Source organism: Pezoporus wallicus, unplaced genomic scaffold (assembly GCF_028554395.1).
Source record: "Pezoporus wallicus isolate ANWC-B61680 ecotype Strahan unplaced genomic scaffold, APGP_CSIRO_Pwel_v1 contig_5785, whole genome shotgun sequence".
Lineage (NCBI taxonomy): Eukaryota > Metazoa > Chordata > Aves > Psittaciformes > Psittacidae > Pezoporus > Pezoporus wallicus.
Genome location: NW_026641150.1, coordinates 1974058 through 2025044, shown reverse-complemented (window position 1 = coordinate 2025044; position 50987 = coordinate 1974058). Strand labels below are relative to the sequence as shown.

Genomic DNA, 50987 nt, shown 5'->3' with positions numbered 1-50987 from the left:
AGCATGTTTCAGGTTGGCTTCCTCGGAATGCCTGTGCATGTCTGACTAGTAACTAACCAAAAGTAGATAGTCTTATGTGTTAAAATCCAGATCTAAGACACTGATTAAGTGCATGTCACAAGCTCTAGAACACCTCACGGGGAAACTGCTGCTGAGTGTTGAGCACTTTGAAGGTAACAGCTGTCTAGCTGTTGCTGGTGGCTTATATTTCTTGTAGCAGCAGGGGAAGGAAGTGATAGCGATTCATTGGTTTCAGACTTCCCATGCAGATAAATTACCAATTCCTGCTCTTTATGTCAAAACCTAATGAATGGCAGTATTTGCATAGGCTTGCAAGCGACACTTTGCTATTTCTGGGAAAAGTTATGTGAGGAAAAAAAAAAGAATCTCTGCATAGCATTAACTTTTGCGCAGAAAGACTTGGAATTATACAGAGGTTCAGCTTTAGTTTACAGTTTATAAACTATATTATTATAGATTTCATGTGCCTTCATTTTGGATTGGTTGCCACAAATACGATGGGTAAAATCACACTTGCAAAGCACTTTGTCTTTACATCTGTAGGACAGGACCAGAAATGTTCCCTCAGCCCTTCCCAATGAACCTGTAAACTTATACAATATGGGGTGTCTGAAAGGGGATTAATAATCATACGGATTACACCATAGAGCTAATTCTTTTGTAACAAACAAGAGAATTAAATGCCTAAGTCTTAAACTTCCTTCACTCTGGAAGATAAATAAAACTGCTATTTATTAGACTTGTGTAGAAAGGAGGTTTCCTGACTGGACACTTGGCAACATGAGCTCTCTTCAGCATGGGCACTTCTGAATTGAGCACGTATTCCATACAACTGCCGTTGTCCAAATCTCATTAAGCTAACCTTCTGCTTTGAGAGTTTATAGTTCTTTCATATGAGCTGTTGAGCAAAGTGTTAATCTCATCACATGCAAATAGCAAAGAATTGCACAAAAATATTGAGTCTTAGGTAGCTGTTGGGGTCTGGGGAAATAATTTGAGGGTTTCAGTGCTTTGGGATTTGGAATATAGAACACTTTGGATTTTAAAAGGCTAACTGGAACATAGTTTTATCTTGCATAACACAGTGGCACTTCAGTAGTTACTAGGGGAACTTGGAAAATAGTAAGAAGATGCCTCATTTATAACTCAATATTTGAAGTATCGAAGTGAAACTGTTGGTCTACTAATACTGTTGAGTTGTCAGTTCACGAAATTTCACCATAATGGTCCAGAGGTCTTTGCGGCGGTGGGGGGGTGATGTGAACAGAGCAAACACCTCTTTTGGTGTTTGTGATATGTTGACAAATGGCTAGAAAACCACTAGAGTCTGTCTGTGCTACAGGACTGAAGCACTTTGGTTTCACATTATGACTTGTTACATTCCACATGGTTACTTTTTATAACATGAGCTAAAACTTAAGGTTTTTTGGACATAGGAAAGGCTTGATGCCCTGTGTTTCAGAATATTTACAGTCCAAAGGTACGTTTGAGTCAAATATTTTGGATACATTGCCTAGAAAGATGTGAATTTGAAATAAAGTTGTATGGTATAGAAAACTGGAGCACTTAGTGTTGTCTTTTTAATGGTATGCCTGAAGTTACTGAATGTGTTAATTCACTTTTTATGATGGTGTGTAAGGCAGCAAGACTGTAATGTAAACATCTAATATCTTTTATTGTATCTTATGTTTAAAATATTTTAGAGGCCTGAAAGCCTGCCAGTTTTTATTAATACAACTTTTTATGGGTTTCTTCCTGAATGGATATGTGTTAACAAGCTGTAAGCTTTAGTTTTACTGAAATAAAAAGAGCCCATTAATTGTTTATGCTTGAATTGACTTCTGTATGCTACATGCTTAGGTGCTACTTGCATATTGGCTGTTAGAATTATGTACCATTTTGTGGTTAGGGTTTTTTTTTGTCATGAAGATGTCTGATATCATCTAACACTCAAAGAGTAAGACGCGGAAAAAATACAGTTAAGTTGTTTGCAAGACAGTAACATTTTTCTTTGACAGTTACTCTCTAATAGCTCATGTCAAAGTAAATGAAGACAACAACTTTTTTCTTCTAGAGAAGTATGTCTAAATAAGGGCCTGGGAGAGTGGCATTGCTTAACTTAAAATAGTGTCCTGACCTTATGCCTATGCAGCTAAATATCTCTGACTCTGGGAAGACTAATACTAGTTTTGATCACTGTGTAAAGGTCAATACCTAATTAAAAAAGGTTTAGGATTAAGGCTTTTTGTAATGTGTCTTAACTACAGCTGGCAGCTTCTCTAAAGGGAAGTTTCATTTCATTACCAAGCTAGACTATGGGATTTTGGTGTATCTAAAAATTCTCTGAAGCTGTTGACTTACCAAAATATGTGTTAAAACTAGTAAACCTCTTGGTGCCAGTAAGTCCTCTGAGAGACATCCAGATTTGTGCTTAGACTGAAAAAAAGGCTCAGCTGTTACCATGCTGGTGGATCAGGATGCACACAGTTCCAAACTAAACAACCCCAAATCAGAAGTTTGGGGACATGACTGAAAAGGAGAAGGGAAGAGGAAGCATTCTTGGAAGATTAGGGGAGAGTGGGAGCCTGTGGCAAGCAGCTGAGGTTATGGGTGAGGTGGAGGACTCAGTAGGAGAGCAGTCTATGTAATCACTTGACTAATTGTTTAGAAAATTGTATCTGAAATATATCCCTCCTCCTACAGACTAACAGTTGAGTGAGATGTCTTGCAGAGAGCTCTAATATAAATTAATGTCTGACGCTAGGTACTGTAGCTGTTCTCTTAACAACATTTCTTAGTGTAGCTAGTACTGTTTCCAAAGCACAAACAGCCCTACAGCTGTTGTAGCAGTGTCCTGATACATCAGGATGGCCCCACTTAACTTTAGGCTTCTCACTTGGAGAGGAGCTCTTCTTCATTGCATTACTAAATTATTTTTTCCATTGACTAGAAAGGAGGGGCAAGGGCATACAGCCCTGACTTCATGTGCTTTGAGTTATATGGAACACATATGAACCTGAAGGCAATAGATTAAACTTCAGAGAGTTCATTGAGAAAGAAGTAGTTTAATCATGCGTTCTGGTTCCCTGTTGGCATTGAATTTAAAAACAAAACAAAATAACAGAGGTACGTATTGTCATTTTTTTCCCATGTGCGGAGAGAAGGAATAAGTCTGAATTTGCTGTTAGGATTTGGGAGAGCTCTTCAGTTTGTGTTAAGCTGTGAACAGTTTGATAGAAAAAAAGTGAAACACAGGATTTCAAATTACCAGGGGTTTTTATAATGAAACATCATTTTTTTGCAGCTGTTCCAGAATTTATCTTGTATCATATTTCAGTTTAATTAATACTGATGTGTCCTGATATACACGTATTACTGGAAAAGCTGAGCCAAGCTACCACGTTTTGTTCATTTGTTTTTAACAGAACTGTTACAGGGGAGGTATTTTGTCTTCTGTCATAAAACCTGAAGAACAGTTACTCTGAGATTTTTACAAGGAGTCAAGCTGCTAGTGGCATGTGGAAGAATTACTTTAAAGGCAGGTAGTATTCGGGTCAAGTGCAAAAGCATTGTGTTATTTCACCTAGATTAGTCATGCCAAATGAACCACTGTGGTTTATGTGCACTTACCCTTCTGTATAGACAACCATAAACTGTCTCCTCCCCTAGATTTCTGGGAAGCATGAGAAGAATTTAGCAAGTCATACTAACCTGTTTGACTGTGTCCTTATTTGATTAAAAGGCATTTTGAAAACCTGTGGTAGGACTGTCAAGAGGTGCCAGTGGAGGTCAAAAGATATCTGTGTCCATGCGTGCCTTTGCACTGATTTCAGGTAAATCACTGAAGCTTACTGCTGTAAATCTAAAGCAGACAGCCTACAGAATGTATCCTTGCATCTGCCCTTGTACACACAGAGAGTCTTCGGAAACTTAATCTTAAATGCTTCTAACCACCAGCATAAATCAGTTGCTTGGGCTGTACCCGGAACTAGCCCTAGCTTTAGTTGAAACACTGAGAAATTCATCAGTATTTTAACCCTGAAGGAAGATGCCTTTCACTTCTTCTAGCTGGCTGTTGAGCTCTACCAGTTATTTCACTTTGCAGTTCCTTAGAGTGCCTGAGAAACTGGTAGTAGAGTGAGTATAAATAAGAGATACCTCTTTGAACCTGTTTGGGATGATTGTTCTTTGGGTGGGGTGGTTGGTTTTTCTGGTGGTGTGGTTTGCTTTGTTTTGTTGTTGTTTTTTTTTGTTATGGGACGTTAAGATTAAGATAAAGGATGTCTGCAGTATTTGTTGGGGCACAGAAATCCCTTGTAACTGTTCATGCTAAGTAGGTGCTGTGCCTTTTACTGCTTTTAATACAGAAAGACAGAATTAACTGTGCAGGGTATAGAGATGTCCTCTGTCACCGGACATAACGTTGCAGGACATAAAGCCTCAAAGTACCTGAAAAAGTGTTTGTAACTCTTGAACATATAAGGACATTTATTTGCTATTTCTTTTTGGTGTTCCTTGTCACATAGCATCTCGCTATATGTATATCTCCGGGAAGTAACTCTGTGACAATTTGGAAGAGTCTAATTAAAGGGTGCAGCTGGGTCCTTCTGGTTCAACTGCCTCCTGCAGCAGGGCCCTTAGCTACGGACAATGCACTTGTCCTCTGCCTCTTGAAACTTCCCTTTTTGTGACAGATGGGTTGGGTGGAATGGACTGCGGGTGTGGTACCTCCCATCCCATGTAGCCTGCAGCTGCACACTATGGGCTGTAGCACTGGTAAATCTGAAGCCTTTTGAAGCTGATGGCACTTTCAAATTTCCCTTGATAGGGATAGAAGGAGAGATGCTACATCATTTCATCCACTTGTAACATTCATACAGGTATTACACTTTCATGTGTGAATAAATGGCATGAAATGAAATACGGATGAAACTGGAGTGTTGATCAGACTTTCACACTTAAGTAGTGCCAAGCAGGTCATAAACAAGATATGGCAAATTAGAGTATGTTGATAATCTTTAGCCACTGGGAGACATCAGTTGGATCAACACTGAACAGCTGCTACAGGGAACTACTGCAGAGGGGTTGCAGCAAAATTATCATATCTGTTCTTAGGATATATAATTTCTTAAGGATGATTTTTCATTGTGTAGGAGTTGCAAAATGAGTTAACTGCATTGTGGGTAATCACTTGCAGTACAGTATCCCAAAATGTTTATTTTGAAGGGCTGTATATAGCAGGTCACTGACAGCTGTCAGGGTAATAGGAATTATTAGGCTTTTGTGTTTTAACCTGAAATTATTTCATCTTCTAAAGTTTGCTTCTAGCTCCTGCAGCAGTCTCAGCTTTCCTTTAGCAAAATTTTGGTTTCTGGGACAACTAAAGCCATCCTCAGAAGAAAGTCCAGCTGAAAACACTAATGCTCTTGTCCACAAAGATCCAGTCTTCCATATTTTAAAACAAAACCATTCCTGAAATTCATTATAAAAAATGAAAACCAGCAAAACCTAGGTAAGTTGTGTTTGATCTGGAAGATGTGCCCCTTCAGTAACAGCATCACTCTGCAGTGCCCCCATCCATAAAGTGCTGGGCAGTTCTTGAACTTGTGCATGAAAGAGAAATGTGGTAGTAGCCTTTCGCCAGTGCTTACATTTGTGGGACTTAAACATGATGAGAACCCAAACCTTTTTCCTGATTTGGAGTAAATTCTTCTGAAGTAGTGTTTGCAAACAGGCAGGTACAGATAAACAAGGACTTCTGTTGGATGCATGGAGGGACTGTGCTCTTTCTCTCTCTGAAACACCGGTTGTACAGCATAGCACTCATTATTTTTTACACTGTAGCAAATTTCAAGATTTAACTTTTCAGAACAGGTGAAAGCTCAGAGAATTTTAAATTGAAATGGATTTTCTTCTAGACTGGAGCACCCTGGCTGAAAGCAAAGCAACCAGTTTTCCACTATGTAACAAAGACATGCTGTGCAAATGTTTGGATCCTTGTGCTTGGCAAAGTGCAGGAGTGTGGTATTGTGCATCCTTTATTCATCCCTTCTGCACCTACCCTCTTGTTTCCTGGCTACTTCCCTGCCCCCTTTTTTCTTCTTTTTTTAGTAGATTGAATTGCACAAACATTGGTTAATAGATCTGTAAAACTCAGAAAAGGGAGATGCTTCAAATAAAGAAATCTCTTTGTTAAGAATTAAATGGAAAAATTAAACATAAGCTTTCCTTTTCTGCTTTAAACTTCAAGAGTGGGAAGAACAAAAGTTGTTGATGATAAAGGTCTCCAAATACAGCATTCTAATTATAACATAGACAAGAAACCTTAAAGTTGGTGGGAAAATGTAGAAAAAGACAATAGTTTCTACTTCATAATTTCAGTATTGTGTACCTTAAAGACAGCCCTGTGAATAACAGACCACTTTGTATAAGAAACATGAAGCATAGTTCACAGGGTTTCCATTGATTATTCCATTAGCCATGTCAAAACTAGTACCTTTCACAGTAGATCCTAAATGGAGTTCTGGCTAACCTGAATGCTACCTCATCGTCCTTCGCCAATGAGTCCCTTTTGATGCCCATGCAGATGAATCCAAATTCTGGAAACCTTTGCCTCTCATCCTATTAAAAGTAGAAGATTGTTACTTACAGATGACTAATAATTTTTAAAAGTCACTTCCCTACACACCCTTCAAATTGAATGTGTTATGTAAAGAGAAGGGAAAAAAATAGTAACCCGTCTCAAACATGCCAGCACACACAGTGACTAAGCAGTACAGGGCAACAGCTCTTTTTTTAATCACGGAATGATTTTTGTGTTCTCCATTCCACACTAGTGCTCTTAGGGGGGTCCCTTTCTGGTGCCTGTTTTAAATCTCTCTGACCTGTTAACTTTAGTGGGTCAGTAATGAAGAATTACCTGCTCTGAGAATACTTTTTTTTCCTAATGGTCTTTCTAGGATGGAATTGTTACTGTAAACTATGGAGCTGTTGTTGCCAGTGTGACCTTTTATGGTCCTTTACCACCTTGTGAAGATTTTGCCTGTTCTTGTGACTTGAGATGGAATAAAACAACAGGGAGGTGAAACTGAGGAAGTAGAATTTGATCATTGGGAGTGAAGGAAATATATTAGGCTTCAAAACTTCTGGTGATGACATTGCTACTGGTTGTAGGTTGGTGGTGTGAAATCACAGTCTGTATCCCATAATATCAAGTGGTGTTCAGATACAGGAAAAGATGTAGCTCCTCACTCACTGTCCCTAGAATCTCTGTAGCCTGCTCAAACAGTGGCATCCAGGCAGGGGTTATATATGCAAAACAGATCAAATTTATACATACATATACAAAACAGAAAAGGCATACCACTTTTGGCTAGGTGTTTTCTTACTTTTCTCTTGCTCCTTGCTATGACTCGTCTGGGAGGCATTTAAAACTCTTCTAGAAAAATAGCATTAAAGGGATATTATTAGCCTAAATATAAATAAAATATTTATTAATGAGTAAATAATAACAAATCTTCAAACTTACACTCTTAAAACCTAGTTTAAACACACAATTGATTTCAGGTTAAACTGATTCAATATTCCTAGGAGGGGACTTAAGCCCAGCCATGAATATTGACTGCAAGACTGGCTACAAGGCTTCAGCTGACAACTTAGATTTAGATCTTGGGCTTGATAGCTGACTACCATGATGATGAGTGCTACAGACAATCTTCTTTGTGCATTTGTGCGCTTTTTACAGATGAATTGCAGAAAATGTTTAAAAATTGACATTTTTAATTTAGTCTGATTTTGCAGTGTCATTTTAACTATGCACCAGTTGAGAGTCTCAGTAACCCTGTTGCTCCCTATAATCTGCTTTCTGATTTGGGGAAAGTGAGAAAAAAAATGAAAGTGGTGATTGTTGTTGTAGTTTCCTAATGTTTCATCGCAACAGCAGTGTTACCCTACCTACATAGAGCATCTCTAGATTCTCTACAGACACTACTAAATTGCTTCCAATCCACACAAAACAATGGGAAATGCTGCTTTGAAATATATCCCCAAAATTATAAGCCTGAGGAAATATGAGACATAAAAATGCCGTGCGAGTTGTCCAAGCTAACACGGGAAGGCTGCGAATAAGTAGGAAATATAATGTACTATACCTGAAAAAAAAAAAAATGTTCAACCTAATTCTCATTAAATATTTAATCCTACAATTTTAAAAATGGAATTTATGTGGGATTCAAATATTTGCTAATTTTAGAGGTTTTGAATAACATCTTTAAATAGTTGTGGTTTCTTCACTCCCATGAATGATAGATAACTTTGCATTTGCTAGTTGTTTCCCTTTTATTTCTCCACCCTGTGTCTTAAAACAACAATGTGGCAATTCATAAATGAGTGGGTGACATTAAATGTCACTGTTAATCCTAGCTGGTATTGATGTAAAAGGTCTTTGTGTTTGGTGGCTAAATCCTGCATCTAATAGAAAGCATGTATTAGTTCTCTTGTTGGACTAATTTTTTCTTTCATGGCACAGTGATGATATATCTGATTGTGCACAGAAGCAGAAAAGACAGCTGATGGAATTGCAGTGTAAATTACAAATTGCAGTCACAGTTGTGCAGGGAGATAATAATAAAATTTTAGGGTTGTTTTCTTTTTGGCTGAAAATTGCTCTGTATTACACTAATTGATGTACATTTCTTCTACTTCACTCCAGGGCTATGATTAACTTGAAATTACTTACGATTACCCTTAGCCACACTTTCTTCATGTCAATTGCAGGGATAGATTTGGTGCCGGTGTGTGTCTGCCAACTTGTATTTTATCAGCAGCAGTATTAGCATCTTGACTGAGCAGAATGTATAGGGCTAATATGGTCATCAGAAAGTTAAATGCCTGTATAAGTTACTCTTTTTAATCTTTTTATAGTCAAAGGAGTGTTCTGAGAATAAGTACTTTTAAGTCAACATAAATTTTTATGGCAATTACTCAATAGAGAGCCAGAGTTCTCCATCATTTGCACACCACAAACCATCTCAGAGCAAATTCTGGTATTGCAGGCCAGTTGTTCATCCACAGAATATGGAATAACTTCAAGAAAGTACTCCATCCAACTTTTATTTCTTTCATTATGTTCTGATAATTACAAATTGAGCCAGATAAAACTTCAAAAGAGACATACTAATGTACAAGCCCTGTACCATTGTATGAATAACCAGCTGCCTCTCCGTGGACTACTGCAGAATACTCCGTGCCTCAAAGCTTAAGAGCTGCTACTCCAGGATAAAAACTAACTAAGTTAGTTAGTTGGGAACACTAAGAAACACTAAGAAACTCAAGAAAAAAGTTTGATATTTTGGGATCCTGACCAGCAGCAAAGCTCTGAAGCAGCAAGCCAGCACCTGAAGGTGACTTTATGCACAATCCTTGAACTTATCCTGAGGTTTGATATTATACCTATGCAGGCCTACCTGGGCTTCTGCAGGAAAGACATGGATTATCCCTGTTCCATCCCCATCCTACTCCCAAATATATGCCCCCACAGCCTCTTATACAAGACTGGCCAATTGTGCAGGGTCAGGCCCTTGAGCCTGCTAACCCAACTGAAAGCTAAAGCTGCCAATGCCTTTGAAATGAGTTCAAGACTGGCTGAGGGCTTTGGTGCTTGGGGAGTTTAGTTCCACCTCCAGGTCAAGAGCAGCCGAATGGGGATTTTCTGAAAGCACCTTTGGGTGGGAAATATTTAGAAACCAAAAGCCACAAAGGGAAATAGTTCATTCTTGTTTTCTCCAAACGCACTGAGAAGATCACATGTGAGGATACGGAATCTCTTCTTTGAGGGGTGGTGACAGTGGTCGGTCTTGTATGGCTTGCTCAACTAAAGTAATTTTCTGTTTCTACTCTGCAGTCATTCTCATCAGATCTCTTCAAATCTATTTCTTTTGCCCTTTTCTCCTAGGAATTCTATGGATTTGTTTCCTCACCTCATGTTATGGTGTAACCTGTTAGGCACTCTATACAAATAGGTATTGACGTTCACAGTGGAGAGCTTCCAGGGGCAGAGGAATATAACACTTTGCAGCAAAGAAGACTGGTCATCTGCAGCATCCTTTGCAAACTATTCAACAGCCATTAATGGGAAAGAAAAAAAGAAAAAAGAGCATTGATTGAAAAGCAGAAACCTATCACCTCCCTAGTTTTTAATCCGAATATTATATCCAGCTCCAGTTCTCCCAAGCGTGGATTGTCAAAGAATGGGAGCTGAAGCTCAGAACACACCAAGCTAACCTCTGCTCACACAAGATTTAAAAGAAACAAGGGTCCGAAAGCAAGCAGTGAAAACTGAAATAAACAAGTCCCCCTTAACAATTTTTTTTCTGGTTCTGACCGAAAGAACAATGAAACCAAAAGTAGTTAGAAGTTTAAGAGAACAATAAAAGAACTTTTAAATTACTGGGATAAACTCTAGCGCGACTGGCTCCCGCTTTACCAGAAAATGAATAACAGTAGCCTTCAGTCAGAGCTCCTTATCCTGCCCAGGTTTGTACGTTGTTGTAGCCCCTAAATACTGGTTTGAATTTAAGAACTTAAATCTTTTTTCTTTTCTTTAAATCACCATGGAAAACATTCCATTCTTCAGCACTTCTGTGTGTGTAACACTGCTTCCATATTTGTTTTCTTTTGTTCTTTTCTAACGAATTTGGTATTAAAAAGGTTCAGAGCTGGAGCTAGTACTGCTCAAGAAGACTGTCATTTGCATTTAGATAGTTTATATCAAACTTTTCCCACCTGGACATGGGGATTTCCTCAGGCTATTTAATGAAAAATATGTGGATAATATTCTAAAAGACCCAAATTAATCTTTTCTACAGAATCTAGACCTCCCATATACATTTGCAGTTTTAAGCTATTCTCTTTACAAGCTTTGCTTAGACTCCAGAAAGTCCCTTTCCATGCAAATACTTCAGCATTTCAGTTATACTGCAGTTTAGCAGCAGCGACTCTCAAGTTCAAACAGCAGCATAGGAGGCAGTAACTGCAGCTGGCATTGTAGTGTTTTGAGGAACGGGCTGTGTACTGATACTGACTCAAAAAAGAGCAATGTTTAACACAGGAAAAAAATGCATTATGCCAGCAGTAGCCCACACTGCCATGACTGCATCTGAATGAGACTTTCAACTGTCTTCATTGTATTTCTCTGTCATTTTGAGGTTTTGTGGAAGGCACAAGGCCTGGGTATTTGAGGCTGGTTTGTTGACATGATGAGAAACATTAATACTGAAAATTCAACAGGAACTGGGGAGAAAAAGGCAAACTTTGAGTATTTCTCAGTCCAAAGGCATAGCTTTCTCTAACACTGTTTAGAGCATGCCTGCCAACTACTCAAAGCCTACACTCTTTGCTGTAAGGGTTACATGCTCTGTGTTCCCAAACAATCTGGTTTTCCTTCTATACTTGGAGAAAAAGATGATGCAGCATTATGAATCCTGCAGAAAAATTAGACTCATATAGCCAGGGAACAGGCTCCTTTGAGTTACACAACTATACCACACCGTTAATGTACCTAAGCTCCCAGGTGCTGCAATATGACAGTTCTGCGAAACTATGGGCTCCTTGCCAATAAACGAGGAGAAACCAGTCTTCTGCCAGCCCCATTCATATTGATTGAAATCCCTTGACATCTTCTGAGCACTGTCTGTGGAGCTCATCTGGTGCTCATCTGCTTGCTGTGCTGGCCAAAAATAATCCTGCCAAAAATAAGCAAAAGAAAAAGGTGAGCAGTTTCTGCAGGGTGAGAATTTGCTCACCAATTCTAGTCTGAGGGTTCAAGATGGTTCAAGAGAAAGGACAAAGCAGCAAGCAAGGCTGGAGGGACTAGGTTCTGAACTATGGAGAATGGCTGGACTGCCCCTTCTGCCTGTGGCAAACTGCTAGTAATCCTCAGATGTACTGAGCAGGTATACCCAATGTTTACATGTCCTCCTAGGGCATCTTACACACTGTGTAATATAGTTTAGTTTAGACCTCTTTTGCTCTCATTCGCTGGTTAATGGCAGTTATTTTCTTTGCAGTTTCCAGAGTTTTCTTAATGCCAGAATTCACAGAGACATATTTTGCAAGTAGAATTTCTGTGCCTCAGATTTGTGTCTTACTTATGCTGATGCATTTTCCACATAGCCCAGCTTTTCCTGACTACGAGGAGTTCTGTCTTCTGCTTCTCAAGGCAAGTGAAGCATTGCCTCTCTTGAGACCAGCAAATCCTTCCAATGAAGTATTCGGCAAATACCAACTCACAAAAGAATGACCTGATGAAAAAATTATTGTGTAACTGAACATGTAGATGAAGGGCTTGGTCCTTAAGTGTGCACAGAGAGTAATAAGCACAAGGAGACCAGCCAAATCAGAACAAAATGGAATGAAGACATCCTAACCACTTAAATATGCTTGCTTGTAAATTACAATGGAGCCTCGCTAGCCAGAACCTACTGTGTCAGAAGAGTAGGTTAGCTGAATACTAGGCTTCTGCTGCGTAACATGATTGCCACCAGGATTTCTGTGCTTGTTTTAAAGTTACTGCTTCTTTGCTTTGTCCTATGCCAAAGTACTTTTTTTCCTTATTTTTAAATCCACATAGTATATCCAGACAGCAAGCAAACACCACATTGCAGTAATATGCTCTTTCAAATAATGACACATTGCAAAACACTCCAATTGGAAAGTTGGAATAGAATTAGAATATGAATTATATATGAAGAGAAGGCATAATCTTTACTGGTTCATTTACACCACATGCACCTTATGGCCACATCTTCCACCACATTAGCATGAAGGTACCACTGAGATGGATTCTTCTTTCCAGAAATAGGTATGTCCACATCAAGATAGTTAACCCATTACAAGGCAGAACAGGTCATGTGCAGACAAGGTTTTAGAGCTGAGGCATCCTGCCCTTAAGAGTAGGTATCTCTCATATGGTTTTGGCAGAAATGTTCCTCCACCCCTGTATTGGCAGCAGCAAATAACTGTTTGATAATGGTCTTGCAAAGACAGCAAATTTGGCTTCTAAGATCAAGAAGGAGAAGAAAGCTGAAGCATGGACTAAAAATCCAACACAAAATGGTCTGAAAATTTGTGGTGAAATTGAAGGGTGAGCAACAGAGCTGCACCTGAGCTGCAGCACAAGGCAGTATTCGTGCTTTCACAGGAGAATTACTCAGAGCCCTGCAGTCCCTCTGCTCATAGTGGAGAGAGACCGGTACTTCGAGAGCTGACCCAGAGAAAGGGGGGCTGCCACCCTCTGGAACTTGCCCTGAATCTGAGCTGCATCTCAGGTGCCACTCACAAAAAAAAGGGGTCACAAAAAAAATCAGTGTTAATGGCTACTCCTTAAATCCATATATATACAGGAAATCTAAATGGGTTACACTGTCACTAAGAATTTCTGCTTACTTTAACACCCATATGGAGGTCTCTCGCTCCCCATATTAGAGACATTTCAGAGCAAGAGGTTTTAATTTTCTTCCATCGGCTCAAGACACCTCCATCTGTGCACAGCATAGGCTGGGAGCCCCAGGCAGGTTCATTTTCTCTAAGCGTCCTGACAGCAGACCAGGACTGGGGTCCCTCAGGACACTCACCAGAGGAGGTGGGCAGTGGGGTCTGCAACCTCTGTCCTATGACTGTTTGCATCCCCCTCCTGCTCTCTCATCTTCCTACCTGGAAAGCAACTTACATGTACAAATGTGGGAATTATTTCTTGAAGAAGTTTCAGTAATGATGCAACATTCTATGAATTGATGCTAGGGTTCAATTGTCTGTTCAGAAAACTAAACAAAACATTTTTTCTTATTTAATTACTTGTTTCACTTCTGCTTTTCTCAATATTAAATGCAGTTCTTTTCAACTTTCTGTTTTGGTATTTCCTTGAAATTTACTTTCTAGCAAGTTAAATGTGACAGTGCTCAAAGCAGAAAGAATAATGCACTTTAGGTCAAAACAAATATTTAATTTATCCTGAAATCATGTTTCTCTAACCTTTTCATTTCACCAGCTACTTCCAGGTAACTTGAATAACCAGGACCTGCTTTCAGAGAAGATATTTTCATTACTGGTAATTTTACACAGAGATTCTTAACTTTCTGATAAAAGACATGGAAATATTTGAGCTGCTTCATCTTACTAATGAGCTGAATGCCAGCAGGCAGAAGATACTGTTTGTGATAAGTTCTACAGAAATGGCAGTTCCAGCATGTTATCTACAGCTGAGCCAGAAAGTAAAAGGACTTGAGAAGAGATGAGGCATCTTCAGACATGCATTCATTTCAGAACCAGCTTCAAAGCATTTTTGCTGTCAGTTGAAGAGTACTTTGTCCAGAAATCCTCAGGATATTAATTTTAGACATTCAGACTCTTGGCATTCTGTGTGCATTCAGTGGTTTGCTTATTTATCTTTTTTCCATGAGCTCAGTTCTTGTCACTAAGCAAGTCTGACACTCCAGGGCAAACCCCTCTAGCTGTTAAAAAAAAGCCCTGATAATCAGAGACCACACTGATATCTTCCTCATATGGCTCCCTTCTCCCATAAAGTTCCTTCCTATAGACCCCACCTCAAGCAGGCTCTGTTCTCTGCTACTTTAAGGGGCCATTATTTTGTGCAGAGGAGCACATGGAACATAAACTGTGGATGTCAGGGTGCATACTGTAGGCACTGGGTCTCCTTATTTGAGAGGTCAGGCACAGCACTTATTCTGGAAGACAGCACACTTTTAAGAAGAAAAAAAATATTATGATCAGAAAGGCACTGGTATAAAACCACTTTGCCAATACCAATTACACCTAAATATTCAATCTGAAAGAAGAAGAAAGGGATTGCTAGCTGAAAGGGTTTTACATCTGGAAGTGATTCTGAAAGCCAGCACATATGCCACAGACGTAAAAAGAAGCTAAAAAAAAAAAGGTAGACAGATGGTCAGTCACCAAATTAGATGTAATCAGAATATGGAAAAATAATTAATCATATTTCCTCTTCGCAGCTTTTCATGTAGATACTGGACTTGGCAAGCTGTTCATCTGCTCTGATGAGTGCTTACAATAGAGCTGGGAGGTCTGAGCACTGCCAGATTCAGCAGAACTTATATTCTGCTGCAGGCTTAGTCCTACCAGCCACTGTTCCTGAGGTGCTGAGTGCTTTGGCCTCACTCGGTTGTTTGCATCCCCCTTCTGTGCCCATGATTTCACAGTACAGCAAATGCAGCGTTAGGGCTCCTAGGTCAAAATTGCTGCAGCCACACAATATAAAGTGCTGACTTATGCTAAACTTCTGCTGCTGAGTCACATTTTTACAGCTCATTTGTTTTACTGGCAAGGTTGGAGGGGTTTTTATCTAAGAGATCTAGTATCATCTGTTTGTGCCACTTGAACTTCACCCTGGATCACCCATCATCTGCTACAGCCTACAGCCAGCCTAGAGGCAGCACAAATCCCAAGCCACCCTCTTCCTGACCCCATGGTGCCTGACCATGCGCCATTGCCTCATCCACATGATCTTTGGCCTGACATGTTCAATGCCAGATTATGACACGTTTCCTGCTGCGTGTGCATACCTCAAGAGTGAGTGCCTTTCAGTGACAAATGTTTCCTCTTGGTTCTTCATTTCACTTCTCTGAAAGGTTTTGGAGCAAACCAATCCATCCTACAGCATGAGGAAGGGGATGTAGTAACCAAAGCAGGATGTGGGGCTACTGGAACTGAACTGGGGAAAGCCTTCCTCTTCATTTCCCCTCCCTTTGCCCTTACTTTAATATCTTTGCTATCCTAGATTGTCACGTAACTTCACCCAAATCAGAGACGCTGTGAAACCTACCTTGCAGTGGCTCTTACAGCCTGTCCTGTCTAAACTGCCCTGCCTTACTGAAGGATGGAGCTGGAGACTCCAGGGTTTGGCAGCTGTACACAAGCCACAAGTAAGCTGGGTGCAATTAGACAAGACAGCTTACCTGCTCCAACAGCTCCTTGTTTCCAAAGGAGAGACCTGCCCCTTGCTTTCCCTGTTCTTCCCCGACATAAAATCCCTTCCTTACTGGCTATCCTTCCATTTAGCAAATGGACCCAGTTCCCTGCTACAGACACAGCAGTGATTTACTTTTTCTTTGTAGGGTTAGTTTTCTGCTATCTTAATGAGGTAACTCAGGTCAGAGAAGGATCAGTGAAGCACCAGTATCTGGCCAAACAACGTGGCAGTAGCAAATACTAGAGAGACTGGGGAAAGAAGGGAGCAGTGGGACTGGTGCAGCAGCATCTTCCTCGATATATTTAGCCTGAGCTGCCTAACCACACTTCCACCATGCTTCACCAGCAGTACAACTTCCTAAAATCGCTATGTCAGAAGTACCAGGGGCTCTCATGCTATGTGGTAAATATGGGCTAGCTATTAATCTGCTCTCTCTAACGAGTGCTTACAGCTGAGCTGGGAGGTCTAACCTAACCCAGGATGTAACCCTGGATCTTGTGAAAGGCAAAAGAAACACAAATTTGTGATCATTTGTCTGTGCTTGTCCTGGGACCTGTGCCACAGGCAAAGGAACCGTGTTAAGTTTTTAACTAGCGTGTTTTTCCAAGGGGCAGGATAGAAATTTTCAATGCACTCCAACTGCTCAAGACATTGGTTCTTTCTGCCAGTGGGGCCCTGGGTACAGCAGACCATTACAGTCTCTATCGTTTTGTCTGCCCCTTGTCCGAAGCTGTCTATCTCACTGGAAATCCAGGGAGGAGAGATTTCTTCCTGCCATGTTGTGACACTTCAAGTGTATATGCAAGTAATTAACTTCCTTGCTTTCAGAGATGTAATTTCCATGATGATGCAGGAGCCTGTACCGTAGATCTACAGCCACATGCCGGGAGACAGCTTTTTGTCAGGTTATTTCTGGGTCTTTGGTTTCCACAAATGAGCTGGAGAATCTGGCAGCCACTTTGATACCCAGGCAAAAAGGAAAATAGCACAACTGCCCTTCAGAACTACAGCAATCCCTTAGGCACTGCCAAGTTTTCCAGAGGTGCTTTGGCAGGGTTTTATCCTTCTTTAGAGCACCCTCAGCTTGGCCTGAATGCAGAGGCCATTGCCTCCAGGGTGACCGTGACGCTGCTGCACAGGCTGGGTTTCAGCTGGCCACGGGGCCCACAGGCTCTTACACCCACACACCACCACCACCGAGGGCTGGGTGCCACAGGCTCATCCCTTACCAGCTTGTGGGGATCACTTCGAATGAAAGTGTGCCCCCCTGCCCCCTTTCCCTGTGCGAGGAAGCTGGCTTGAGGGATAGTTGCCCTCCTCCCTGGTCTTCACTCAGAAGTGCAGTTGGGGAGGTATCTCCCCAGAGGTTCCTCCAAGGTTAATTAATATTTTACTCCCATTTTTTTGCAGACTTTGGCAGATCCCTGCCTTCTTTTCTGCAAAACTGCCTTGAGAGAGCCAGGTGTTTTCCTCTGTGGTTACAGGCAGGCCAATGCCCTACGATATCTAGTGCCAGGTGAATGTTTACCTCATGGCCATGAAATGGCAAAAGCAATTAAGGCAGATGTGAAGACCAAAGCCCTTCCTCTTGAACTTATTTCGGAGGGTACGTGCCCCAGTGAGGAGCTACCTCTACTGAAGCAGGCCATACCCTATGCAACCAGGCAGGCCATGGGGCTCCCTGTAGCTCCTTCCATCTACAGCTTCAGAAGATAACCACCCAACGCATGGTGCTGCAGGATACAGCTTAGCGGTAGAGTCTATCTGCTCCAGCCCAGCCTCCTGCTGATGGGCCAGGGGCCTTCGATAGCACAAGTTCTCCTAGATCATGTAACAAAGTAGGTCCTAGCCTGGCAAACTGCTTTTGAAGGTCCCAGAAGAGAGCTAGGAGAGCTTATCAAAACCACTTTCTACTTGGAATAAGGCAGTTCAATTTACTCGAGTACTTCTCTCCCTGATATACTGCATGCACTGTGAAGCTTCCCCTCAGATAAAAATAGACTGAAAAGGTAGGAAGTGCTTGAAGTGGTCTTAATCATCAGGATGAAAGCCAGGAGAAACAGATTGTCCCCTGTCTACTATTAACATAATTAAGGAGAAGTTTTACCCTGATTTGCTTGGGTTTCAGTTCCCTCCCACCTGGCAAACTTTACAGATGTATCTCCTTTGCTTCAGGGATGTCACTGCAGAGTGGCAGGGACACTTTGGTCCTACGCCAAGAACACAGCACAGGCTTATTGAGCTCAACAGCATTGTGTGAACAGTTTGAGTAGTGAAGACCTAAGTCTTAGAGCTAGGCTTGATACCTCTGCCACATTTTCTCATCCTGAGATTGCAAAATTAAATTATAGAAGTGAGATATTCTGTTGCTTTTTCCAAGGACTTGACACCAGCCTTCCAGCCCAATCAATCCCTTCTTTTTTTTGTCAAAGCAGGAGAAGCGATAAGGAAGAATAACAGCCGGCAGCAGTTAACCAGGCACCTCTGCTAAATACCCCCAGACCTGCACATATCCTGAGGTGCATAGAGAAGTGCTGCATAGGCATATACCAGTTCCCGCAGGTCTGCTTGCCACTCCTTTACTCATCTACTCCTAGCACTTTATATGGGTGAATTTTAGTGCACATAAAAGCAGTGATTTTGGCTAATTCACTCTTTGCAAAACACGTTGGCATCGTCACAAGAAGGGCACCTGGGAAGGGCTGCGAACAGCTTTGCCAGCTTTCTGTCAACACAGCAGGACCACAGAAAAGGTAGTGCTGCTTTTACCAAACATCTTGCACAGACACGTTCACATAGCAAACATGGCAAGAAAGCTGGATCCCCCCTTGAAACAATTCCCCACAGCTGAAGCATTACGGCTGGTCAACAGAGCAGCATCTATGGGCTCCACCGCTTGGGCTTCACGTTCACAAATACTTTAACTTCAGTCTGGGTATGGCCCTTTATACCCACAAGTGGGGTGAAATGGGGAAAACAGCAGAAAGTTGTGGACTTTTTAAATCGTAAACCTCAGAGCCCTCTGCAGAGGAACTCTTTAAGCAGAGCCAACCAAAACACAGCCAGAAAACATCCAGCTCCCATCAGTGCGTGTCACAGGGAGGTGAGGCTTCCTGTTCTGATTGAGCTTCAGTTGCCATCTGCCGCTTTTCCTCCTTCATCCTCTTCTCCGTTTGGGGCCATCTGAGCAGACGGCGCCCTTGGAGCAGCATAGGCAGGGGGGAGCACATGTGAGGGACAGAGTTCAGTGCTCCAGACTTTGCTGCTGGAAGCTTTTCCTCCTGCCCCAAGGTGTCCTGAAGTCCCCATCTGCTCCAGGCTGAACAGAACAGGGAATTACGAGTGAAACAGTTCCTGAAGGATACAGCTGAATGTGACTGTGGCACCTTTCACCTATTTGTCTGCCTGGTTCTTTGTGATGGGTCCATAGCGCAAACCCAAACCTGACTCAGAGCTGCTCCAAGAAATACCAGGAGGTTTTGCTCATCTGTGAAAAGGGAACAGCAGTTGGACCCTGGGAGCTTTGCAAATGGATAGCTGGCCTCTGAAACAGAGATGGGAACCACTCACCTTGCTGTCAACTACAGCTGGGGGAAAGAAAGTGATTGCCTTTATCCCTCCCTGTGGGCACACAGCAAAAGGAAAAGTCATCTAACCACCTGGAGAAGTTTTAATAAAGCAACTGATGGTGAAGGTTTAAAAGCCTGCTGCTTTCTGTCTTTTCCTGTCTTTCTTTCTTCTGTCTTCTGTGGCTGCGGCTGCCTGACTCCAAGGAAAAGGTGTCTGGTTGGTACTGACACTGACTGCTGTTTACTGCCAAGAAGAGGTGGTTGCCATCCCACAAAGGGAAAGCTGAAATCTTAGTGCTGGCAGTAAAAACTTGGAGGAACGCATTACTTTACCACACATGATGAATGGGAAAATGAGAAGGAAGTTGCCTCCCTCAGCTCTGGAGCTGAATTCCTAAGCAAATCAGCATGCAGGCATTTCTGGCCAGTGACTGAGTCACTTTAGAAGTCCCAGATTTGCTGGTACATGCCCATAGCAAACATCCACAATCTGATGGTAACTACTGGCCCATGTATCAAACAGTAGGTGAGGAGCTACTCAATCCATCTGTGTCATACTGAGATTGCTGGCTAATTAAAAATGGAAGCTCAACCCCAGATCTGCATGATAGTGTCAGATGAGGATATTGCTGGCATTAGTTTGCTTTCCTCTCAGCATCCCATCCCTTCCAGATGGGAATTATTTGTACTTGGATATGCACAAAGTCTTTAATTAGCATGTTCAGAAAGTTGTACAAAATGCAAAAATAGTAACAAGTATTATTCCTATGGTGATATTTTCCATTACTATTTAAAAATATGAATAATATGCTAAGTGTAGGTACTTATTACTTCCTCTGTGTAACTCTTCATTTTTTTAATTCTTTGCAATTTTGTTCTTAATTTTTTTTTTTTACTTCTTTTGTTTTAATTTCTTGATATCCTCATCGTGAGCTACCCCCTGTTGGGCTGTGATACACAGAAAAGGAGATAGCCACTGGCCCAGACCTTACAGCTTGATTGCAGTACAAAGAGACGAGATAGTGACCAAGTGCTGAGGCAGAACTAGTCAGAAGGAACTTAAAAAGGGGTTGTAAGAAGAATCAGGTCACTTTGATAATGCCTGCAGGGAAGTCTCAGTGCTCCTCTTCAAGGTGCTTCACAAGCAGAGCCACACAGGCAGGGGCTACAGCCACCCTGGCTTGTTTGTCACATCTGCTGCTGCTGCAAAGGGTCACATTTGCAATGCAGAAGAGACGCACACGCCTCGTGAGATGCTGTTTAGTTACCCTTTGTGTACAAAAAAAAAATCATAGGAACTGAGAGGTGTTTGTTGTTTCCAGTGCTCCTCAGCATCTGTAGTCAGAGGATCACAGAAGATCATTTGTACAGCAGTGCCACAAAGATTTGTATTTACAGCCACAAAAAAGGGCCAAAGTCTGAATGTTTGCCTCTCACTGCAACTTCTTTTTATTGTTGTTTGCTCGTGTAGGTGAGGAGCTGTACGGACAATTGTTACAAATGCCATTCTGCAGCCTTTTCCTAGATAACATTTCCATGTTTCATGGAGCCAGTCACAGGCCGGGGAACACCGATTTACCTATCCTTGTGCCTGGAAGTGGGGTCAACTGTACTTTAAATACCGGTTTTGATGTTACGCATACAAGCCTGAGCAGCTAGCAGCCAGCCTGGTCTACTGCCAACAGTGACAGAGCAAGGACAAAGGGAAGAGCAGGAAGATGATGAGTTCTGACAAAGTCTGCTTAATCAAACTACAGCCCAATGGCTAGAAAGCTCCACGAGCAAGTGGCATGGCAACAGGCCAAGACAGATGTCTTAGCAGGAGACAGGTTTTGTACACAGAAAGGTGTTCATGCAGTGATCGTTCAAACCGATCCCGCTCACTGTAGCTTTCTGTTCTGTGTAACTGTGCAGCATGGAACTACATCTCAGGTTATTTATTGCTTTGTATTAAAAAGGACAGGATTAAGGTTACAAAAGTTAGGAGGTGCTATTTCAAAACAAGTCACTAGTGGTGCAAGAAGGAAACGTAATGAAACCATATTAGAGGCGTCACGTTTTCTTAAAAGATTGATGCGTTTTGGCCATGTTCTCTGTGTGAAGAAAATGTTGAGGCATCAACACTCTTTTATTTTGCTAATTTTTACATTGTGTATGTCCTGCACTGAAAACAGATTCCTTCTAAAGAACATTATATTCTTTCCATAGTACATCCTGTGACTCAGATGTGGAAAATCTGTTGCTAAACCCTGCTGTCTATGCTACCTGCCAGGGTACTGGAAATGAATAACCCTCAAGAGGCAGAACAAACACCTTAAAAGGGAAAAAGGCCCCTCCTTTCCTAAGGAGGGAAAGTTCAGTAACAAACTAACAGTATTTAACAGACTTAGCTTATTCATACGAAAAGAAAAAAAGGGACATCCCAAGAGAAATACTACTAACATTAAGGGCTTTTTGAAAGTCAGGCTGGCATGCCAGAGTACTTCGGCATTAGGCAGATGCCCTGCTTGTGGAGGTGACATAAGGTAACTCCAACATTTCAAAGCCACAATACTACTCATATATTAATGTAACTAGCCAGACAAAAAAACATTCCTCTCCCTCTTCAGGAGGTTTGCACTTTTCAGATATTCCAGCACTGACAAAGACAAAACCCCAGCCCTTCCAGTGAAGGTGAAGGCTGACGAGTAGTAGTGGTTTGCTATCCATAGCTGGAGAACACAGCTGATGGCTGTCTTCCTAAGGGTGTGTCTCCCTTGTAGGCACACACAACTACGATGCCATTATCAAAGGTATTTTAATCTGTAGCTTTTAGCTGATTTTAAATAACCCTGTTTGTTTTAGTGTAACACCATCCTACCAACAAGCTGTTAGGCCAAGTGACTGTTTTGTCTACCCATCTCACCCTGTACAGTCAACTTTGCGCTTTCAAGTCTCTCTTCCATATCTTTTTGTCAGTTCAGCACCTCTTAGTTTCTCATCCTCGTCTGTCTTCCCAACACAACCTAAAAGAATGTAGTAAATGCTCCAGGAAAATAGGATGCGCAGCAGGTCATTGCCGGTAGAACAATAACTCAGGATTTTTTTGGTGGGACAAGAATTACAACCAAATCCCACTTGTCCTACATTGTACACACGGTTAATAGCAAAGGACATAGAGTAACATGTTAGACATTTTATTTGCTTGTATATAACACGTATCAGTCTTCTTCAGGCATGTTTCTGGAACAGATTTGGCTGCAATGCCAATGCACAAGAGAAGACACATTTTGGAGGGAAAGGGAGCCTTTGAGCAAAGTGAATAAAGACAGACAAAGCAGGTCTGAGAATTCAGACACGCAGCTGATGAGCCTGCTCGGTGGTAGCTATAGAGGCTGGGGGTGACGAGCTTGGCAGGAGCCCGGGCACTGCTGAAGATCAAAGCACAGTATTTCCCTTGATGCAGGTCAGCATAAGGCCTTGCCATCTGGCCCTGAACTACTGTCAATGAACAGCTGAGCCACGTTTGAATATGGACTCAACTGGAATGCTCCTACTAGGGCTAAACCATAAAACTGTGTTTCTTGCTGGAATGAATGCTAACCCTCACTGGCTGCACAAAACAGACTTTTTTCTTCCTGAGGAAAACTCCCAACACTCTGAGCCTAACCTTTAAGATTGACACCTCCTGAGATAGGAGTCATCAAGCAGATGACACATCTGAGTAGTGCTGCACTTCTTTAGGCAATGTGCTTGCAGAGATAGATAGGCCCAGTGAAACCACCTAGGAGAGGCTATTTTGTGTAAGAAAAGCTAATGACGTATCACAGTGGCAAGGAACAGTGATGCAGACGTAATAAAAAATATGGTGCATCCTGCAAAAATAATTCTGAGTCCCTGAAATAGAGCACCAGGATGTACTGCCAGTAATTCATGTACCCACCACATTTGGTAACAGGCGAGATGACAGAGAAACTACACACATGCATAGAGTCTTTCATCAGTCATAATGCTATAAGCATGGGCAGGTTACATGTGGGTGAGAGAGAATGATGCTGGGGTGGGTGGAATCAAATGAAAATGCAGAAATACTTCAAAAAGTTGATCTCCTTTCATGTCTTCAGAGAAATACAAGATTTATTTCTGAATATAGAGAGGTGGATGCATCTTGCTCAAGTACAGCCTTCTGAGAGCTCGATGATCTGATCCAAAAATGGTTGCTTAGGCTTCCTCTATGGAGGTGGGTGTCTGAAAGAAGACAGATTTAACATCTTCCGGAGATGCCTACATGCAGCTCTTGCTCCTTTACAGAATGAGTCCAGGCCCTTGGCTGGGAGGATGCAGCTAGCATTCAGATGGCCATGCTCAGATAATGTATCCCACAAAGAACAATTAATTGCTGTGGCATGTGCAGTGCTCAGAGCAGAACACCATATCCCAGCTTCTTTAAGGCAAATAGTCCTATGACTGCAAGAAACTCATTAAGAGCTCTCCAGGAGCAGGATCTGTTGGGAACTGCGTGTTACAGCTCCAGGGAGAGAGTGGCATCCAGCTAATCCCTCTGTGAGGTGCCAGCTCCCATTGAGTTCAAGAAACACACATTTCAACACACACGCTTTGAGTGGGTGACCCAACCACAAACATTTGCTCTGGGAGACTTCTTGGGGCAGCACAGGGCAAACCTTCATCTGTGGAAAAACTATGGGAGAGACACCATGTGAGAAAGACTCATGGGAATGGTGCTCTCCACATCTTCTGCCGTCAGCCTGGGCTTTTCTGCTCTCTCAGTGGAATGAATCACTATAGCAGCTTGATGAAGCAGCAAGCCGTGAACACATTTCCTTGTGTTATCTAATGGTGATACGCTGAGGATGTGGTTAATTAGGGAATCATCCTCACCATGCAGACTTTCTCAAACGGAAACAGGCTTTGAGGCTGGCTGACTCCTAGGGTGAAGCTGCTGAGCTGATAGCCACAGAAGCATTTAAATGTACGTACTCCGCTGCAGGTCACCTGTTAAGCAGCAATAGCCACAAATATGCAAAAAATGTAAAAAATGCCAAAGATAAAATATCCAACCCTGGGTTGGTTTTTTTTTTCAAATCTCCTTTTATGAGGGTTTGGAGACTCTGTGCTGTTAACTCTGATTGATTCAATCAGGGGCTTTGGGCAGGGGGGAAGGGTGTTTGTTTTCATGCCAGCTGTGGCAGATCAGGCACTGCAGAATTACACCAAAGTATTGTTTTTCACGTTAAAAACTATGTAAAGGTTGAAATGTCACCATCCTTGGGAGGAAAGAATTGCAGTTTGACATGAAATGTGCTTTTTCCTATTTTCAGGATACTGATGTCTGAAAAAATATACGTTGCATATGCTCAGGAAAGACATGCCAGTGACTTTTATTTCCTGAAAACATGGTGTGGCTTAGAGCTGAGTAGGCTCTTCTCTATAAACGCGCTCTCGAGCATTCAAGGTACAGGCAGAGGAACAGAGACTAGGAAGCCTTCCTCATCTGTGTTTTCAGTCCCCAAAAGAATGTGAGAATGAACCCTTCTCACCAAGCTTACCTTGGTTTTCTGTCTTTGATTGGAGAAAGTGCCAAATAATGCTGAATGGTCCCAAATGCTGGGTCTGTAATGTCTCAAGTAGGACACATGAAATAAACGACATGCACAACATGGACACTTCTGACACTGGCCTTAACTCCTGGGGAGATGATGCCACCTTCATGGCTTGCATAAGCTGTCAGATGGATGTCGATATAAGCCACACAGAAAGTCTTCTGAGAAAATAATTTTCTCCTCTGGGTAAAACTTGAGATGTTCAATAAACAGGGCTTGAGACCCCATGGGGAAAAACCAGATTATTGCAGAGCTGACAGTGAGTGTTACCCATGCAAGGATTGTTTGCTGTCCACTTGCACTGAAAGACAGTCCTGCAGAAAAAAAGTGTTATGTGTAAGGCATGTTTGCCGCCCAGCTCTGATTATATTTCCCTCCTCCACCAAACTACCCTGGCCAGAAAGACACAAGATTTACCCCTGGCATGTGACCATGCTACAGCTAGACTGGTATGTTTGTTTGCCACTTTAGAAAGCAAAAAAAATGTTCAAGAGAACTCAGATGGAGTTTGGCCTAAAATCCAAAATATTGGACTGGGAAGTCATGATAAAATTTTGAAAGTGCCGAAGTACCATGGCTTTGGTAGGTTTAGCTACGGTCTTAGGGAATCTCAACCTCATTTACAACACTGCTCTGGTGTGATCCCTTCCCTGTTCCTGCCTTTTCTGCAGCATGACTGTCCCAGTGCTGGTCTATGGGAGTGCTGGTTAACAGAGAACTCACCTGCTGACACACCCCTGTCTAACAGCAGTGGCAAATCCCTGCTGCCTCAAGTGTCTACCACTGCAGTGGGGAAGGAGACTGCATTTATGAGTGAAGATACATAAGGGCTTGTCCCAGCCAAACCAAACCAAACCAAACCAAGGAAACAAAAAACAACAAATAGAACCAAGACATTAAAGCAACAATATATAGTTATAATTGTGCTGCAATGGCTGGAATGCAACATAAAGATCTATCTAGAATCTACCTGGCAGTTGTATTGTAAAAGAAAACTGTCAACATATATCTAGTTGAAATAAGAGTAAATACATCATTTCCTTTACCTCCGTAATAAATGTTGCCCTGCTCTATTTGGATGGCATATAATACATTTTTGTTAAGACATAGTTGTGCCTCATTTTTTTTTAATATCCAACCGATGAGAAAGCTTTCTGGTTTATTAATGAACTTTAATTCCAGTAAGTTTGTTGCTTGAGTAAACACAGAAGATGACAGGATCCACAATAATATGTATCATTCACGTGGCCAAGGGAGCATGCATCTCCCCCCTGGGTAAACTGGTATTTCATTCTACCTGAATTTTCCTTCTCTGTGGCCATCAGAAGCAAATAGCTGAGTGTTCCTGCCAGAGCACGATGGGCAGGAGCAAAGACTGTATCACCAAGGCAGGAGTCATTCCTCACCAAAGTCAAAGAAAGAAGGAGTAGTTTTCCCATTTCTTCCTATGCATAGCCAAAATCTCTCAGGAACTCCTTCAAGATTTTACCCCCAAACCTACAAAATATGATCACTGGTGACTTCATGGGATTTCCAGGATTGGGAAAATGACACCAAAAAGTTTTGGAAAGTCGGAGTTATTAAACCAGGATTTGAACTTCAGGCAGAAAACTAATTCAAATGCAAACACTGTTTCCTTGGCAAATCCTACTCAGAAATCTTTTCTTAGTATAAGCTAAAAATAAATGTTAAACCCTCTCCTGTTTAGAGCAAAGCGATTTTAGAAGCTGTTATTGTACAGACTACATCCAAACAGCACTTAAAATATGGCAGAAGCTTTATTATGTATCTGTTAGCTTAACTGCACATTAAAGTGAAAAGACATCCAAGGGTTACAGAGCAGCTGGTGTTATTTCTAGTCACAGGAGGAAGCTTCCTTGTCTGTTAAAGTTCTCCCTCCTCTTTCTTGAGCAAGATCATCTGTGGGCAAACCAGGGCCTGAAGAGTCACCATTAAAACCAGTGGCGGCTTGTTCCTGTCCTCACTGTGAATCATATCAAACCCTGACACCTCACTTTTCCTGCCAACAGCACGTTAGGGTGGTAGCACAAACCCATGTGGGTTCATCGATTACTTGTCAAGGAACAAATTCTGTAATCAATTAACCCGACTTCTACAAGACAGAAGCTCTATGAGTGTCCTGAAAGAGTTTCAGTTTGAGTCAAGGTTACTCCTTCAAACCGGAGTTCATGTAGGGTATCTTTTGGTTTAGTGCTGTGTATGTTTGGAGAGGTGGGATTTTTTTAACTGCAACAGCTTGCTATGAGACAAAAAAACAGGCTGAAGGAAGACTTGCTTTTAATGTGTCTGTGGCAATAAAAGCATTCACATTTGTTCCAGTAAATTTAGCATCCAAACCAAAGCTCTAATCCTGTATTTTTTTCTATGGTGAACTCACATGGTCACCATTTTGAATTAAAAAAATCAAATTCCTCTCCTCTCCTCTTCTCTCCTCTCCTGTTTTCTCCTCTCCTCTGTTTTTACCTCTCATTACAGTGGAATGTGAATGCCTTCTAACCATGCATTAAATGATACCTCTAGGAGCTCTCATATCGGGTTTGCTGCCTTCCCTTATCATCTCCCCAGGGCAAGATGGGTATCTGCAATGTTTTGGTAGAGCCTTTTTTTAGATACACATGCTGCTCTGTGTTTATATTAGGTTAGACAGGTTGAAGAAGTACACTTGATACTCACCGTGGATGACAACACACTCGTGCAATTCCAAATGTCATGTTAGTTGTCTGCTTCATTTATTTCAGCACTTGTTTTTCACATTATTTATGGCGTCAACCCCCATGCTCCAACACAAGCTGCTTCATACTCCTCTTCCTTAGTTCTGTATGAACCACTTTTTTAATGATATACTAACAATTACAGTGCATTCCTGTGCCAATCAATCACGTCAGTGTCCCCCTTGCAATTCTGAGTGGTTTTTTTTTGTTGAAAATTACTTTTTAACATTGTTATTGCTCCAATCTGACTTACACTACCCGCATGCAAACAGTTGCATCAGCACAAACTAGAGACAGAGTTAGCAGCTGGGCTGGGGGACGAAGTGGGAAATTCTTCAGCTGCTTTCATTGCCAAAGGAAACACATTGTGTACCTCCACCATCAGCACATGGTGACCAAGCTTTTTTTGAAAAGAAAAACAAAGAAAATAGAAAAAAGGGACAAACAAAACCCCCACGATGCAAGAGATGTGTCACAGGCAGTAGTGTGTGGTAGAGAACAGCTACCCTGAGTCTGGCCCTGTGGTGAGGTTTCCGCACGATGAGTCCCTTGCATAAGCTTCTGTTTCTGGAACGTTTGCTGCACTAGGGCATGTGGCAAAGAACATGTTTTGTGCACCTGGTCATCTGGTGCGACATGAAACAGGGACATCATTCCCTGTGTTGTACTGTTCCCTGTTAGCAATTCTATGCTCACAGTCCACGCCCTTAATTCCCAGATCTGAATGGAAAGCAGAGGGAAAAACCTCATGTTCCCGGTGAACAAACAGCATGATGTCCAATTTCTTGTCCCATGAGCTCTTTCCAAAATCTCACTCACAGATTCCCAGAAGAAATGTCCTGAGAACGCTGGCACAGTGGTGGACGTTGCAGAACTGTCTCGGCCAGCCCAGGCCAGCCAGCCCGTGTACTCCAGTGCAGCTACTCTGGCATGGACTGCCTGTTACACCAAATTGATGCAGATGAGATGTGCTGATATAAGCGCTTTAACAAGAGTGTGGTTTCACCCATGCTTGGGGGCTGCTCTGCTTTGACTTCAACTTCTCTAATTGCACTGATGCGAGAACCATGTACAGATGAGCTCTAAGATCCTCAAATCCCAGGGACTTGGTTTTGACTCGTGGCCATGATGAAAAAAGGCAAGACTGTGCTTGTTTAGACAGCAGATGAAAGTTGTCATACTAGAAATACCATTATGGCAAGATTAGCAGCGTGTGGAACTTGTAATAATTAGTTACCATACCAGCACATAAATAAAAGACAAATTGCTGACAAAAAGCTTTTATATATTTGCTGTAAATAAAAGATGATTTCAAAACAAGGAGGAGGTGTGACACTTTTTGTTTGACCTATGACACATCCCATGGGATGAATATTTTTTCCTCAGGAGGATTATGATAAAATTCCCATGGTGGGTCGCTCTGGCTGTTTTATTAGAATTTAGACAAACATCTGCATCATATCAAACTTCAATGTATACAGATTAAATCAGTTCTGGAAAAGATAGCAGCAGTCTCCTGCAAAGCACTAAAAAGCAAGTGTCCTTTATGAGCTTGGCAAAAAAGCACAAAGTACTGAATTAATTCCTGTAATTTAGGGAAGGGGTGTGTGTATTATTTTTGTCAAAGAATTTAAAACAAGGTTGATCTGAAGAACAACAAATGCTCTCGGTAAACAGCACAAGGACAGTCCTAGACCCTGCTCAGGGTGGGTATTCAGCGGCTGGTGGGCATGGGGGGTACTTTGTCGTGCATGCCACAGTTTTACCCCAGTGCTGTGAGTGCCTACCCAAGGCGGCATGTTTGAAGCACGCAGCCCTGTCCCTCGCGGCTTGTGGCTGGCCCTGGAGCATGGCCCCATGCACCAGTGCTGGCCTGCAGAGCATCTGTTCCTCTCTCCTGCTGACAAACTTCATTTTAGATTGAAGCCAAAGGACACCAGAGGCCGCATTTCCTCCTTTGTTGTTCCTGCATAAATATTTCCTAAACCAGTAACTTGAAAAGTATTTCAGCCTCAACTAGCTGATTTGGCAGGCAGCCTCAGAGGTGTACATACATGATGCCGCAGTGGAGGGGCATGAGTGGAATCAAAACACAGCTGGCAAAAGTATGGCACGTGACAAACAACGCTTCTACGAGGACAAGAAAATTGGATGGCAGGTGGGAACTTCAGCATCATGACCACACATGTACTGCTCTTTCAGCTAACTACGCTGCCCATGAAAAGTCTCAGACGGGATGGGCCTTTCACCGTAACCTGTGGCTGTGCTCAATGCCTTGCATGTGTGTGCAGCAGGTCTGCTTTGCATGGATTATCTTCTACAGCCTGAAGACCGTAATCAGTGAGACAGGCTTCCTGCGAAGTTGCATATGAGTTTCCAAAAGACACACCCCACAAAGACTATCTGTCATGTCTCCACAAGATTTACAGATGTTTTCTACATGGCTATAACCTTCCAAGGTAGAGTCCCTGCATTCCCAAAGGCACACAGGGCTGCACACAACCACAAGTATAAATCATCTGTTCATTTTTTCCAGCTATTTTAAAAGGAAACAGACTCTAGAATTACTTTCAATGAAGCCGTAGGTTTGCAGAGTTTGAGCACCATGTGGTAAACGCAGCTGGTACAAACATCATGTTATAAAGATGCTGTAATTTTTATGAGTTTGCCATTATCCACTCTGGCTGTAAGGAGTTAAATCAGAGTGAGGTAACTGGAGGGAAAAAGGCAGGAAAGGCAATGATGGCAAGGCAAGGTGGAGTTCAGCTGACACCACAAGCCCACTGCAAAACAGTAGGAGAGCTGTGGGTGCAGAACGGCCTGGGGAATGAATACCCAGCTGTTGAGAACCCAGATCTGGAGCTAGGATAGAATAGGCCACCAAAACCCAAAAGGTGCTGACCTGCCAAAGAAGCCAGGTGGAGGTGGATGGTGTGTGTGTGTAAGGGGAATTGTCAACACTGCCTGTGTTGACTCCCTGAGAGAAACACCCACAATAAAGGGTGACTCTGAACTTGACAATGAGAGCAACCAAACCAAAAGTTATCTTGCCAAAGCCTCACAGGAGAGACTTAGTTAAGGAAATGCATGCATGGGCTTGACTCCATTCGTCCCCAGTTGTGCACTCCATGTCTGTTTGGATGAGTAAACAGTGCTTTATTACAATGAATTTTGAGTTTGGATCACTTTGGCTGGCAGTCATATCCTCCCCTTCCTTACACATTTGGGTTGGTTATTGGCTGGATGCCTGTGTCCCGTTCGCAGGTGGGAGAGGGAGGGCAGAGTTTCAGGGAGGAAGCAGCATCTCCAAGGCCTGCCCCAAGAGTGCCCAAGCTGTCTCCTGGTGGTACCTGACACTCTCCATCAAATGATGGAGCAACCTGGACAACAGGCTCAGGTCAGACAACTATAGCGAAACAAGATGTCATTTGTTCTCGGTATCAGCCAGACTCCCTGAAGACAGCAGCTGATGGCTGCCCAGAAGAGGTAGGCCTGTTAGATTGACAGCCCTGGTGAAGGGTGTGGGGAGGAGAGGCAGGAAAGTGCCCCAAAGGCACAAATCTACCCTGGTGGGACCCTCAAAGAGAAGCACTTGTGACGAGTGGTGGTGTCCCTGCACGAACCTTCTTCTAGTGCCTCAACTGGTTTTAGGAGAAATAAGTGACCATTTGAAATACACATTAAGCCATAAGCTAGTGAATACAGGGTTGGGTTTCTGATTTTTTTTTTTTTTTCTGACGAGTATGTTTTGCCGTGGTTTTGCATACACAAATAAATGCTACCTGAACCTTGTGTAAATTGGTGTTGCCTGCCGTGGATAAATTCGTTTGTCATCATTGTTCAAATGCCCATGCCACTATAATCAAATATGTACAATAATTCATAGAATCATAGAATGGTTTGGGTTGGCAAAGACCTTAAAATCATCTAGTTCCAACCCCCCTGCCATGGGCAGGGACACCTCACACTAAACCATCTCACCCAAGGCTCTGTCCAACCTGGCCTTGAAGACTGCCAGGGATGGAGCATTCACAGCTTCCCTGGGCAACCCATCCCAGTGCCTCACCACCCTCACAGTAAAAAATTTCCCCCTTATATCCAATCTAAACTTCCCCTGTTCAGGTTTTAACCCGTTACCCCTTGTCCTATCACTACAGTCTCTAATGAAGAGTCCCTCCCCAGCATCCCTATAGCCCCCTTCAGATACTGGAAGGCTGCTATGAGGTCTCCACGCAGCCTTCTCTTCTCCATGCTGAACAGCCTCAACTTTCTCAGCCCGTCTTCATACGGGAGGTGCTCCAGTTCCCTGATCATCCTCGTGGCCTCCTCTGGACTTGTTCCAACAGTTCCATGTCCTTTTGGTGTTGAGGACACCAGAACTGTACACAATACTCCAAGTGAGGAGTATTCATGTTAACTCAGACTGGTGAATTAAGAAAGCATCACAGTTTCCAAACACAGATTAGAGAGGCAGATGTGTTTTTTTCTAAAAAAATATTGCAATGTGGCAGGGAAAGCATACAAGTAGAATAATAAACCCAAAAGATTCTTGTGATTCTTCCTTGACAGAATCAATGCAATCAAACTGCTCACTGGTAAGTGCCTTTCCTTGGGCCCAGCTCAGCTGCACCCAAAACAAGACCTGGCTATGCGTGAGCAGGTTTGCCTAGGGACATACGGAGCTCTTTACTCAGAGCTCAGATCTAGGAGGAACTTGAGGATGGACTGAGCACTGCTCTCTTATGCTTGCATGGCTTATTATAGTTGAATAGCATGACTACACTCTGCATGACCACAGGATCTAGGGGCTTTGAGGAACCTGGTCTAGTGGAAGTGTCCCTGCCCAAGGCAGGGGGTTTGGACCCAGATGATCTTTAAGGTTCCTTTCAACCCAAACCATTCTATGACTAGGCATGCAGTACAGCACGAGTGAACAGAGAAAGTGTTTTGAACTTCTTCACCAGAGATCCACATTCCAGAGAACCGGTTTATCATAAGGACCCACCAATGTGTCAGCCTGACCGCTCCAGCCCACACCTCTCACATACTCAGTGCCTTGTATGCCACTGGTGACTCAGGGCAGGTGGCAGAGATAATACTATCAACCTCAACTGTTAATGTCAGAAATCATGTCCCACCAAAAATAATCTGAAAGTACAAGGACATTATGACTCAGCTGGCCTTCAGAGTTTTGAACTCCTCATGCATCATGTATGATGGCAAAACCAACAACTCTTAACTGTTTCTGTGACATTTGAGAACCGCCAGACACATTAACAATTGCATTTGGAGACCAGCAATTTTACTCTGCTCCACCCAAGAAACTGGAACAGCACTATTTGCAGTCATGATTATTCTTAGCTAAGTTGCCATGGAACAAAGCCTGGCTAATCCTAATGGACTGATTCAGGAACAATCTCTCTTTCTAATCTTATTGCCTAATTCTTCATTTCCATTAGGCTAGGATTTATCCAAGATATAAGAGCAGCAAGATTTTCAAGGAGTCATCATTTCACTGTGTGGAGAGGAACAGCACAGTCCTCTTACTAAGAATAATAAAGGATGTTTTTGTTTCTCTTTGACGGATGCAGAGCAAAGAATTTTTCCTTCCAGAAGCAGATTAAATCTACTTTCAATTTTCCTTAAATTCACAGGATCCAGTACACATGAACTCACATGTTCCTTTCAGCCTTGGAAATTACAAACATTCAGTCAGTGATACCTTCTCATTTGCCAGCCAAATTAATGTTTTGGAGAATGTGTGTGTAGTAAGACAGATGGGCTGTTAAAGGAAGTTATTGGGTTTCCCTGATGTCAGCTACACAGCACCTTGCCTCTATCACCTGAGCACTAATCTGACCTCTTCTATCTACCAATAGCAATACCTAACATCAATTTCAAACACCCCATAACCCCCCCAGAAACTAGTCAAGGACTGGAATGCAGGAAGCCCAGCAGTACAGCAGGAGTCTGTGACAAATAGTCCCATGCCACAACCAAGTTCGGGGGGTAAAAGCTCATGCTATGTCCACTCACTCAGTTCCTTCACGCTGTGTCATAGAAGTTTATTGCAAGATTCTCACAACAGCTAACTCATATATCGTGGCACAGCTCTTAAGAGCAAGATGTATGCACATGCATGTGTATATGTGCCTAAGCACCACAGGGAGAGGTGAATTCTTCCTGTTCTCTTTTGAGAATTAATACTGCAGGAATTAAATCATGGTCAGGTAGTGGAAAGGATCCTGGGGAAAAGAATGCCATTCATCCGTCTCATACAGAAATACATACACAAAGACCTCCTTGAATAAATCCCTGGAAAAAATCATGCAAGTTTCCTGCACACAGAGCTAAGCCTGTAGTAATTAAAGCCACAGCAATATTTCCTTTAAAAGAAATAGCACCATAAGGTCACTGCAGATACCACCACTCTGTTGTCTACTAGGGATTATGAGGAACAATGTAATTTAAAGTACCTCCTCACCGGAATAAATTTGAGAAAGATATCAAAGCCAGCGCTGATAACAGAGGTATTCGAAGAGACTGTTTTGATGAAACAGATGGTTACTGTAATTTACTTTGGCATTTTCTCCCATAAACCACATAGTTTTTACCTCAACTAGCTGGCCTTTTTTTTTAAACAAACCCACTTGCATCTATCTAATCAGCAACCACTTTATATCCAAATAATAAAACAGCCAGTTTTGAGCAATCTGAACAGGCTACAGCCCAGGCCAACAGCCATTGAAGGCTTCAGTGCCTGCTTTCTCCTTGCTGGGTGGCTCCAGCACAGGCTGTCCTGGTGCAGCCTGGTCTGCAAGACCCAGCTCCCTCGCACCCTGGGAGCCCTCCACTGTGCTGGAATCATATCTGTTTGTTTAAATTAAGTGTAAAGAATTCATCCTGCAGCTGCTGCAAACCAGTGTAAACTAGGCTGTGCAAGCCAGCGATTTGATTTTCTGTGTTATCAGCAAAACTGGAATCTTCACTTCAGCTACTAGGACATAAACGTGCCGAGAAAACCCGAGTAGATAAGCTATTCCAGTTCTGGTGTAAACGCGTATGTATTTGAATCCTTCCTTGCTGCTGCAAAAACACAATGAATGCTATGCCAGCAGTCCTGCCTAAGATCATTTATCACAGTTGTTGGTTTGTCTTGCAGCAGGAAATAATTACTCAAAAGTAGCATTTTCTTCCAAGTAACGTGACCGTGTCTAGGGACCATTTTTAATACAATTAAAACACCCCTGCAGCTGTACCTATGTTTCTTTAGGGGGAAGCTAAATTTCAAAGGATTTCTCACCGACAGGTTTGAAAGATCGAATCATGAGTCTTCTGACTTCTTTCACCTTAGTGTGTTTGTGCAGTACAGAAGTTTGAAAGTGAGGGAAATAAGGACATCTGATTGTTTTTTACTGTAAATGAAGCAGGAAAGTTCCCATGGCCAAGGCAGTACGTTTGTGTTTGCCCCTACATTCAATGACATTACAAATAAATCAAGGCCAAGCTGGTCCTTTGGCTTAACCAGTTTCATTGCTGCCTGGAGTAATAAGTGCAGTGAGAAAAAATGCTGGAGCGAGCCCAGACCACAGCAAGCCAATGTAAAATAATGAAGGACAGAAGTTTTAGGGTTTGTTTGTCTCTCGTATCTGTAAACAGCTTTTGCCTCAGTAAGTCAAATAGTACACGATTTCACTTGGGCAAAATTCCTGAGGATCTCAAGGGCAAAACTGACTGCAGATGAGCAGGCTGCATCTCAAGGCAGTGTCTGGAAGCACAGTCACTGTCTTGCTGCCCATCATTAGCCAAGAAAAGTGTTGTCAATGCTGGAAGTGGAAACACCCTAAATGAGGGTAGATCAGGCCAGCAGTACCACCACCTTGCAGGCAGATTTCCTACAGCAGCCAGCCACATCTGGGTTTGTATTTTCAGATTTCCCGCTTGGAGGCTGCGCCCCCCTCTGCTCAGACCTAAGGAAGCTTGACCTGGGTCTAAATTTGGCTTCTCACATGCATCTTTTCCACCTCGCTGGTTCCCTCCAGAGCATTTCTGTGTGACTGTGGAACATGCACTGCCCTCCCCTGTGTAGCTCTGTGTGAGAAGCTGTGCCAGGGTCTTTTGCAGAAGCAGCAGGGACTAGCTGCAAATGTTGTGCCATAAGGACTTGAGGGGACTGGTTGTGGCCCTGCTTTACCCTCTCAGCTTCTGGCTATCAACAGGTCTGAGATTTTAAACCCCCTCATAGCCAGAGGCTGCATCTCTGTTGTGTACACCAGCCGCTGCAGACTGTATGCAAATCCTCTTTGCACTTGCAGAGGTTACACCCAGCACAGGTCCCCTACATAGGCTGGCGTTAGGTGGTTTTGAGTGCAGCCCATCTCCTCAATACCACCATGAGAAGGGCAGGCTTCCTCTATAATTCCCTTAGCATTTTTTTTTCTGATCAAGATGAGAGAAACAGAGATCTAGGGAACAAAAGAGTGATTATTTTTTGTACATTAAATATTTTAAACAGTCTTGTAAATAATGCACATGCTACGGGAATGGGATAACTGCACAGCAGGGAGGGGTGTCAAAGAAAAGAAACAAGTGCTTTAAATAGAGGACTCCAGATACCAAGGAAATCAATCTTAGGAGGCCCAAAACTAATTCACCATAATAAGGAGAAAAGCCCGGAGCCATCTGTGAACCTATCATTGATGTATTACTATTCCATATGTGTATTTAACATTTAAAACCACGCCATAAGAAGGATCTACCAATAAATTGCTCTGTAGCTCCCTCTAATGGATAACTTTACCAAAACTGGGTTCGGGGAGCAGCAAACAGTAACGAGATTAAAACAGCACTTGAAATGTGAAATCAGGATTTTCGTGGTGGAACAGTTGTCATGTGCACAAAACCACAACGCTGCTATGATTCCCCACCCATCTGCTGTTTTAGTTTTATCCTGGTAGGTACTACAGCTCTTCTTAAAAGAGCTTAAAGGAATAGTGAACTAAGTCAAAACACAGAGGGCCCCATCGCCCCAGTGGGGTGGAAGAAGTAAAGCCAGGAAGGCTGCAGGAAGCTGCAGGGCAGCAGCTGCTCTGCATCCTGCGTCCCACATCCAATGGGAGGGTGCACTACCCAGGCACGGGCTGTGTCCAGAAACACGAGCTCTGCATGGGGCATACCACCATCTAGAGAGCCTAACCATGTTTTATTATCCTTCTGTTACTGTAAGAGCAAAGCATTAGCTCTAACAAGGCTTGTAGCCTAGGAGGTGGTGGGCACCTTCCATACTCCCTGCCTGGCTTCCCGGCACAAAGCCAGGCAGCTGGTGTTCTTGTGAACAGGCAGATGAACTCAACCTGCAGCCAAATTTCTTTGCAGCTACAGCAGAGGTACTGCCTACGTAAGAAATGTGTTGCTAAACCCACAGCAAATTAAAGGAACCTCATAACAAGGAGACTAAAAAATGAATGATGTGATCATAGTAATGCACAAGCAGCAAATACCAGAGTATAGGATCATTTTAAATATGACTGCATCCACACTGAATTAAGAGCTAAACAATTCATTACGAAAGTCTGTATACCACGATTCAAAGAGAAGCCAGAATTCCTGTGTAGATTAACATGTACACCAAAGCTTGCAACATGAGTGTGGATTTTCACACTAATCTTTTCTAACACTGCACTCCTACAGCTGTTCATTTTCTAGTTCTGAAAACTGTTTTAGCTCTGAGATCCTCAGGAAATCAGACATGAGAGAAAGCTGACACAAAACAATCTCTTACATATGAACAAGCGATACTAGTAAAAGCCACATTTTATTTGCACGCATATACTGATTTCTGTCCAACGCATATTTATCTCACATGCATCACACCAGGGCCATTTAGTTTGCTTAAGGGTTTATTTGTGTTGACTACAACCTGCAGTTAGCCATAACAATGTTGGGGTTTTTTTTAGAAGTTAATATTCCATATTGCCAATTATTTCTAATGCTGACTGAAACCAAGATGCTATTTAAGAAGCAAAGGAATAATAATGGACAGTAGGCTTGGTACAGAGGAAAATGGTATCTCATGGTCCTGATGTTGGGTTTAATCCCTCCAGAAAGAATTAATTTTTAGAGCAGAATATCTGAACTTTAAGGAACAGCATTTAGCATTCTAATACACGCTGATTTGCCCCACAGGATGTCACAGGCAACTCAGGCCTTAGAAACTCATATGGCTGTATGCATTGTGTTTGCATGGCAAGGTGTGTGTATGTGGAGGGCCTAAAGGGGTGGCTCCTATTAAAAGCTGCTAGAAGCTTATCCTGTCTGATGGAGCCAATGCCAGCCAGCTCCAAAACAGAACCACCACTGGTCAAGGTGGCCATCAGTGATGGTGACAGCACCTCTGGGATAACACACTTCAGAAAGGGGAAAAGTTGCCACACCACAGCAACTTCAGCAGAGAAAGGAGTGAGAACATACAAGATAAACAGCCCTGCAGACAGCAAGGTCAGCAAAGACGGACCTTCCATTGCATCTTCTCCATGAAAAGGACTAAAGCTCCACCCTACCAAGCACACAGAGAAGAGATTCCTCCCCAAGGATGGGGATCATATAAAAGGATGTGCAATTTTCACTGACATCTTGCCTGAAAGTTTATGCCTAGAAGCATGCTCTAAATCACACATATAATCTATTAAAGTAACATTCTTTAAAATTTCAGAGAATCTTAAAATTGATTATTATGTTATACCCAAGTATATAACAAGGATATAACGCAACGTCAGGAAATTATTTCACTATGCTGACTTCCATGAATACGTATTATTTGCTATTGCAAGAAATAATGTTTTCAACTACTTGGGAAGCAGAGAAAACCAATCTTCACAATCTCCTGTGCTGTCGTGAGTAAACTACTTCTCCTGGATTTTAGTTAAATTCACTCTTTCTACACTGAACTGAAGTGCCAGGAAAAAGTAGTAAGTATCAGAGTGCATTCAAGTTATTTACATCAACACAGGAGGAAGTTAACTCCTTCTTAAATCCCTTTCCAAAAAATAATGTTGAAAACCTAAATATGTATTTTATAGATGTTGCCCTTCGAAAACCTTCGCTCACGAAGCCAAGCCATCATAGCTTTATATGTTGATATTTTTATATTACATTATGTATTTTATATCTAATTTTTCATTGTTAATTATGCATAGGATGCTTACGTTTGTGATCCTTAGAGATAACTGATCAACATCCATGTGGCAACCCTGGCTGGGTAATATCATTAATTAAAAAGCAATTTTTTTTACTTCTCTTTTGACCAAGAAATCCGTAAGAAATTGGGGGAGGCGGGAAGGGGGGGGGAGCGAAGGTAGTGTTGGTCGGTTGTGATTTTTTCTTTAAATACAGGTTAAACTAAGTCATGAAAACCTACAGGAAAGAAAATGCAAAGTATTATATTGTGAAAGCTTCATATAATTCCATATTTTAAAAGCACACAATGACTCTTCTGAAGTCTATTACAAAGCACATACAGAAAGGTGAAACCCTACACCTTTATCTATTTGCTTTTCAGTTTCATACTCACTTTCCCAAATTTTGCATTATTCAAGTTCTAAATTGATTTATCTAGCTCTGATACTTTCCTGAGCAATATTTCTCATTCCCCATGGAAAGTAAGCAACAAAAATACACTCATATATGTTTATATATACATATATGCTTATATATGGCTACATATACTTCAGAAAAACAATTATTTGACCAAAACTTACTTAAAGGAAAATTTCTTCGGGACAGGTGGTAACAGCAGTATGGTAGGACACAGTTCAACTTCTTCCTCTCCTCCTTTTAAAAATACAAAAATATGAGCATAGCAACTTATGTAAGTAAGACAAGAGTAAGCTGATGTACATCACTAAATAGTCATGACTAAAAAACCCCTTCAAAGTACAAAACTCTGAATCTACAGGCAAACCTTCAATAATTATATTTTTTGACAAGATTTTCTGCTTCTAAAACGTCATGAGATTAAGAAAATAATATATTAATATACAAAAAGGAAATAAATTTTAAGTATTTGCCTGAGGAGAATGCAACTTTCGTTGTGCTGCTTCCACTTAAAATCTGTACTCCTGCTGAATTAGGAAGTACTTACAGTTTTTCAACAGTTAATACGCAAGTAGCACAAAGGCAAACATACTGAGTAACAGTGCACAAGTTCCTGTTTTCCATATTTTCCTTCATTTACATCCAAAGTGTTTTTCTGAAGCAGACAGAACATACAGACTAACCTTTCTTTCACAGGCTGATGACTGGAAAGCTGGATTATTCAGAGCAGAACTCCAGGATAATTTTGCATCTCCTGCTGCCAAAGATACTTAAAAGGCAGTATGTTCAACATGAAAGGTTTTGTTCTTGATTTCGTAAAAACCAAAAATGGCCCACGCCAGGTTGTGTTTCTTTTTATTGTTAAAACATTAAAGCATAACATTTCACCAAATACAAGAAATTTAGGGGGTTCTGACATTACAAACACCTGAATCATCAAGAGAAATTGTTGAGCTATACACAGTCTGACGTTAATCCATCAATTTAAGGTATATTAGTACATGCTTAAAACATGGCCAAAATACAGAATCACAAACTAAGTACCTTGATGCTTCTAAATCTGAGACAAGTAAGTCAGAGAATTGAGTGCAATAAATTTCCAAAAAAAAATTACACTCAATTACAACCTCAGAGAAGAATTATTCCAGAAGGAGTGATGGTTTCTCATGCCTGGCTCATTCACATTCAGTTTGGTAAGAATTTCAATCTTGACAATTTGATTAAAAACATTTTGAAAAATACAACATTTAACAAATGTGAAAAAACAAGTTCAGTCTTCACAGGAATATATGGATTGCTTGCCACTCCAGTCCTTAACTGCCTGTATGTTTTACAAATCTTTACAAAACTAATTTGTATCCATTTTGGTTTCAAAAACATAGTACATCTGAAAAATAAAATATGACTCTACTGATGGGTAATACAAAGACATGAACACGTATTTAAAATTACTTTCCAAAGTAAATCATTTCAGTAATACAGCTATAAGACAAGAAAGTACAATAAACCATGCATCTTCTGACTTGTCAGAACAGCTAAACTACTCAGTTAACATACAACAACACTTTTGAACACTTCTGTAAATTCAGCACAATTTCCCTTCTAGCACAAGGGAAAAAAAACAGATTAAATTTGTTCTTCAAGTGGCTCAAGGCTGTCCAAGTGTTTTTTAGGTGTATCATCGCTATGACGACTTTGGCAATGGGTTAAATGTTTCTTAAAGCCTCGGGGAAAATTAGATTCAAAATTACAACGTGGACACTTCAACAAACTTTGACCATGAGCAGCAACATGGTTTTTGAGGAGAGACTCCAAGAGAAAAGCTTTGCCACATATTTTACATTTGTAGGGGCTTTGAACATTATGCTTGTTAACTAAATGGTGCAAGACGGCACCTTTTTTCATTGCACGACAGCAACAAATCTTGCAATAATACTTTCCCTTGCCACGCTTCATGTATTTTGCTATTTCTTCCTCGGAGATGAAAGCCTCTTTCTCTTCAGTAAACTGCAGCACACACTGTGGCTGCATGGGAGGAGTTGCATCTATTTTGCTCTCTTTGCCATAATCAGATGACTCCATGTCATACTGCTCTTGGTCACTGTTGGATTCTTGCTCCTTTATGTCCATCGAGTCCATCTCTGCTTTTCCACACTCGCTGCTATTTAGTTCAGAATCTGAGTTCTCCTGGTTTTCCTTCTTGGGCTTCTTTTTGGGACATGAATATAACACGTCTTCTGGAGATTCTTTGGCTAATATTGATTGTTCATCCTGTGAGAACAAATCATCCAGAGGTTTCTGATCATCTAAACTGTGAGAAAGAAAGTCACTCTCACCAGACTCACTAGGTGTCTGGGACTCGGAGGAAAAACCGGAAGCAGATTTCTGAGGCTCGGAGAACAGGATGCTCTTCTGGATTTCAGAAGGTACAGTAGTTTCAGCATGTCTCTGGACATCAGAGGATAAAGCAGCAGCAGGCTTCTGCATCTCAGAAAATACAGCATGCTTTTGAACCTCAGGGGAAACAGCAGATTTCTGGGAGTCAGTAAAAACAGCTTGTTTGGGGGTCTCAGGAGAAACAGAAGGAGTAGGTTTCTGGCTCTCAGTAAAGAGGCCATGTTTCTGAATTTCAGGAGAAAGAGATTTCTGAGACTCTGGAAAGGAAGTAGGCTCCTGAACTTCAGAGGAAATGGGAGCGAGTTTCTGGGCTTCTGAGAACAGGGTGTGCTTTTGGACTTCAGAAGAAGCAAGAGCTGATTTCTGGGTTTCAGAACATAAGGCGTGTTTTTGGCCTTCAGTAGAAACAGCAGAAGTAGGCACCTGATTCTGGGGCTCAGAAAAGACAGCACGTTTCTGGACATCAGTAGAAACAGGAGGATTAGATTTACGAGACTCTGGGAACAGAGCTCTTTTCCGAGGTTCTGGGAAATGAGCCCGTTTCTGAACCTCAGATGAAGCAGCAGAAGTGGATTTCTGAGTTTCAGAAAAATACATAGATTTCCGGGACTCAGAGAGTTTCCAAGATTCAGGAGATACCGAAGCACCAGGCTTACGGACCTCAGGAAAGAAAGAAGTCTTCCAAGAGTCAGAGGAAATAGAGTGACTAGACTTTCGAAGCTCGGGAGAAACAGGGGGAGAATGCTTCCATGTGTCAGGGGACACAACAGGTTTCCAGCCTTCAGGGTAAACGGATGAGATGGGTTTCCACGGCTCAGAAGAAACAAGAGTAGACTTCTGGGATTCGGAAAAGGACGTAGATTTCCACGAGTCAGAAACAAGCCTCCTAGGTTCTGGTGACACAACTGGGCCAGGCCTTCGGGACTCGGGGGCAGACCTCCGGGATTCTACAGACGCTGACATGGCAGACTTTGGAGCCCAGGGAGAAACCGTGGAAGACTTCTGCACCTCGTGAGGCGTTGACCTCCAGGGCTCAGGGGAAACAGTTGGACCAGGTCTCCATGACTCTGGTGAAACTGCAGGAGCTGGCCTCCTGGTTTCAGGAGAAGCAGCAGAAGCAGGCCTACGCATTTGAGAAGGATGTCTCCTGGGCTCAGGAGACCCAGCTGGGGTATACCGTCGTGGTTCAGGGGATACTGCTGGAGTAGGTTTCTTTGGCTCTGGTGACACAGCTGGCGAGTATCTGCGCGGCTCTGGAGACACAGCGGGAGAATGGCGACGGGGCTCTGGCGATACAGCGGGGGAATGCCGACGGGGCTCCGGAGATATTGCTGGGGAATGACGACGAGGCTCTGGAGACACAGCTGGGGAATGACGACGAGGCTCTGGAGACAAAGCCGGCGCAGGCTTCTGTGGGTCAGGGGACACTGCAGGAGATAGCTTCTGTGGGTCAGGGGACACTGCAGGAGATGGCTTCTGTGGGTCAGGAGACAATGCAGGAGATGGTTTCTCTGAGTCTGGGGATAGAGCTGAGGCTGACTTCTCTGCATCTGGAGATGTGGCCTCCGCTGACTTTTCTGGGTCCGGGGACACGGTCTGGGCTGACTTCTCTGGCTCTGAGGAAGTTGCCTGAGCTGACTTCTGTGGCTCTGGAGACACTGACGATTTCTGAAGCTTGGGGGAAACAACAGGTTCAGATTTGGGTTGTTCGGGAGAAGAGGCAGGTTTGCGTGACTCAGGGGAAAGGGTAGGTTTCTGTGCCTCCACTGTGACACTTTTTTTGGAGGAATCTGCATCTCCTTCTACCTGTTCTTTCCGTTCTTTATTCCACTTCTCAGGTGCTGCATGCTGCGCTGTGATGTGATAATATACATTGCAATACATCTTACTGGTGAAGAAGCATTTGTGGCAGTGAAACAACTTTGCACTTTTTTGATAAAATATAAGTTTACCCAAACCAGCAGCATCCATTTCATCACAATACTCTGGGTGTATGGTACCCATATGAATCTGTATGCTTTCATAGTCCGTTCCTTTGAAGCTGCAGTGATCACACTCTAAGTGCTCTGTGGTTTTACGCAGTACCTGCAACACGTCCATTTTTCAATGGTCAGTAAGAGTTCTCACAGCACTGCACCTTTTAAAGAGGAAGCTTCAGTTCCTGCCATAAAGGAAAGAAAAAATAAGTCTGTATAATTAGCTGTCAATGTTAATTTAAATTCTTTGTCATTCCTAAATAAGTGCATGTGCTTTTCCCCCCACGCTCCGTTTTAGCAAGTGTAACTTCTGCACAGGTACCGCTTCACGAAGAAACCCAAATACAGGTGTCTTCAACTTCTGCAAGTCATTTTACATCAGTAAAACCTGAAAAACAAAGTTTATATTTAACAACAGGCCTTCCTAGCTATGTTAAAAAAAAATATGCAAGCAAACAATAAAAAAGAGCCCAGGTGATGAAGAGTGAAGTTTACGTTTCATTCAATAAACGTGACTTGCTTTCTCACTTTACTTCCCAGATTGGGTTGATTTACATTACACACATAAACTAAAAACAAAAGGTACTGTGAAACAGTGCCACTGAGATAAAGCCGTTTCAAAACTGCATCTTCATCATAAAATTTCAAAACAAATCAGCTGGTTTTAACAAAGACAAAAAATAATTTCAAGAAGAAAACAGCAGCCAGAAGCCTAGGCCCTGTTTTCATCTGTTAAGCACTGTTTTCCTTTCCCTAATTACATGAAAACCAAACGCTGCTGCTCATAAATACTTTTTCCATCATGAAAAGAATTTTTTCCATTCCACTATTTCATCTGCTGCCCTAGTAACAACAAAAATGCTGTTTAAAAAGCAGCCAGGATGTCTTTGTTTTCCAGTTGGTGTAGTTGACAGCCCTTTGCATTCACAACATCCTTTGCCTCACCCCAAAGAGAAAGATGGAAATGTCTCAAAATTATTGTTTTGGCAAGACTTAAAAAAAAAAAAAATCAAACAAACAAACAAACAAAAAAAAAAAAACAAGACCAAACCAAACAAACAAAACACAACCTCCCCAAACAAGAAACAGAGATGAAGCATCTGAAATGCAAGTAATTTTTAATGATCTGGCTAGATTCCACTATTGCCAACAGAATTTACCCAGATTAGCTACTACAATAAGCAAAATCCAAGCCTAATCAAATGCTGCAAGTAATTTTTGTGTAAATATGGGAAGGATTTCTATGGTGAAAAGAAACATTTGGATATTGAGGTGAAATGCACACGCTTTTTCCTTGTAGGTTCAAATTAAACAGATGTTGCATTATTATCATGCTAAGCTATGAACCAAATTTCAGGGGTCTTGTAAGACAGTGTTTCCCAGCATTATTAGCAGTCATACAAAAGAAACTCCAAAATGTGGTCCACACCACATTAAAGGTAGACCACAAAACACTTCCCAACACCTTATAACAAACTTTACACTCCTGAAAGATCCAAACAAAACAGAAAGATAGAGTAGTTTTCAGTGTCTGTATCTCTAAAATAGCCAACAACTTGTCAATAAAAAAACAATGAAGCAAGCCACATCTTAACACTCCAAAAGACTTAAAAGTCTTTATGAATAAAGATTTCTTTTTTTGTTGTGGGATTTGGGGTGATGGGAAGAAACAAAGATCATAGAATTATAGAACAGTTAGGGTTGGGAAGGACCTTAAGATCATCTAGTTCCAACCCCCCTGCCATGGGCAGGGACACCTCACACTAAACCATCTCACCCAAGGCTCTGTCCAACCTGGCCTTGAAGACCACCAGGGATGGAGCATTCACAACTTCCCTGGGCAACCCGTTCCAGTGCCTCACCACCCTTACAGTAAAGAACTTCCTCCTTATAGCCAATCTAAACTTCCCTGTTTAAGTTTGAACCCATTACCCCTTGTCCTGTCAATACAGTCCCTAATGAAGAGTCCCTCCCCAGCATCCCTGTAGCCCCCCTTCAGATACTGGAAGGCTGCTATGAGGTCTCCATGCAGCCTTCTCTTCTCCAGGCTGAACAGCCCCAACTTCCTCAGCCTGTCTTCATACAGGAGGTGCTCCAGTCCCCTGATCACCCTCGTGGCCCTTCTCTGGACTTTTTCCAACATTTCCATGTCCTTTTTATGTTGAGGACACCAGAACTGTACACAATACTCCAAGTGAGGTCTCACAAGAGCAGAGTAGAGGGGCAGGATCACCTCCTTCGACCTGCTGGTCACGCTCCTTTTGATGCAGCCCAGGATACAGTTGGCTTTCTGGGCTGCGAGCGCACACTGAAGCCGGCTCATGTTCATTTTCTCATCAACCAACACCCCCAAGTCCTTCTTTGCAGGGCTGCTCTGAATCTCTTCTCTGCCCAACCTGTAGCTGTGCCAGGGATTGCTCCGACCCAGGTGTAGGACCTTGTACTTAAAAGCCAGAAATTCTGAATTGATCATACAAGATAGAGAAAAAGAATCCTTTTTTACAAAACCACAGCAGAACCTCATTAGGACAGTAAGGACACTCTGCACTGATCGCATTTTCAGAACCTAAAGCGAATTTACCACTTCCAAAATTGGTGGGAATTCTAAACTGCTGTCCTGGGTTCAGCAGTAGCAGTCATTTTTCTCCTCCTTGGTAGCTGGTGCAGTGCAGTGTCTTGACTTTCGGCTTGGGAATAGAGCTGATAACAATGATGTTTTGGTTTGGCCAAGGACTTCGTGAGCCTCACGCTCTGCCAGGGAGGAGGGGAAGTTGGGAGGAAGCAGAGACAGGACACCTGACCCAAACTGACCAAAGAGGTATTCCATACCACAGCACGTCATGCCCAGGATGTAACTGCGAGCTACCCGGAAGGGCTGGGACTGCAGGGTTGGAGGAGGCATCAGTCAGAGCCTGGTCGGGCTGTGGGGGGCGAGTTATTGGTCAGCTGGTGGTGAGGTGTTGTAGTCTCTTCCCTTGTTATTTCCTTTATCATTGTTATTATTGATGGTAGCAGTAGTGATTTGTGTTATACCTTAGTTACTGAATTGTTCTTATCTCAACCCGTGGGAGTTGCACTCGTTTTGATTCTCCTCTCTGTCCCTCCAGGAGTAGGGGGAGGGAAAGAAGAGGGGGGGAGTGAGTGAACGAGCCCTCTGCCTGGTTTTAAACCACAACAACTGCCCATTTTCTTTTCTCTAGAAAACCAAAAAAGGTTTGTCCAAAGTTAGTTTATCATAGTTTACAACAAAGTTTACCAGACAATCTTTTCTACTCTTCTCATTTCCCTCCTCCTTACACATCACCTAAATGTTGCCCTTGCTGCAGATTTCTCTCATTCACTCCTCTCAACTACACATCACCCTACCTCCCATCCTTTCCTTTTATTCAATTCTATCTTATTTTACAATGGAAATTTCAATTTTCTTTCCAAATGCAGTGGTGAGAAAAGGTCTTGGCTCCCTTTCACAAATTGTCCAAGTTGCTGCTAAGTTGTTTTGACCAGGAGGTTATTCTGCAACTGGAGAAGTTACAGGCACTTCCTCATTTTCATCTCCAGACATCCAAAGGTTGACATTCAAGCCTTTGGCATAAGAAATAATGTGAAAGAGCTGGAGGCACTTTCTCCCACACTGCCATCACTCACCATTTTCAATTTTGTGACTTCAGCATGCACCAGCTGGCAGTCACTGATGAACCTGTCTCTTCTGCTGAAATCTCTTCTTAATTGAGGCATACTGCTAAGCAAGACAACTCTTTGGTATTGCAGCACCTTAGGCCACCTCACTGCATTCACCTTTTTTCATGCATGTCTAGAACCTACACACAGATTCCTACAACCAGCTCTCTGCTCTCTCCACAGAAATGCTTAAGATCCTGTCTCCAGCACTGTAGTTCTTGCCACAATCTCTTGCACCACAGGAAGAACAGACAGAGAGCAGGGGGAAAAGGGGGGGGGGGGAGAGAAGAAGGGGAAGAAAGAAGAGGGGAAAACTGGGCAAAAAGGGGGAAAGGGGGGTAACGGGGGAGAGAAAAAGTGGGGAAAGGGGGGGAATAAATGGAAGAAAGTAGAGAAAAGTAGAAAAAAGTGCACTCAAACCACATCAGCAATCTTTCTTGAGCTCCCATTAGACTAAACAATAGGAGTGGCCTAAGCTGAGGCACATAGCAGACAAATCTCTCCTGTTTATCTTCCCAGCCAGCACACACAGCGACTTCAGAGCCCGTTCTTAGATTGGGCATCCCATCATCAATGAGGATCCCACTACAGATGAAGTCTCTCAGAAGCCTCCCAGAGGCAGAAAAAAAATGCACAGGAGATACTGCGTGTAAGAAAGAATCCACCCAGGGGATGGCACAGCACTGACTCTGGCAGCTAACAAGATGTCTCCACTTCTAACCTCTATTCCAACATCAGAGTTGGACATCTACTCACCATTTCAGGTTATTTTAAATGTACACATTCTACACTCAGTGTTGCACCATTTAACAGATCCCTGCATTTTTCCTCTACAAAGGATAGGCTGCAACTGTCATAAGGCAGTGCCAGCGAGAAGCAGGGAAGGGCACAAACATCTAGACTGCCTGTGAGCACAGAAAACCCATCAATGATGTCAGCACATCTGGGAAAGCCCTCAAGAAGAAAACCCTCTATTTTGTCTGATGCCCTACAACCCCTTTGGATTCCCTCTATCAGCCACTGTGAAGGAAGAACGGCTGTTCATGTTCATCAGCCTTGGAATTCTCTTGCCCGCAAACAATTCAGCCATATCCTCTATCAATGAAGAGGGTCAATGGTGAAGTTTGCTGCCAGCACAAGAAAGCCAGATACAGCTGCATCGCTGCCTCTACTACCAGGTGCAGATCCAAACTATTGCAAAAGGAAAAACTGCATTTTTTTGCAGTACCAAGAAAAAGTAAATGGCAGCAACATGATGCTCCTCTTGAAGCTACATCCCTGTGTTGACTGACAAGCAGCACAAGTTGAGCTCCCAGAGGAAGCTTCACACAAACATCCCACAGTGCAGCAGAGCATACACTTCACAATGCCAACAGCAGGTAAGGGAGTCACTTCCAACACAACCACCCACAGCAGGTAAGGGAGTTACTTCCAATACACCACCCACAAGACGGGCAGCACTGCACTCCTGCTAATCCAGCAGCATCCACAGGAATCCAGCCACATCCTCACAACTGAACTCCCTGCTACCAGCCATTTACTTGGGCTAAGTTTCGTCAGCAACAATCTGATGGAACTGAACCACGTTTCTAAAATCACACACCTAAAAAAAAGCACAAGTACCCTGACCTGACCAGCTGCTGAAACAGTGAGATACGCTGTGAAAACACATGAGAGGGCGGATATGTGGTTCCATGTTTCCAGGAAAGGATCAAGTCAAAGGAGAGTTGCAAAGTGACCAGAACGTGATGCACATGCAGAAGACTTCAGAAACACAAAGGTATAAAACTGCACCTATTCTGCAAGGTTTCCACCTCTGCTAAGAGAATGACAAGTCTTGCACACCACCAGTAGTTCTTACTACAAGATCTGACACCAGTCTGCACTGTAGAGTAGTATGAATGTACCTATGAGTTGGGGCAGCAAAAATCAGTTCTTTAAGGTCCTGACATGGCTTTCTAACTGCAAATTTCCAGGTTGACAAAGACAGCTTCCAAAAATGGCCCCAGAAACCTTAGTTCTGCAGTGCTGAACCTAAGGTGCCACTGGACACACCATAGCACACAATCTGTTCAGGAATTGTGACAGGTTGTGTATCTTGATGACACTTGGGTGACATGGTTTAGTGTGAGGTGTCCCTGCCCATGGCAGGGGGGTTGGAACTAGATGATCTTAATGTCCTTTCCAACCCTAACTGTTCCATGATTCTATGAATAATTCTGTTTACGTTCTCCTGAAAGCAAGCATGGTTCAAGGGGAGATTATGGAAGAGAAAAGTGATGTCCCAGGTCTCTATATTCCTCACCTACAATTCGGGACAAGTCAAGCTGCCAGTTACTCCTCTTACTTCCAAGACTTCTGAGCCAGTATTAACAGCTCCTCTCTGCACAGTCACGCATCAAACCCTCCTGACAACCGCACCACCTACTACTGCTCCCCCAGCCCATCCCGAAGCTCCAGAAAGTGAGTGCAGGTGACACGAACGAGCCTCCGCCAGCTCACAAGCCGCTCCAAAACACCACCGCCACCTCGCTTCGCCCATCCCTAACGACGTGAGGCTGCGACCCAGCGACGTGGTCAGAGCCATCAGGTCTGCACCCGCTTCACGGGCGGCGCAGCGGCTCTGTCCCGAGTGATGAGGACGGTCCCGCCGAGACTCGGCGCGGACACAGGTCCTACCGCGGAGTCTAGCAGCGCCTCCCCACCGGAGCGGGACAGCGCCGCTCGGTCTGCGCCTCGCCGGCTCCTCGCTTCGCGGCCGCTGCTGCCGCTTTCCCTCTGGGGGAGCGAGTGCTGCGGGCCGGGCTTTCCCCAGGCACCGGCTTCGGTGAGACTCCACCTGCAGCGCTGCGGCTCAGTACAAGAGGGACGTGGGCCTGTTGGAGTGAGTCCAGGGGCCGCAAAGATGCTCCGAGGGCTGAAGCACCTCTCTGAGGAGAGAGGCTGAGAGCTGAGCTCGTTCAGGCTGGAGAAGGCTCTGAGGAGACCTTAGAGCAGCTTCCAGTACCTAAAGGGGCTACAAGAAATCTGCGGAGGGGCTTTTCACCAAGGGCTTGTTGTGGACAAGGGGGAATGGCTTTAGCTGAAAGAGTTAGACGTTAGTTCAGGTTAGACATTAGGAAAAAAATATTTACTGTGAGGGTGGTGAGACACTTTTATTTTTCTTCCCCTTTCTCTTTTCTCCTTTCCTCTTCCCTGTTTCTTAGTTCTTTTTTTTTTTTTCTTCTTCTTGATTTCTTTCTTTTTCGTTTTTCCTTTCATTTTTCTTTCTTTCTTCTTTTCTCTTTCTTCCTTCTCCGGTCTCCTTTCCTCTCATCTCCTTCTTACCTTTCCTGCCCTTCTCTTCCCTTTTCTGCTACTTTTATCCCACTTTTTTCCTACTTTCTCACTTTTTAGACCATTTTCACTTTTTCCACCTT

General features: G+C 42.8%; 1 protein-coding gene across 4 annotated transcripts; it reads right to left on the bottom strand.

Annotated features, from left to right (window-relative positions):
- Window positions 1–40355: 40355 nt before the first annotated feature.
- On the bottom strand, window positions 40356–50387 carry CHAMP1 (chromosome alignment maintaining phosphoprotein 1). 4 transcript variants are annotated; one of them, XM_057422235.1, is made up of 4 exons: window positions 49916–50387; window positions 47536–47798; window positions 43867–44075; window positions 40356–43767 (listed from the first exon to the last, which is right to left on the bottom strand). In XM_057422235.1, exons 3-4 carry the CDS (start codon window positions 44012–44014, stop codon window positions 41144–41146), a joined length of 2772 nt encoding a protein of 923 aa, XP_057278218.1. In that variant the 5' UTR covers window positions 44015–44075; window positions 47536–47798; window positions 49916–50387; the 3' UTR covers window positions 40356–41143. The 4 variants fall into 4 exon arrangements, with proteins under 4 accessions (XP_057278218.1, XP_057278215.1, XP_057278217.1 ...); XM_057422232.1 differs by having other exon boundaries at window positions 40356–44075; window positions 49916–50386; XM_057422234.1 differs by lacking the exon at window positions 47536–47798 and having other exon boundaries at window positions 40356–44075; window positions 49916–50386.
- Between the last annotated feature and the right edge of the window lie 600 nt (window positions 50388–50987).

Excerpts from the sequence above, each read along its gene's own strand:
- CHAMP1 (XM_057422232.1), bottom strand. The coding sequence starts at position 44,014 with ATGGACGTGTTGCAGGTACTGCGTAAAACCACAGAGCACTTAGAGTGT.